This window comes from Triticum aestivum, chromosome 7A (assembly GCF_018294505.1).
Source record: "Triticum aestivum cultivar Chinese Spring chromosome 7A, IWGSC CS RefSeq v2.1, whole genome shotgun sequence".
NCBI lineage: Eukaryota > Viridiplantae > Streptophyta > Magnoliopsida > Poales > Poaceae > Triticum > Triticum aestivum.
The window spans coordinates 528,701,123-528,773,211 of NC_057812.1; the positions used below are offsets into that span (position 1 = coordinate 528,701,123).

Genomic DNA, 72,089 nt, shown 5'->3' on the forward strand with positions numbered 1-72,089 from the left:
TAAACCCTAGTTTATGCGTTGCTTCGTAAGGGGTTGATTTGGATCCACATGTTGCATGCTATGGTTAGGTTTACCTTAATACTTTTGTTGTAGTTGCGGATGCTTGCAATAGAGGTTAATCATAAGTGGGATGTTTGTTCAAGTAAGAACAGCACCCAAGCACTAGTCCACTGTAACGCCCTCGATGCGGCTATAGCTCCCACGTGTCGAGGCACGACTTAGAGACATAACCGCATTGAAAGCAATGTCGCAAGTTAGGCAATCATCACAACATCCCATGTAATATAGATAATAAAAGGGGAGATACATAGTTGGCTTACACTCGCCACGTCAAACAAAGTACATAAATAGCATTACAACATTCAAACACTCATGGCCCGACTACGGTGCCAAAATAAAAGATAACCCAACATGCGACACGGTCCCGATCACCCCAACTGGGCACCACTACTGATCATCAGAGAAAGACACGTAGTATCAGCGTGAGTCCTCGTCGAACTCCCACTTGAGCTCAAGCGCGTCATCTGGAACGGAGTCATCAGGCCCTGCATCTGGTTTGGAAGTAATCTGTGAGCCACAGGGACTCAGCAATCTCGCACCCTCGCGATCAAGACTATTTAAGCTTATAGGTAAGGCAGGGTAAATATGTGGAGCTGCAGCAAGCGACTAGCATATATGGTGGCTATCCTGTTCGCAAAAGAGAGCGAGAAGAGGAGGCAAAGCGCGAGCGAGCAACTAGAGAACAACCTGCGCAAGCATTACTCCAACACCGTGTTCACTTCCCGGACTCCGCCGAGAAGAGACCATCACGGTAACTCACACTGTTGATTCATTTTAATTAACTTAAGGTTCAAGTTATCTACAACCGGACATTAACAAATTCCCATCTGCCCATAACCGCGGGCACGGGTTTCGAAAGTTCAAATCCATGCAGGGGAGTCCCAACTTAGCCCATGACAAGCTCTCACGGTCAACGAACGAATAGACCTCCTCCCGAGACATTCCGATTAGACTCGGTATCTCGGTTCTTCAAGACACTTCGACAGGTTAAAACAAGTCCAGCAACACCGCCCAAATGTGCCGACAAATCCCGATAGGAGCTGCACATATCTCATTCTCAGGTCACACTCAGATGAGACATCCTACGAGTAAAATCAACCCTCAAGTTGCCTCGAGGTGGCCCCGCAGTCTACTCGGTCGGACCAACACTCAGAGGAGCACTGGCCCGAGGGGGGGGGGTTAAATAAGATGACCCTCGGGCTCCGGAAACCCAAGGGAAAAGAGGCTAGGTGGCAAATGGTAAAACCAAGGTTGGGCATTTCTGGAAAAGCTTTAATCAAGGCGAACTATCAAGGGGTTCCCATTATAACCCAACCGCGTAAGGAACGCAAAATCCGGGAACATAACACCGATATGATGGAAACTTGGGCGGCAAGAGTGGAACAAAACAATAGGCGAGAGGCCGAGCCTTCCACCCTTTACCAAGTATATAGATGCATTAAGATAACATGGCAATATAATGATATCCCAACAAGTAAATAATGTTCCAACAAGGAACGGTCTCCAATCTTCACCTGCAACTAGCAACGCTATAAGAGGGGCTGAGCAACGCGGTAACATAGCCAATCAATGGTTTGGTAGGACATGGTGAGTTAGAGGTTTGACATGGAAATTTGGGAGGCATGAAAGCAAGTGGTAGGCATTAGAGCATAGGCATAGCAAAAGACCGAGCATCTAGCAAAGCAAAGATAGTAGTGATTTCGAGGGTATGATCATCTTGCCTACAAAGTTGTCAGAGTTGACTGGATCCTCGAAAGCAAACTCAACGGGCTCCTCGTTAGCGAACTCGTCTCTCGGATCTACCCAAACAAGACAAACAAGCAAACGGAGCACAATCAACCACGTGCAAACTCAAACAACATGATGCAAACATGGTATGCTATGCGGGATGCAATATGTGATGCATATGCAAGATTTGACAAGGAATGCATGAACCTGGCCTAAAATTGGAAATCCAAGTGTGCCACTGGAAAGATGAGATGAAATCGCTTGAAAACGATATAAAGAACGCCGGAATTGGAGTTACGGTTTGGAAATGGCAAGCAATTCAAATATGACCATGTTCTGCGATTTACAGCAAGTAGCCATCTAAATGCAACAAGATGACATGCTACAGCACCCAAACATGGCATCAAAATACATGGCAGGAATCCATTCATGAGGCTTAACAAAAGTCTAGCACTAAGCTACGGCCAATTCATCCATTAACAGGTTCAAACAAGCATGGCAAAAATGCATATGGTAAACAGATTTCAGACTTAGTGAAATTAACACTAGTCTGGAATTTCAGATCAGATAGCACACTTTGGAGCAAGAAAACAATATGCTACGGGATCTGAACATGGCAAAGTAAAGCATGGCATGGAGCTACTCAAAGAGCTTAACAAAAGTCCCTTAGTGACCTTGAGCCAAAAGGGATTAGAAAATACATTTGCAAGCATGTGAACATGGCAAAAACATAATCAGATCACAGACTTAGTGAAAACTGGAGCATGCTGAAACAGATATCAAGTAGGCATGTTTACGAGCTCGATGCACTCACTACAGAGCAAGTCATGACAATCTAAGCATACAACCATCAAGAATACACAAAATACAAGCTAGACATGGCAAGAACAATAGCATATCATGCACGGATCAACTACAACATCCTCGGCAAAATTGCTAACAAGTAGACAATCTGCCCAGGTTCATGAAATGACAAAAGTAGAGCTCGATTGACTCAAGCTAGGGTGCTCCATAATTGCAAACAAAGACATGGATGGATAGAGCACTACAATACTAACAAAACATCCTTACTGATCATCATCAAAAGAGGCACGTATCACTAGGAAAACAACATGAACATATGGCCATATGAGAAAAATAGGTCAAGGACTTAGTGGAAATGCTAAGTCCCTGAAATCAGCATTAACAAATGCCTCACTTTGCAAGCTTGTGCTAGTCACCACACACATCACAAAAATACATGGGTTGCACCTCTGAATAGATGGCAAAACATATAACAAAACTCATGTAGAGCTCAGGGGCATATCATGCACACATTAATCATGGCAAAAAAGACAAATATCTAATTGGAGCAGCAGATCTGACAATTAACTCAAATAGCATTCTTCTAACAGCATTTCGGGCATCAAGATGAACTCAAATGAAAATTATGCAATGAGATGAAATGATGTGCTCTCTGAGACGAACATTTTGATAGGCTATATGTCCAAAACGGAGCTACGGATGAGGAGTTACGGCACGATGAACATAGCAATAAAATTAGGATTTCAGGACAAAAAGTCAACCCGCGGATCTCAGATCCAGATAGGGATCCGGGCGCGATTTACGAGGTCCGCCGGAGCACTGTAGCAGGAGGTCGTCGGAGTCGTCGGGGGACTTGCCGGCCGGGAGGATGGGCGGCGAGGCGGCGGTGCCGGCGGGGCGGCGGCCACCGGCGACGAGGCGGCGCGGGGCGGCGAGGGGTTGTCGCGGCGGAGCTTGCTCCGCCGGCAATGGCGTGGTGGCGACGGCCTTCGGGCGCGAAGAGGCGGGCGAGCCGGGCGGCGGGGCGGCGCACGGTCGACGGCGTCGGGGAAGGAGGAGGCAGGCGGCGGCGGACCGGGATGGGCCGCGGGGGCCGGCTGCGGGCCGGGCGCGCCGCGGCGGTGGGAGGAGGCGGCCGGCCACGTGGCGCCTCCTGATTGGCGCGAGCGGCGGCGGCGACTTCGTCCGGCGGCGGCTGGACGTGTCCGGTGGCGGCGGGGCGATTTTAGGGTTTGGACGGGGGAGATATCCGGATTTTCGGAGGAGGACCTATTTATAGGCATAGAGGGAGCTAGGAGTGTCCAAATGAGGTGCGGTTTTCGGCCACGCGATCGTGATCGAACACTCTAGATGATGGAGGAGGTTTTGGTGGGTTTTGGGCCAAATTGGAGGGGTGTTTGGCTGCAATACACACGAGGCCTTTTCGGTCCCTCGGTTAACCGTTGCAGTATCAAACGAAGTCCAAATGGTACGAAACTTGACAGGCGGTCTACCGGTAGTAAACCAAGGCCACTTGGCCAGTCTCGGTCCAATCCGGATATGTTTAATCCCCACACACGAAAGAAAGGTAGAAATGACCATCGGAGGAGAACGAAGCGCCGGAATGCAAAACGGACAACGGGGAAAATGCTCGAATGCATGAGATGAACACGTATGCAAATGCAATGCACATGATGACATGATATGAGATGCATGACAACGATAACAACACACGGGTACAAAAACCCGAACCCGAGAAAATAAAATAACTTAAGGCCGGAAACGGCAAGAGTTGGAGTACATATTGGGTAAATTACATCCGGGGTGTTACAACACTCCACCACTACGAAAGGATCTCGTCCCGAGATCTAGGACTGAAAGAACGCCGGGTACTCAGAACGGAGGTGATCCTCGCGCTCCCAGGTAGCTTCACGGTCGGAATGGTGTGACCACTTGACTTTGAGGAATTTGATTGACTTGTTGCGAGTCTTGCATTCAGTCTCTTCAAGAATAGCAACTGGGTGCTCACGATAAGAGAGATTTCTTGGAGCTCAATGTCCTCGAAGTTGATGGTGCGGTCAGGAGTCTTGAAGCACTTTTGGAGCTGAGAGACATGGAACACGTCATGAACATTTGCAAAGTTTGGAGGAAGGTCGAGTTGATAGGCGAGATCGCCTCTCTTGCTGACAATCTTGAAAGGTCCCATGTATCTGGGGGCAAGCTTCCCTTTGATACCGAAGCGACGACTACCTTTCATAGGAGAGACGCGGAGGTAAACATGATCTCTGATCTCGAAAGCCAAATCATGGTGCTTACTATCATAGTAGCTCTTCTGGCGGGATTGGGCTGCTTTGAGGTTATCTCGAATGACTTTGCACATTTCCTCTGCCTCTGTGATTAAGTCATTACACAAAAGCTGACGTTCATCGGTTTCAGACCAGTTGAGAGGGGTACGGCACTTCCTGCCATACAGAATTTCGAATGGGGCCTTGCCCGAACTTGCTTGAAAAATGTTGTTGTAGGAGAATTCAGCGTAAGGAAGACAATCCTCCCACTTCAAGCCAAAGGAGATCACACAAGCCCTGAGCATTTCTTCAAGAATCTGATTGACACGCTCGACTTGACCGCTAGTTTGAGGATGGAAAGCTGCGCTGAAGCGGATGTTGGTGCCCATGGCCTTCTGAAAAGGATCCCAAAACTTGGAGGTAAAGATGCTGCCACGGTCTGAAGAGATCACCTGTGGAATACCGTGCAGAGAGACAATCCGAGAGGTATAGAGTTCCGCCCATTGAGCTGCAGTGATAGACTCTTTGATAGGCAGAAAGTGAGCCACTTTAGTGAGTTTGTCGATGACAATGAATATAGCATCATTGCCATGCTTGGACTTTGGAAACCCAGTCACGAAGTCCATTTCAATGTGGTCAAACTTCCATTCTGGAATGGCAAGTGGTTGGAGGAAATGGATAGAGCACTACAATACTAATAAAACATCCTTACTGATCATCCTCAAAAAGAGGCACGGATCACTAGGAAAACAACATGAACATATGGCCATATGAGAAAAATAGGTCAAGGACTTGGTGGAAATGCTAAGTCCCTGAAATCAACATTAACAAATGCCTCACTTTGCAAGCTTGTGCTAGTCACCACACACATCACAAAAATACATGGGTTGCACCTCTGAATAGATGGCAAAACATATAACAAAACTCATGTAGAGCTCAGGGGCATATCATGCACACATTAATCATGGCAAAAAAGACAAATATCTAATTGGAGCAGCAGATCTGACAATTAACTCAAATAGCATTCTTCTAACAGCATTTCGGGCATCAAGATGAACTCAAATGAAAATGATGCAATGAGATGAAATGATGTGCTCTCTGAGACGACCCGGAGCACTGTAGCAGGAGGTCACCGGAGTCGTCGGGGGACTTGCCGGCTGGGAGGATGGGCGGCGCCGGCGGGGCGGCGGCCACCGGCGACGAGGCGGCGCGGGGTGGCGAGGGGTTGTCGCGGCGGAGCTTGCTCCGCCGGCAATGGCGCGGCGGCGGCGGCCTTCGGGGCGAGGAGGCGGGCGAGCCGGGCCGTGGGGCGGCGCACGGTCGACGGTGTCGGGGAAGGAGGAGGCAGGCGGCGGCGGACCGGGATGGGCCGCGGGGGCCGGCTGCGGGCTAGGCGGGCCGCGGCAGTGGGAGGAGGCGGCCGGCCATGTGGCGCCTCCTGATTGGCGCGGGCAGCGGCGGCGACTTCGTCCGGCGGCGGACGGACGTGTCCGGTGGCGGCGGAGCGATTTTAGGGTTTGGACGGGGGAGAGATCCAGATTTTCGGAGGAGGACCTATTTATAGGCATAGAGGGAGCTAGGAGTGTCCAAATGAGGTGCGGTTTTCGGCCACGCGATCGTGATCGAACGCTCTAGATGATGGAGGAGGTTTTGGTGGGTTTTGGGCCAAATTGGAGGGGTGTTGGTCTGCAACACACACGAGGCCTTTTCGGTCCCTCGGTTAACCGTTGGAGTATCAAATGAAGTCCAAATGGTACGAAACTTGATAGGCGGTCTACTGGTACTAAACCAAGGCCGCTAGGAAAGTCTCGGTCCAATCCGGAAATGTTTAATCCCCACACACGAAAGAAAGGTAGAAAGGACCACCGGAGGAGAACGAAACGTCGGAATGCAAAACGGACAACGGGGAAAATGCTTGAATGCATGAGATGAACACGTATGCAAATGCAATGCACATGATGACATGATATGAGATGCATGACAATGATAACAACACACGGGGACAAAATCCCGAACCCGAGAAAATAAAATAACTTAAGGCCGGAAACGGCAAGAGTTGGAGTACATATTGGGTAAATTACATCCGGGGTGTTACATCCACCCACATATCAAATTATCAAAGTATCGAGCGCGAATCGTATGAACGTGATGAAAACTAGCTTGACGATATTCCCATGTGTCCTCAGGAGCGCTTTTCCTATTATAAGAGTTTTTTCCGGCTTGTCCTTTGCTACAAAAAGGATTGGGCTACCTTGCTGCACTTTATTTACTTTTGTTACTTGTTGCTCGTTACAATTTATCTTATCACAAAACTATCTGTTACCACTTATTTCAGTACTTGCAGAGAACACCTTGCTGAAAACCGCTTATCATTTCCTTCTGCTCCTCGTTGGGTTCGACACTCTTACTTATCGAAAGGACTAAGATAGATCCCCTATACTTGTGGGTCATCAAGACTCTTTTCTGGCACCGTTGCCGGGGAGTGTAGCGCTTTTGGTAGGTGGAATTTGGTAAAGTAAAATTTATATAGTGTGCTGAAATTTACTGTCACTTGTTACTATGGAAAGTAATTCTCTGAGGGGCTTGTTCGGGGTATCTTCACCCCATCTAGTAGAGCAAAGAGTTGCTCCTCAACCTACTGAACCTATTGAAAACGAAACTCCTTTTGAATTTCCTTTGGGTATGATGGAAAATCTGCTAGCTAACTCTTTTACAGGAGATGGAACAAAGCATCCTGATGAGCACTTAGTATATGTGGATGAAGTTTGTGGATTATTTAAGCTTGCAGGTATACCCGATGATGTTGCTAATAAGAAGGTCTTCCCTTTATCTTTGAAGGGAGACACATTGATATGGTATAGGCTATGTGATGATATGATATTTTGGGACTATAAAAGATTGAAGTTGGAATTTAATCAAAAGTATTACCCTATGCATCTTGTTCATCGTGATCACAGTTACATATATATAATTTCTGGCCTCGCGAAGGAGAAAGCATCGCTCAAGCTTGAGGGAGGCTTAAATCAATGTTATATTCATGCCCCAATCATGAGCTCTCAAGAGAAATGATTATTCAAAATTTATATGCTCGGCTTTCTGAAAACAATCGCACCATGCTCGATACTTCTTGTGCTGGCTCTTTTATGATGAAGACTATTGAATTCAGATGGAATTTATTGGATAGAATTAAACGCAACTCTGAAGATTGGGACCTCGACGAAGGTAAGGAGTCAGGTATGACACTTAAGTTTGATTGTGTTAAATCTTTTATGGATACCGATATTTTCCGTATGTTTAGCACTAAATATGGACTTGATTCTGAGATAGTAGCTTCTTTCTGTGAATCTTTTGCTACTTATGTTGATCTCCCTAAGGAGAAGTGGTTTAAATATCATCCTCCCATAGAAGTAAAAGTAGCTGCACCTATTAAAGTTGAAGAAAAGACTGTCACTTATAATGATCCTATTGTTCCTACTTCTTATGTTGAGAAACCACCTTTCCCTGTTAGAATAAAGGATCATGCTAAAGCTTCAACTGTTGTTCGTAAAAGCAATATTAGAACTTATACACCTCCTGAGCAAGTTAAAGTGGAACCTAATATTGCTATTGTTAAAGATCTCTTGTCTGATAATATTGATGGGCATGCTATTCAGTTCGAAGGTGAAACTGCTAGAATTGCTAAACCTTGTGATAAAGATAAACATAGACCTGTGGTAGGCGTGCCTGTTATTTCTGTTAAAATAAGATATCATTGTTATCATGGATTATGTGATACGGGTGCTAGTGCTAGTGTAATACCTATTGACTTATACGAAGAAATTAAGAATGAAATTGCACCTGCTGAGTTAGAAGATATTGATGTTACTATTAAACTTGCTAATAGAGATACTATTGCACCAATTGGAATTGTTAGAGATGTTGAAGTCTTGTGTGGGAAAACTAAATATCCTGCTGATTTTCTTGTTCTTGGTTCCCCACAAGATAGTTTTTGTCCCATTATATTTGGTAGACCCTTCTTAAATACTGTCAACGCTACCATAGATTGCACAAAGAATGTTGTTACTATTGGCTTGGATGATATGGTTCATGAGTTTAATTTCTCTAAATTTAGTAAACAACATCGTGAGGAAGAATTACCTAGTAAGGATGAAATTATTGCCGTACTTCCTAGTGATCCTTTAGAACACTATTTGCTAGACCATGAAAATGATATGTTCATGAATGAAAGAAGGTAAATAGATGAAGTATTCTTTAAACAGGAACCTATTCTGCAACACAATTTGCCTATTGAAATTTTAGGGGATCCACCTCCACCCAAGGGTGATCCCGTGTTTGAGCTTAAACCTTTGCCTGATAATCTTAAATATGCTTATCTTGATGAAAATAAGATATATCCTGTTATTATTAGTGCTAACCTTTCAGAGCATGAAGAAGAAAGATTATGGAAAACTCTGAAGAAGCATCGTGCTGCTATTGGATATACTCTTGATGATCTTAAGGGCATTAGTCCCACTCTATGTCAACATAAAATAAATTTGGAAGCAGACGCCAAACCAGTTCGTGATCCTCAACGACGTTTGAATCCTAAAATGAAAGAAGTGGTAAGAAAAGAAATACTAAAGCTTCTGGAGGCAGGTATAATCTATCACGTTGCTGATAGTGAGTGGGTAAGTCCTTTCCATTGTGTCCCTAAGAAGGGAGGTATTACTGTTGTTCCTAATGATAAAAATGAATTGATTCCACAAAGAATTATCACAGGTTATAGGATGGTAATTGATTTCCGCAAATTAAATAAAGCTACTCAGAAAGATCATTACCCCTTACTTTTTATTGATCAAATGCTAGAAAGATTATGCAAACACACACAATATTGCTTTCTAGATGGTTATTCTGGTTTCTCTCAAATACCTGTGTCGGCTAGAGATTAATCAAAGACTACTTTTACATGCCCTTTTGGTACTTTTGCTTATAGACGTATGCCTTTTGGTTTATGTAATGCACGTGCTACCTTTCAAAGATGCATGATGGCTATATTCTCTGACTTTTGTGAAAAGATTTGTGAGGTTTTCATAGATGACTTTTCTGTCTATGGTTCCTCTTTTGATGATTGCTTGAGCAATCTTGATCGAGTTTTGCAGAGATGTGAAGAAACTAATCTTGCCTTGAATTGGGAAAAGTGCCACTTTATGGTTAATCAAGGTATTGTCTTGGGGCACAACGTTTCTGAAAGAGGTATTGAAGTTGATAAAGCCAAGGTTGATGCTATTGAAAAGATGCCATGTCCCAAGGACATCAAAGGTATAAGAAGTTTCCTTGGTCACGCCGGATTTTACAGGAGGTTCATTAAGGACTTCTAAAAAATTTCTCGGCCTCTGACTAATTTATTGCAAAAAGATATACCATTTGTCTTTGACGATGATTGTGTAGAAGCATTTGAAATACTTAAGAAAGCATTAGTCACTGCACCTGTTTGTTCAGCCACCTGATTGGAATTTACCCTTTGAAATTATGTGTGATGCTAGTGATTATGCTGTAGGTGCTGTTCTAGGGCAAATAGTTGATAAGAAATTAAATGTTATTCACTATGCTAGTAGGACTCTAGTTAATGCTCAAAGGAATTATGCTACTACTGAAAAAGAGCTTTTAGGAGCTGTATTTGCTTATGATAAGTTTAGATCTTATATTGTTGATTCTAAAGTAACTATTCAAACTGATCATGCTGCTATTAAATATCTTATGGAAAAGAAAGATGCTAAACCTAGACTTATTAGATGGGTTCTCTTGCTACAAGAATTTGATTTGCATATTGTTGATAGAAAGGGAGCTGAGAACCCCGTTGCAGACAACTTGTCTAGGTTAGAAAATATTCTTGATGACCCACTACCTATTAATGATAGCTTTCCTGATGAACAATTAAATGTTATAAGTACTTCTCGTATTACTCCATGGTATGCTGATTATGCTAATTATATTGTTGCTAAGTTTATACCACCTAGCTTCACATACCAGCAAAAGAAAAAGTTTTTCTATGATTTAAGACATTACTTTTGGGATGACCCACATCTTTATAAAGAAGGAGTAGATGGTGTTATTAGATGTTGTGTACCTGAGCATGAACAGGAACAGATCCTACGCAAGTGTCACTCCGAGTCTTATGGAGGACACCACACTGGAGATAGAACTGCACATAAGGTATTGCAATCTGGTTTTTATTGGACTACTCTCTTCAAGGATGCCCGTAAGTTTGTCTTGTCTTGTGATGAATGTCAAAAATTGGTAATATTAGTAGACGCCAAGAAATGCCTATGAATTTTTCACTTGTTATTGAACTGTTTGATGTTTGGGGCTTTGATTATATGGGACCTTTTCCTGCCTCTAATGGATACACACATATTTTAGTTGCTGTTGATTATGTTACTAAGTGGGTAGAAGCTATTCCAACTAGTAGTGCTGATCATAACACTTCTATTAAAATGCTTAAGGAAGTTATTTTCCCGAGGTTTGGAGTCCCTAGATATTTAATGATTGATGGTGGTTCACACTTTATTCATGGTGCTTTCCGTAAAATGCTTGCTAAATATGATGTTAATCATAGAATTGCATCTCCTTATCACCCTCAGTCTAGTGGTCAAGTAGAGTTGAGCAATAGAGAGCTCAAGTTAATTTTGCAAAAGACGGTTAATAGGTCCAGAAAGAATTGGTCCAAGAAACTTGATGATGCATTATGGGCTTATAGAACTGCATACAAAAATCCTATGGGTATGTCTCCATATAAAATGGTTTATGGAAAAGCATTTCACTTACCTCTCGAACTAGAACATAAGGCATATTGGGCTATTAAAGAGCTTAACTATGATTTTAAACTTGCCGGTGAGAAGAGGTTATTTGATATTAGCTCACTTGATGAATGGAGAACCCAAGCTTATGAAAATGCCAAGTTGTTTAAAGAAAAAGTTAAAAGATGGCATGACAAAAGGATACAAAAGCGTGAGTTTAATGTAGGTGATTATGTATTGCTATACAACTCTCGTTTAAGATTTTTTGCAGGAAAACTTCTCTCTAAATGGGAAGGCCCCTATGTTATCGAAGAGGTCTATCATTCCGGTGCCATAAAAATCAACAACTTCGAGGGCACAAATCCGAAGGTGGTAAACGGTCAAAGAATTAAACATTATATCTCAGGTAATCCCATAAATGTTGAAACCAATATTATTGAAACCGTAACCCCAGATGAATACATAAGAGACACTTTCCGGAATGTTTCAGACTCCGAAAAGGAATAGGTATGTGGTACGATAAGTAAACCGACTCCAAAACAATTTTTAAGGCAATATTTCTCCGTTTTGGAATATTTAGAAAAATAGAAAAATAAGTAGCAGTCCGGGAAGGACACGAGGGCCCCACGAGGGTGGTGGGCGCGCCCCCTACCTTGTGAGCACCTCGTGTGCCTTCTGGACTCTGTTTTCTTGCACGATGCGTATTTTGGTCGGTAAAATTCATTATATAACCTCCCGGAGGTTTTGACTCCCGTATCATGCAAACCTCCTCTGTTCTTGTTTCGAGCTGTTTTCTGTCAGGGTTTTCCAAGCTAGGCATCATATCGTCTCCCTCCTCCAACAATGGTGACAACGATGCTTGGCTAATGAAGATAGATCTGAAGAGGGAAGCACCCACGAGGGTCAACAAGGATGAAAGGATCAAGAAGGCCGCGGAGGATCAAGCTCCAGTAGCAAAAGACATCCTTCAAATTGATCATAACCTTCTTACCTCAACTGAGATCGAAGCTTTCAAGATGATTGAGTTAGCTCGTATACAAAACAAGTATCTCACACAAGAAAATATTTTGTTGAAGGAGCATATTGTCGCACTCAAGGGCATTATTCGCAAGCTGGAGGACCTCTTACGCTCGATGTGCGATTATCCGTCACCTCTACCTTCTTCACCAACCAAGGAGATATAATCACATGGGTATGGGCACTCCCCTTGGCAACTGCCAAGCTTGGGGGAGGTGCCCCGGTATCGTATCACAATCACAACTCCTATCTTTACCGTTTTTCTTAGTTCGATCCTATTAGTAGTATCTTGATCTAGTAGAATAAAGTTTATGGCATGATCTAGTTTTGAGTTTTGCTTTATGATCCTTCTATGTAATCGAGTCCGTGAGCTATATATAATAAAGATTAGTGTTGAGTCAAGGGCTTGATTATTTTGCCATGATCTTGGGTGAATAAAAGAAAAGAGAAAAAGAATAAAAAGAAACAAAAAGTTCATATTGATCTTATTGAGAGTAATGACTTCACATAGAAAGAGTATGATGATTAAAAGTTGTTGGGAGTTGGCAGACATAGCTTTGGTCATTGTTGCAATTAATAGGAAGTAATAAGGAAAGAGAGGTTTTCACATATAGATATATTATCATTGACATCTTTTATGATTGGGAGCACTCATTAAAATATGACATGCCAAAGAGTTGATGTTGGACAAGCAAGACAACGTAATGAGTTATGTCTTTCTTATATCTGAGATAAAGTATGTTGTCATGGATCCTCTAACTTGTTGAGCTTGCCTTTCCCCCTCACGCTAGCCAAATTCTCAGCACCAAGTAGAAATACTACTTGTGCTTCCAAATACCCTTAAACCAGTTTTGCCATGAGAGTCCACCATATCTACCTATGGATTGAGTAAGATCCTTCAAGTAAGTTGTCATTGGTGCAAAGCAATAAAAATTGCTCTAAATATGTATGATTGATTGGTGTGGGAGAAATAAGCTTTATACGATCTTGTGATGTGGAAGTAATAAAAGCGACGGACTGCATAATAAAGGTTCATATCACAAGGGGCAATATGAAGTGACGTTCTTTCGCATTGAGATTTTATACATCCAACCATAAAAGCGCATGGCAACCTCTGCTTCCCTCTGCGAAGGGCCTATCCTTTATTATTATCTTCTACCTTATGCAAGAGTCATGGTGATCTTCACCTTTTCTTTTTCATTTTATCCTTTGGCAAGCTCAGCATGTTGGAAAGAACATGATATATATATATATATATATATATATATATATAATTGGATGTAGGGGAGAATGAACCATTATTGTTGACATTACCCTTGAGGCAAAAGGTTGTAGGGCAAAACTATAAGCCCCTATCTTTCTCTGTGTCCGATTAAAACTCTGTAACCACAAGTATCGCGTGAGTGTTAGCAATTATGGAGGACTAAATGATAGTTGAGTATGTGGACTTGCTTTTTAGCTCTGACATAGACTCTTTCCGATGTTATGATAAATTGCAATTGCTTCAATGACTGAGATTATAGTTTGTCGGAGCCCAATAAGGTTTATGATTTATACTTTTGCATTGTGAATAGATCATCACTTGAACATAAGTAATCATATGACAAAATCTATATATGTTGCTGTTATGAGAATAATCATGATGCCTTCATGTCCGTATTTTATTTTTATCGATGCCTCTACCTCTAAACATGAGGACATATTTATTGTTATCGGCTTTTCGCTTGAGGACAAGCGAGGTCTAAGCTTGGGGGAGTTGATACATCCATTTTGCATCATGCTTTTATATCGATATTTATTGAATTATGGACTGTTATTTCACTTTATGTCACAATACTTATGGCTATTCTCTCTTATTTTACAAGGTTTACATATAGAGGGAGAATGCCGACAGCTGGAATTTTGGGCTGGAAAAGGAGCAAATATTAGAGACCTATTCTGCGCAACTCCAAAAGTCCTGAAACTTCACGGAACATATTAAAATAAATAAAGAAAAATCCTCGCCAAAGATGAAGGCCAGGGGGGCCACACCCTTCTCGCGAGGGTGGGGGGCGCGCCCCCCTAGGGCGTGCCCCCCGACCTCGTGGGCCCCCTGGTGGCTCTCCGACGTCCATCTTCTCCTATATGAAGTCTTTCGATGAGAAAAAAATAAGAAGGAACTTTTCGGGACGAGACTCCGCCGCCACGAGGCGGAACCTTGGCGGATCCAATCTAGAGCTCCGACAGAGCTGTTCTGTTGGGGAAACTTCCCTCTGGGAGGGGGAAATCATCACCATCGTCATCACCAACGCTCCTCTCATCGGGAGAGGGCAATATCCATCAACATGTTCACCAGCACCATCTCATCTCCAAACCCTAGTTCATCTCTTGTATCCAATTCTTGTCTCAAAGTCCTGGATTGGTGCTAGTAGGTTGCTAGTAGTGTTGATTACTCCTTGTAGTTGATGCTAGTTGGTTTATTTGGTGGAAGATCATATGTTCAGATCCTATATGCATATTATTACCCCTCTAATTATGAACATGAATATGCTTTGTGAGTAATTACGTTCGTTCCTGAGGACAAGGGAGAATTCTTGCTATTAGTAGTTATGTGAATTTGGTATCCGTTTGATATTTTGATAAGATGTATGTTGTCTATCCTCTAGTGGTGTTATGTGAACGTCGACTACATAACACTTCACCATTTTTTGGGCCTAGAGGAAGGCATTGGGAAGTAATAAGTAGATGATGGGTTGCTAGAGTGACAGAAGCTTAAACCCTAGTTTATGCGTTGCTTCGTAAGGGGCTGATTTGGATCCACATGTTGCATGCTATGGTTAGGTTTACCTTAATACTTTTGTTGTAGTTGCAGATGCTTGCAATAGAGGTTAATCATAAGTGGGATGCTTGTTCAAGTAAGAACAACACCCAAGGACCGGTCCACCCACATATCAAATTATCAAAGTATCGAATGCGAATCATATGAACGTGATGAAAACTAGCTTGACGATATTCCCATGTGTCCTCGGGAGCGCTTTTCCTATTATAAGAGTTTTTTCCGGCTTGTCCTTTGCTACAAAAAGGATTGGGCCACCTTGCTGCACTTTATTTACTTTTGTTACTTGTTGCTCGTTACAATTTATCTTATCACAAAACTATCTGTTACCACTTATTTCAGTACTTGCAGAGAACACCTTGCTGAAAACCGCTTATCATTTCCTTCTGCTCCTCGTTGGGTTCGACACTCTTACTTATCGAAAGGACTACGATAGATCCCCTATACTTGTGGGTCATCGCGCCCCAGGGGGGCAAGCGCGCCCCTGACCCTCGTGGCCACCCCGTAAGCGGTTGATGCCCTTCTTTGGCTATAAGAAAGCTAATATCCAGATAGAGATCGTGTTAAAAATTCAGCCCAATCGGAGTTACGGATCTCCGGGAATATAAGAAACGGTGAAAGGGTAGAATCTGGGAACACAGAAACAGAGAGAGATAGATCCAATCTCGGAGGGGCTCTCGCCCCTCCCATGCCATGGATGCCATGGACCAGAGGGGAAACCCTTCTCCCATCTAGGGAGGAGGTCAAGGAAGAAGAAGAAGAAGGAGGGGGGCTCTCTCCCCCTCGCTTCCGGTGGCGCCGGAGTGCCACCGGGGGCCATCATCATTACCGCAATCTTCACCAACAACTTCACCACCATCATCACCAACTCTTCCCCCCTCTATGCAGAGGTGTAACCTCTCTCTTACCCTCTGTAATCTCTACTTAAATATGGTGCTCAACGCTATATATTATTTCCCTATGATATATGGCTATCCTATGATGTTTGAGTAGATCCGTTTTGTCCTATGGGTTATTTGATGATTGTGATTGGTTTGAGTTGCATGTTTTATTATTGTTGCTGTCCTATGGTGCTCTCCGTGTCGCGCAAGCGTGAGGGATCCCCGCTGTAGGGTGTTGCAATACGTTCATGATTCTCTTATAGTGGGTTGCGTGAGTGACTGAAACACAAACCCGAGTAAGGGGGTTGTTGCGTATGGGATAAAGAGGACTTGATGCTTTAATGCTATGGTTGGGTTTTACCTTAATGATCTTTAGTAGTTGCGGATGCTTGCTAGAGTTCCAATCATAAGTGCATATGATCCAAGTAGAGAAAGTATGTTAGCTTATGCCTCTCCCTCATATAAAATTGCAACAATGATTACCGGTCTAGTTATCGATTGCCTAGGGACAAATAACTTTCTCGTAACAAAAAGCTATTTACTAAAACTAACTTAGTTATGTCTTTATATAAACAGCCCCTACCTTTTATTTACATGCTCTTTATTACCTTGCAAACCTATCCAAAAAAACACCTACAAAGTACTTCTAGTTTCATACTTGTTCTAGGTAAAGCGATTGTCAAGTGTGCGTAGAGTTGTATCGGTGGTCGATAGAACTTGAGGGAATATTTGTTCTACCTTTAGCTCCTCGTTGGGTTCGACACTCTTACTTATCGAAAACTGTTGTGATCCCCTATACTTGTGGGTTATCATTACATTGTGATGTTTGATAGCACACAAGGTGTTCCTTCGGTATTCGGGAGTTGCATAATCTCATAGTCTGAGGAACATGTATAAGTCATGAAGAAAGCAATAGCAGAAAAACTAAACGATCATTATGCTAAGCTAACAGATGGGTCTTGTCCATCACATCATTCTCTAATGATGTGATCCCGTTCTTCAAATGACAACACATGTCTATGGCTAGGAAACTTAACCATCTTTGATTAACGAGCTAGTCAAGTAGAGGCATACTAGGGACACTCTGTTTGTCTATGTATTCACACATGTACTAACTTTCCGGTTAATACAATTCTAGCATGAATAATAAAAATTTATCATGATATAAGGAAATATAAATAACAGCTTTATTATTGCCTCTAGGGTATATTTCCTTCAATTTGACCTTTGATCAAGATCTGGTTGGCTGGCGGTTGCAGGTAGCTCGGGTATCCTTCGGCGGCTGCTGGTTCCTCGTCACACGTGCAGGCAGTCATTCCATGATAGGTCAGGGTGTGGTGGGTGATGGCTCGTGGTGGTGGCGTCGCAGTGCTCCCCGGCGTGCTTGAGCAGGGTACTCTGGTGCTCCCGCGTGCGAGTATTTTCGGGTGACACGCGACGACTACCTCATCGGCGTGGTGCCGAGGTGGGTTCAGGCCTTATTGTGGCCGATTGTGCGGTGTGGTGGTTTGTGGTTCTCCGGAGTCCACTGGTGCAGATGGTTGGGGTGGATGGTGCTGCAGGCTGGATGAGATCTAGCCTGCGAAGGCCTAATACTCCGCTCGCCCTTTTCCGGGCTACCACAATGACGATGTTGGCTAACCTTGGTGATCTACACCCCGGACAAGGTCCGGGTTCCTTGGCACGTGGAGCGGCGTTGATGTGGCCTCTTGATAACCCACAAGTATAGGGGATCGCAATAGTTTTTGGGGGTAGAGTATTCAACCCAAATTTATTGATTCAACACAAGGGGAGCCAAATAATATTCTCAAGTATTAACAGTTGAGTTGTCAATTCAACCACACCTGAAAGACTTAATATCTGTAGCAAAGTATTTAGTAGCGAAGTAATATGGAAGTAACGGTAATGATGGCAAAAGTAATAGAATTGGTTTCGTAGTGATTGTAACAATGGCAATGGAAAAGTAACTAAGCAAAGATTAATATGTGAAAAGCTCGTAGGCATTGGATCAGTGATGGATAATTATGTCAGATGCGATTCCTCATGCAACAATTATAACATTGGTGACACAGAACTAGCTCCAGTTCATCAATGTAATGTAGGCATGCATTCGGAATATAGTCATACATGCTTATGGAAAAGAACTTGCATGACATGTTTTGTCCTACCCTCCCGTGGCAGTGGGGTCCTATTGGAAAGTAAGGGATATTAAGGCGTCCTTTTAATAAAGTACCAGACCAAAGCATTAACACTTAGTGAATACATGAACTCCTCAAACTACGGTCATCACCGGGAGTGGTCCCGATTATTGTCACTTCAGGGTTACCGGATCATAACACATAGTAGGTGACCATTGACTAGCAAAATAGGATCAAGAACTCACATATATTCATGAAAACATAATAGGTTCAGATCTGAAATCATGGCACTCGGGCCCTAGTGACAAGCATTAAGCATAGCAAAGTCATAGCAACATCAATCTCCAAACATAATGGATACTATGGATCAAACCCTAACAAAACTAACTTGATTACATGATAAATCTCATCCAACCCATCACCGTCCAGCAAGCCTACGATGGAATTACTCACGCACGGCGGTGAGCATCATGAAATTGGTGATGGAGGAAGGTTGATGATGACGATGGCGATGGACCCCCCTCTCCGGAGCCCCGAATGGACTCCAGATCAGCCCTCTTGAGAGAGATTAGGGCTTGGCGGCAGGTCCATATCGTAAAACGCAATGAATCCTTCTCTCCGATTTTTTTCTCCCCGAACATGAATATATAGAGTTGGAGTTGAGGTCGGTGGAGTATCAGGGGGCCCACAAGACAGGGGCCGTGCCCCAGGGGGGTGGGTGCCCCCCACCCCCGTGGACAGGGTGTGGGCCCCCTGACGTTGATTCTTTCGCCAGCATTTTTTATATATTCCAAAAATATTCTCCGTGAAGTTTCAGGTCATTCCAAGAACTTTTATTTCTGCATGAAAATAACACCATCGCAATTCTGCTGAAAATAGCGCCAGTCCGGGTTAGTTCCATTCAAATCATGCAAGTTAGAGTCCAAAATAAGGTCAAAAAGTGTTTGGAAAAGTAGATACGATGGAGACGTATCAACTCCCCCAAGCTTAAACCTTTGCTTATCCTCAAGCAATTCAGTTGACAAACTGAAAGTGATAAAGAACAACTTTTACAAACTTTGTTTGATCTTGTTGTTGTAAATATGTAAAGCCAGCATTCAGGTTTTCAGCAAAGATTATGAACTAACCATATTCACAATAACATTTAGGTCTCATGTTTACTCATATCAATGGCATAATCAACTAGCAAGCAATAATAGTAAATCTCGGATGACAACACTTTCCCAAAACAATCATAATATTATATAATAAGATGGTATCTCGCTAGCCCTTTATGAGACCACAAAACATAAATGCAGAGCACCTCTGAAGATCAAGGACTGACTAAACATTGTAATTCATGGTAAAAGAGATACACTCATAGTCATACTCAATGTAAACTAATAATAATGCATACAAATGAAAGCGGTGCTCTCCAACTGGTGCTTTTTAATAAGAGGGTGATGACTCAACATAAAAGTAAATAGATAGGCCCTTCACAAAGGGAAGCAGAGATTTGTAGAGGTGCCAGAGCTCGATTTTGAAGTAGAGATAAATAATATTTTGAGTGGTATACTTTCATTGTCAACATGACAACCGAGAGATCTCGATATCTTCCATGATACACACATTATAGGGCAGTTCCCAAGAAGAATGGTAAAGTTTATACTCCCCCTACCACCAACAAACATCAATCCATGGCTTGTCCAGAACAATGGGTGCCTCCAACTAACAACAATCCCGGGGGAGTTTTGTTTGCAATTATTTTAATTTAAGCATGGGACTGGGCATCCCGGTTACCAGCCATTTTCCCGTGAATGAGGAGCGAAGTCCACTCCTCGTGAGAATAACCCACCTAGCATGGAAGATATAGACAACCCTAGTTGATACATGAGCTATTCGAGCATACAAATCAGAATTTCATTTGAAGGTTTAGAGTTTGGCACATACAAATTTACTTGGAATGGCAGGTAGATACCGCATATAGGAAGGTATGGTGGACTCATATGGAATAACTTTTGGGGTTTAAGGAGGTGGATGCACAAGCAATATTCCCGCTTAGTACAAGTGAAGGCTAGAAAGAGACTGGGAAGCGACCAGCTAGAGAGCGACAACAATCATGAACATGCATTAAAATTAATCAACACTGAGTGCAAACATGAGTATGATATAATTCACCATGAACATAAATATCGTGGAGGCTATGTTGATTTTGTTTCAACTACATGCGTGAACATGTGCCAAGTCAAGCCACTCGAATGGTTCAAAGGAGGATACCACTCTATCATACCACATCACAACCATTTAATAGCATGTTGGCACGCAAGGTAAACCATTATAAACTCCTAGCTAATTAAGCATGGCATGAGCAACTATAATCTCTAATTGTCATTGCAAACATGTTTCATTCATAATAGGCTAAATCAGGAACGATGAACTAATCATATTTACAAAAACAAGATAGGTCGAGTTCATACCAGCTTCTCTCATCTCAATCAGTTCATCATATATCATCATTATTGCCTTTCACTTGCACGGCCGAACGCTGTGGATAATAATAATAATAGTGCACATGCATTGGACTAAGCTGGAATCTGCAAGCATTCAATACATAGGAGAAGACAAGGTAATATGGGTTCTCTGTTAGATCAACAATAATGCATATGAGAGCCACTCAACATTTTCATCATGGTCTTCTCCTCTCGACCCCCAAAGAAAAGAAAAGAAAAGAAACAAAACTATTTACACGGGAAAGCTCCCAACAAGCAAAAGAAGAATGAGAAATCTTTTTGGGTTTTATTTTTAATTACTACTACTGCATGCGTCAAAAGTAAACTAGCTAAAAGCTACAACTAATTTTTTTGTTTTTTCTTCAGGTTTTTTCAAACACACAAGAAGAATGCTGGAAAATAAAATAAACTAGCATGGATAGTACAGTGAAAAAGTATGAGCACCGACAATTAGCATGAGTGCGTGAACATGAATGTAATGTCTGTGAGAGATACGTACTCCCCCAAGCTTAGGATTTTGGCCTAAGTTGGTCTATGGCCATGGCTCAAAGCTGCCCTCTCTAGTGTACGGAGGAGTGTCCTCTGGGTGCCACTGGTTGGCAATCTCCTACGGATCCCACTGATTAACTGACTCCCGATAAGGATCAAGGGGTGGCTCCAGCTTTGGAGCTGATGTCAGGCTCCGGTAGGCATGAATGGCCTCCGGCAAAACGAGGTACATGCCTGAAAATATGTTAAACAAAGAGGGCGCAGGCAAGGTAATAATCTCATAGTAGTTTTTATCAAATATCAATCTATACTTAAGCATCTTCTTTTTATCCTTAACAATGAAATCATGTGCTACCATACTCTTATAATTTAGAAAAATAGGGGGCAACAACTTTTCCTCTTTCTCATAATGCCTAATAGGTATTCTAAAGTGTGCACCAAGGCGAAGCAAAGATGGCTCCAAGGATGGGCACCTTTGTACGGTTCAGATTTAACCGTTTAGCAACAATAGCGCCTAGACTAAAAGTTGTATCATGAAACAAAGAATGGCGCAAAATAACAATATCAGGGGTACTGAGGTTTCCACTGTTCCCACGACCAATTAAGCATCTACTAGCGAATACTGCAAAGTAACATAGAACAGGAAAGTGTATGCTAGTGATTCTTGCATCAAAAACTTTCCTCATTTCCCCTACATCAATCATATCAATAAACCCTTCAATATCATTACGATGTGCTTCCTCTATGCTGCCCTCAAAGGGTATCTTACAGACCCGACAAAAATCATAAAGTGACATCTCCTTAACCTCATCATATAAATGAAATTCCACTGAAGGTGGTGATTTCTTAGCATGAAAGTGAAAATTTTGCACGAAAATATTAGTGAGGAGGAGATACTGTTCACGCTGGTCGCGGAGGAAGTCGATGAGGCCTACATTCTTAGTCAAATAATAAAAGTCTTCATAAATCCCGACTGCTCTCAAGAACTCATCACAAGGCCATTCACACAGCCAAACCTTCGCAGTGCGAGGGAGATTATATTTGGGCTTCTTATTCTCTTCACTTTGCTTATCCTTCGAGCTTCGGATCGAAGAGCCCTTCAACAATCTCTTCATTGTTTTATTTCTCTAAAAAATTTCTGAAATTTTTAGTGACTCAAAATAAAAGTGAATAAAACTCAACAAACTACTCCCACAAGTGCCTAGAGACCATATCATGCATTAAAACTACTTTTGACCACATAAATTTGACATGCAAGCTCAAGAACGGGGTCACCTAAGCAGCAAAAATTTGCAATAAATAAAGAACTAGAACAAAAACTAATTGGACCATTGGAGGAGTCACATACCGAAGAACAATCCCCCAAAGCAGTTTTGTGAATGGGGTTTTGAGCTAGGAGATCGAAAATGGCAGCAAGATGAGCAAGAACTCGGGTTTGAGCTAGTGGATGATTTTTCTGGAGGAAGACGAAGTGTGTGGGTGCAAGAATAAGTGGAGGGGGCCCACGAGGCAGGGGGCGCGCTCTGGACCCTCGTGGCCAGGTGGTGGGTCCCCCTGGTGTGTTCTGAGTGCCAATAATTCTTAAATATTCTAGAAAAAATCATATAAAATTTTCAGGACATTTGGGGAACTTTTATTTTCAGGGTATTTTTTTATTGCAAGGATAATTTAGAAAACAGACAGAAAATACTATTTTTTCTTTATTTAATCTAAATAACAGAAAGTAAAAAGAGGGTACAGAGAGTTGTGCTTTCTAACTTCATCCATCTCATGCTCATCAAAAGGAATCCACTAACAAGGTTGATCAAGTCTTGTTAACAAACTCTTTCCAAATAACATGAAACCGGAGAATTTTCGAATAACACTAGGTTACCTCAACGGGGATATGCATATCCCCAACAATAAGAATATTATATTTCTTCTTGACAGCAGGAAGAGGAAATTCAAAACCTCCAATAATAATCAATGAAGTTTTTCCAATAGAATTTATACTGTGGACTTGAGGCTGTTTCCTCGGAAAGTGTACCGTATGCTCATTACCATTAACATGAAAAGTGACATTTCCTTTGTTGCAATCAATAACGGTCCCTATAGTATTCAAAAAGGGTCTACCAAGAATAATAGACATACTATCATCCTCGGGAATATCAAGAATAACAAAGTCCGTTAAAATAGTAACGTTTCCAACCACAACAGGCACATCCTCACAAATACCGATGGGTATAGCAGTTGATTTATCAGCCAGTTGCAAAGATATTTCAGTAGGTGTCAACTTATTCAAATCAAGTCTATGATATAAAGAGAGAGGCATAACATTAACACCGGCTCCAAGATCACATAAAGCAGTTTTAACATAGTTTCTTTTAATGGAGCATGGTATAGTTGGTACTCCTGGATCTCCAAGTTTCTTTGGTATTCCACCCTTAAAAGTATAATTAGCAAGCATGGTGGAAATTTCAGCTTTCGGTATCTTTCTTTTATTCGTGACAATATCTTTCATATACTTAGCATAAGGATTCATTTTAAGCATATCAGTCAAACGCATACGCAAAAAGATAGGTCTAATCATTTCAACAAAGCGCTCAAAATCCTCATCATCCTTTTTCTTGGATGGTGTAGGAGGAAAAGGCATGGGTTTCTGAACCGATGGTTCTCTTTCTTTACCATGCTTCCTAGCAATGAAGTCCCTCTTATCATAACGTTGATTCTTTGATTGTGGGTTATCAAGATCAACAACAGGTTCAATCTCTACATCATTGTTATTGGTAGGTTGAGCATCAACATAAACATCATCATTAATATTATCACTAGGTTCATGTTCATTACCAGATTGTGTTTCAGCATCAAAAATAGAAATATCATTGGGATTCTCAGGTGTGTCAACAACAGGTTCACTAGAAGCATGCAAAGTCCTATCATCTTTCTTTTTCTTCTTCTTAGAAAAACTAGGTGCATCAACATTAGTTCTCTGAGAATCTTGCTCAATTCTCTTAGGGTGGCCCTCAGGATATAAAGGTTCCTGAGTCATTTTACCCCCTCTAGTCACAACTCTAACAACATTATCATTTTCTTATTATTTAATTCATCGAGCAAATCATTCTGGGCTTTAAGTACTTGTTCTACTTGATTGGTAACTATAGAAGCATGTTTACTAATAAGTTTAAGTTCACCTTTAACTCTAGACATATAATCATTCAAGTGTTCAATCATATAAGCATTGCATTTCAATTGTCTACCAACATAAGCATTGAAGTCTTCTTGTTTAACCATAAAATTATCAAACTCATCCAAGCATTGGCTAGCAAACTTAATAGATGGGATTTCACCCTTATCAAATCTATAGAGAGAATTTACCTTTACTACCTGTGTCGGGTTATCAAGACCATGTATTTCTTCAATAGGTGGTAAATTCTTAACATCTTCAGCTTTAATACATTTTCTTTCATAGATTTCTCTGCCTCTTGCATATCTTCAGGACTGAGAAATAGAATACCCCTTTTCTTCGGAGTTGGCTTAGGAGTTGGTTCAGCAAGTGTCCAATCATTTTCATTACTCAACATATTATTCAATAGCAATTCATCTTGATCAACAGTTTTCCCCCGAAAACACAACCAGCACAACTATCCAGGTGGTCTCTGGAAGCATCGGTTAGTCCATTATAAAAGATATCAAGTGTCGTGGAATTGTCACGGCAGTTGTCCTAGAGAAAGGACTTAGTCGTAGGGCCATCGCAGCTAGGAAGCTTAAAGGGGTTAATTGGGACAAAGGACACGAGAGGTTTTATACTAGTTCGGCCCCTTACGATGAAGGTAAAAGCCTACGTCTAGTTGTGTTGGTATTGCTGGGGGTTTCGATCACCAAGAGGCTTAACTCGCCGGCTTGGTTATCAATCTCTTGTTTCTTGCCCTAAGCCGCCACCGGGTCGTCCCCTTATATACACGGGTTGGCGCCTGGTGGCCTACAGAGTCCCAGCCGGCTCATAATCGTGTCCGGTTCGGTGACTTCCTTTACATGCCTTTTCTTACAAGTCTTTCCTTACATACGGCGGTTTATAATACCGGGCCTTAAGCCGCCTCCAGGCCTTTGGGCCTTCTATAATTTAATAAACTATCATCTTGAATGTTTATTGGGCTTCTTATGTAACCCGCCATTGGGGCTGACCCGGCCCCTCCTGGGCGGGTCATAACTGATAGCTATATCCCGAACATTAGGCCCCAGGTTGATTTTGAACTTCGTTCTTTGTCAATCTTCAATACTTAGACAAAAATCCATCTTCTTATCCTCGTAGAAGTTTTTGTAACCCGCCGTGATGTCATCTTTTGAAAATGCAAAAAACTTTTATGATGTCATCTCCCAACGGATCTTCATCTTTAATGTCTCCCGAGAATCGAGGCGTCTGTGTAGTTGGATAACCATTATTCGGCTATCCCTTGATTTTCGCGCCCGTCTCTTCACATTTTCCTTATAAATAGGCACGCCTTGGCTTTCTTCTTTCTTCTCTCTCGCTCCGTCTTCTTCCTCTCGCAAACCCCCTGCTGCTCGAGCTTCACCACCGCCGTGCTTCGCCTCCGTCTCCGTCGACTTTGGCCGTTGCATCAACATGAACCGATCCAGAGAACGGCAGCGACCACCGCAGAAGATCCGCGGTTGTAAGTGTCCTCTTTTTCACTTCTCAGATCTGCATTTAGGGTTTTCAGATTTCTTCGTGTTCTTCATAGTTCATCGTAGTTCTTCATAGTTCTTCCACTGCAAGCTTCTTCTTGATCCAAAAAGACATATATGCTTGTGCGGTAGCGTTTTTGTGCCTACTTTTGACGTCCGCAGATCCCTTTCTCTGGTCCAAAGATCTCATTAGAACTTATAGACTCCTCTGCGCTGAACCTTTTATTTCTAGAATTTTCTCCATTTTGAATAGCCATTTGATTTGGAATAATACCAAGCAATTAGGAAACTTGTTTGTCTCAACACTTAGCTGAATTTACCTTCTTCAAATATCTGTAGTCATGGCGGCTTACTATGCCGGCTTACTTTTCCTTATATGACATTAGCCCTTAACTAAGCCGCCATTACTTCCCTGTATTATCATCATTTAACTATTAATTTCACCATTGAATTGAACCAGCATGTTGCCTTTCTTTTCAGTTCTTCTTTGCACATCATGCCGTCCAAAGCACCAACCATCTGTAACTGGGTTCCCTCAACCATAACTGAGGAACGTTTGAAGGAGTTTTTCACCATAGGATTTTTGCCAAGAAAAGACGTCATGTCTTACCGTGCCCCTGATTCGGAAGAAGAACAGCCCAATCCAAGGGCTGGTGAAGTGATTGTTTTTACTGACCATATGAACCATGGCTTCTCACTGCCCGGCTCAAAGTTCTTCAGAGAGGTCCTCCACTTTTTCAAACTCCACCCTCAAGATATTGGGCCCAATTCCATATCTAACATCTGTAACTTCCAAGTGCTCTATGAGGTGTATCTTCAACAAGAGCCGACCATGGAGCTGTTTAGAGAATACTTTTATCTGAACCGGCAGAATGAGTGCACCAATGGCCTTAGCTTAGAGCTTGGAGGCATCTCAATTCAACACCGGCAGGGCGCTTTCTTCCCCCTCATAGTCTTGCCGAGTCATCCAAAAGTCTGGAATCAGACTTGGTTTTACTGCCAAGACATTTCACCGGTAAACGAGAGGCCACTGCCGGGTTGTCGCCTCGAACGTCTTGACTCCAAGTTCGCGCTCCCTGACAAGCTCACTGCCGCTGAACGTAGAAAGCTGATACCGTCCATCAAAAAGATTAATGATCTGTTAGGGAACGGGTTAACTGGAGTTGATCTAACCCACTGCTGGATCTCATGGCGGGTCATCCCTCTAAGCCGTCGGTCAAAGCTGATGTATGAGTATGGTGGAGGCCCGGATGACTCTCTTCATCACAGCCCCGCTCAGTTAACAGAAGAAGATATTATTTCAATGTCAACCCTTCTGGTGAACGAGAAATATGAAGATTGCAGTATTGTAGGGTTAAACCCCTTCTGCAAGCTTAACCCGGTGCCATAAGTAAGGATATTCTGATCTCTTCTCCTTTGTATTTTTCCCAGCCGTATTGTTTAATACTTGCCTGACCTTTTCATCGTGTTTTTACCTGTCTGCAGGCCAACTCTGACTCCTAGAAAGTTAAATATGACCACGAGGCTACCAAGAAAGCGAGAGCCGCAGCCATAAATGCCAAGAAAACGACCCGGAGGTCAAAAAAGAAGAAGAACACTGCCGAAGACTGGATGAAGCTTGACGATTCTTCTGAGTCGGAGGTAGCCCTTGACTCCCTTGGCCAATTTTTTAACAATCTTATTAACACTGATTATTACCAGGATGACACTGGAGCAAGTCAGACCGTGGAAGAAGAGGTAACTATCGTTTCCTCCGACTCAGAGCCCTTGCGAAGACAAAAAATTCGACGAGTGATCCGTAAAGTAAGGTTTTCTAACCCTTTAGCTCACTTGGATCCCAACTTTATTTTGAAAAAGCAGCAACATGAGAGCCGCCGTCAAGCCCAGACTGAAGACGAACCGGCTGTTGTTCTTCAACAAACTCCTCAGAAGCGCCGGAATGAGGTTTACTTCTTTTGTCCTTAACTCTGTTTAATGAATCCTTTCCCTTGCATTATTTTAACTTTATTTTATCTTTTCAGGAGGTGTCTCGCTCTTCTGGCGACTCATCGCAGACTCAATTTCCGGGCTTCAAGACTGCCCCTGGGTAATGAAAAATCCTCCTTTTTCCGGTTTGTTCAAATTGTATCTTTGTACTAACAGTCCTCCAACATCTCTCTTAGTGGCCAAGCTAAGTCCAAGAAGGCAAAGGCAGCTAAACCGGCGGAAGACCCGCCAATCCTTGCATCTGACCCTGCCAGGCCACCTTCTCCTCCATTAACTGACGCTCCAGAAGACCCACCTGTCGATGCAGAATGAAATCCTCCTGAGCCGTAGTTTGATGAGACCACTGTGAACCCTTCCGCAACTGGACCATCAAGCTCAGCCAACCCGCCATCACCGTCCGCACAAGACGTTCAGATCACGGGGAGCCGTTTTATTGAGCCGGGGAATCCAACTGTGTTGGCTCGCCACACGGTGAAACAAGAGGCATTGGAGAGGCAGAAAGTGCGCTTTGACATTGCCAATTATGATCATCTAAATGCCAATGATATTTTATCCGGCTATCTCAGCCATGTGCACTCTAGTCGTGATTCTGAGATCGAAATGGTCAAATAGTTGCAGTTGAAATACGAGGTATGTTCTTCCGGCTTATCTATATTCCTCCAGCCCCCAAGTCTTCAGATTATGAGAGAACCGAAATGATCTGTAGACTTTATAATATAGGCCAAGACCGTTACCTTTGAAACTTTTCTTGAATTCAACAAAATAGAACAAACCTTCACCTGTAGTCCCCAAGGGCCGGTTCCTTTTGATCATAAATGAGCCGGTACTTTTAAATTTATTTGTACCATATTCAAAGAACTTAATACTCCGGCTTAACCTTGAGAAACTTGCTGAATTGCATACATTAGCCCCCAAGTGTCAAGTGCTGTTACTTTGTAAAGTACTTGAGACTTAAAATATGTCTTTAGAGTCATAAAAATTGTTTTGGCACAGATTAGCCCCCAAGTGTCAAGTGGTTTTTTGTAAAGTACTTGAGACTTGAATCTTGATTGTTGAACTTTTAAGCGAAATCTTGACTCATCTGAGTATGTTTTTTGCAGAATGCCTTATCTGAACTAAACTCGCAATTGACTGACGCGAAGACCCGGCTAGCGAGTCAGGAGGTAGAAATCAAATATCCTAACTCCAAACTGCAAATAAGTCTCTCTGAGACGAAAAATTTAAAGACCAGCTTCAGCACCAAGAAGAAAACCTGGACAGATGAAAAAACACTCTGACGCAACGCGCCGAGAAGGCCGAAGCAGCCCTTGAAGAGGTTTCAACAGAGTTGAACGGTTTAAAGGGCCGGGTGTCTCAAATGGTGGCCGCCATCTTTGGTAAACAGTCTATCTTTAATCTTGTGTACTTTTTGCTGATCCGGAATATAAGCCGCCAGCTGACTTTGTGTATAAAATATGTGCAGGCCCACGAAGCAAGAACCTGAGCCAAGATCCTTTGATTAAACTGAAGGCAGTGTATACTTTAGTAGAACAACTGTATATTGGCGCACAACGGGCACTTGCCGCCATCTCTCCTGCCAATCAAGGACCCAACCGGCTCAGCGACGTCTTGAAGAAACTATCAATCCTGCCCGCCAGATTTCAAGAAGTGAAGCGCTCCTGTGCGCGAGCCGGAGCTTTGACTGCCCTGAGCCGCTCCAAGGCTTGGGTGCCAGACCTAGACCCGGCGGACGTGGCCAGAGGCTATCCCACCGTGAAGGAAGACGGATCTCCCTTTGAGCAGGATGACTTCATGGCTTGCGTGCGCGGAGTCCGACCTCAGGCAACTACCCTTGGAGATGACACCAACATCGACAAATACCAGCTGGGTTTTGATGTTGAAAGTAAGAAGATGGCGACTCCCTCGTACAAGGTGACAGATTTGATCCCGCCTGTAAGAGAGAATACATTTGCCCCGGAAGTTGACCCGGCCGGCCTGATCGACGAAGAAGCCGAATTTGTCGCCGTGAATGGTTATGACTGGTCAAAACCCAACTTCCAGCCAACAGAGGGCGGTGAACCAGCGAGGGAGGAGTAATAACCATCTTCATTGGCTTATAAAAAGCCTTGTAATAGTTTAGTTGTGAAAACACTGAATGCCTTGCCTATGCCATTGTGCATAAAACACTGTGTGTGACTCCGTATTTCCCGATGGCAACATATGCATCATATTTGATGATTGTTTCTGCAACACTTTGACTCTGTTCCTGTAGATACAAGAGAAAAGACTGGCTTGGCGGCTTAGAACCGAATGGGTTAAAACACCCGGCTTATAGCCAATATGTTTACCATAATAGAAAACAGAAACCGATATAAATAAAGGACAAGGGCTGAAACTAGCCCTTTGGTTAATGCAGCATGCAATTGCGTATGCCATACTTGTACCTTTGATCCTTAGACCACCGGCTTGAATAACCCGGGTAATGAAGTTGATAACTCAATCTTTCTGAGAAGTCAATGCCTCTGAATAGCTAATGATCATCATACCTTGGTGGCCTTGTTGTCAAATAAACAAGCCGGCGAAGAAGATCATGCTAATTATTTGTGGAATTGGGACAACAAAAAACTAAAAGGCAAATAACAGGTAACAAGTATGATTTAACCTTATATTTAAAGGTTGGTGGCTTCTGATTTGAATACGATCAGTAAACCGGACCAAAGGGGTTAAGCTAAGGTTCGAATACGACCATATAGCCCCCAGTGGCTTTGGCGTTGCACCGATCAAGAGGGTACCGACAGCTATGTTCTCTTTGGTTCGAATATGACCTATGTTTGAATAGGAAGCCCCCAAATGACCTTGAGAGGTTTTTAACGACCCTGATTCAAATACGATCCAAGTCAGACCCAAAAGGGGTTAAGCTATGATTCGGATACGATCAAGAAGCCCCCAAGTGAGTTTGGCCTTGAGCCGATCAAGAGGGTTACGACAGCTATGTTCTCTTTGGTTCGAATACGACCTATGTTTGAACAGGAAGCCCCCAAGTGACCATGATATTGCAGCTAGATTCGAATACGATCATAAGCTGAACCAAAAAAGGTTAGACTTGATTCAAATATGATCAGCTCCTTAATAGTCATTTGAAAATAAGAAATAACAAAGATGCATAATCTTTGAAAAGAAAAGAGATCGATGGTCTTACTTTATTGCTTATCATGGTATATACAATGTTAAAGTATGTACATGATGAGAGCCGGTGGCTCAGGTGTAGTATGGCCGAAGTTGAGCAATGTTCCACGGCCGGCGGGTCTCCTCCTCCGACTTACGTGAGTCTTTGTGCTCTCGAACGTCAATGAGGTAATACGACCCGTTGTTTAAGATCTTGCTGACCACAAAGGGTCCTTCCCAAGGTGGGGATAACTTGTGTGCATCTGACAGATCCTGGATGAGCCGGAGCACCAGGTCGCCTTCCTGAAAAGTCCTGGACTTAACCCGGCGGCTGTGATAACGGCGCAGGTCCTATTGATAAATTGCAGATCGAGCCGCTGCTAAGTCTCTTTCTTCATCTAACAAGTCGAGTGCATCCTGTCTGGCTTGTTCATTATTAGCTTCAACATAAGCTGCCACACGGGGCGAGTCATGACGGATGTCACTAGGCAACACTGCTTCTGCTCCATACACCATGAAGAAAGGTGTGTAACCTGTAGACCTGTTAGGTGTGGTATTGATACTCCACAACACCGAGGGTAATTCCTCTACCCAACAACCCGGCGTTCGCTGTAAGGGAACCATAAGCCGGGGTTTGAGACCTTTTAAAATTTCCTGATTTGCTCTCTCAGCTTGACCATTGGATTGAGGATGAGCTACAGAAGAAACATCAAGCCGGATATGCTCACGTTGACAAAACTCCTCCATAGCGCCTTGGGATAGATTAGTGCCATTGTCAGTGATAATGCTGTGTGGAAAACCAAAGCGGAAGATCACCTTTTTCATGAACTGAACCGCCATGGCCGCATCACACTTACTCACCGGTTCTGCCTCAACCCACTTTGTGAATTTATCAACTGCCACTAAAAGATGTGTCTTTTTATCCTTAGACCTTTTGAAAGGCCCCACCATGTCAAGCCCCCAGACCGCAAATGGCCAAGTGATTGGAATCATCTGGAGCTCTTGAGCCAGGAACATGTGCTCGTCGTGCAAATTTTTGACATCCATCACATCTGCTGACCAAATCCTTTGCATCAGCGTGAGCCGTCAACCAGTAAAAACCGTGACGAAAAGCTTTGGCCACCAGAGATTTTGACCCGGCGTGATGACCACAATCGCCTTCATGGATCTCACGAAGTATTCCTTGGCCTTCTTTAGGGGAAACACACCGTTGAAACGCTCCAGAGACGCTGCGTTGGTATAGTTCTCCATCAGAAATCGTCATTGACTTAGACCGCCGGGTTATCTGTCGAGCCAGGGTCTCATCCGCTGGCAACTCTCCCTGGGTCATGTAAGCCAAGAATGACACTGTCCAATCTGGGATGACATGAAGAGCTGCCACCAACTGCGCCTTCGGGTTAGGAACAACTAAATCTTCTTCTATGGGCAACTTGACCGACGGGTTATGCAAAACATCCAAAAAGGTGTTAGGTGGTACCGGCTTACGTTGAGACCCCAACTAGCTTAAAGCATCAGCCGCTTCGTTCTTCCTACAGTCAATGTGCTCCACCTGATAACCTTTAAAATGCCCTGCAACAGCATCAACCTCCCGGCGATAAGCCGCCATGAGAGGATCCTTGGAATCCCACTTGCCTGATACCTGTTGAGCCACTAAATCTGAGTCGCCAAGACATCTGACCCGACTCAAACTCATCTCTTTTGCCACTCGAAGACCATGGAGCAAGGCTTCATACTCTGCTGCATTGTTAGTGTAAGGAAACATCAGCCGTAACACATAACAAAATTTGTCACCTTGAGGAGAGGTTAAAACAACTCCAGCCCCCGAGCCTTCCAACTGTCTAGACCCATCAAAATGAATAGTCCAATACGTGTTGTCTGGTTTCTCTTCTGGCATCTGCATCTCTGTCCAGTCATTAATGAAGTCAACTAGTGCTTGAGATTTGATCACAGTACGTGGTACATACTTCAACCCATGAGACCCAAGTCCAGTGGCTTCTCTGTTTTGAATGATGTCTCCCAAAGGAGCAGAGCTAACCACAGTGATTGGATGACCCTGAAAATAATGTTTAAGCTTCCGGCTTGCCATGAACACCCCATACACGAGCTTCTACCAATGTGGATATCGTTGCTTGGATTCAATTAACACCTCACTGACGTAGTAAACCGGCCGTTGAACAGGATGTTCCTTCCAGCCTCCTTGCGCTCCACCACAATAGCCACACTAACAGCGCGTGAGTTGGCGGCCATGTATAACAACAACGGCTCTTTCTCAACTGGAGCAGTCGGGACCGGTGGCTCAGCAAGCTGTGTCTTCAGATCTTCAAAAGCAGAGTTTGCAGCATCACTCCAAACAAAATCATCTGTTTTCTTCATCATCTGATACAAAGGCATTGCCTTCTCCCCTAACCGGCTTATGAACCGGCTCAAAGCAGCAACATGACCTGCCAGTCGTTGAACATCGTTGATGCATGTTGGTTTGGCCAGGGATGTAATTGCCTTGATTTTCTCCAGGTTAGCTTCAATACCTTGGTTGGACACCAAAAAACCCAAGAGCTTGCCGACTGGGACTCCAAAAACACACTTGGCCGGGTTAAGCATCATTTTGTAGACCCGGAGATTATCGAGGGTCTCTTTCAGGTCTGCGACCAATGTTTCCTCTTTCCTGGATTTTACCACTATATCATCCACATAAGCATGAACATTACACCCAATCTGATCATGAAGACAGTTCTGTACACACCGTTGGTAAGTTGCCTGGGCACTCTTAAGCCCAAAAGGCATAGACACATAGCAGAAAGCTCCAAAAGGAGTGATAAAAGCTGTCTTCTCCCGATCTTTGACTGCCATCTTAATCTGATGATAACCTGAGTAAGCATCCAAGAAACTCAAACGTGCGCAACCCGCCGTAGCATCGATGATCTGATCAATACAGGGGAGGGCAAAAGGATCAGCCGGACAAGCCTTGTTCAGATCAGTGTAATCCACACACATACGCCAGGTGCCATTCTTTTTTAGTACAAGCACCGGGTTGGCTAACCACTCTGGGTGAAAGACTTCTACGATGAACCCGGCTGCCAAGAGCCGGGCCACCTCTTCTCCAATGGCCTTGCGCCTTTCTTCATTGAACCGTCGGAGAAACTGTCTGACAAGTTTAAACTTTGGATCAATATTGAGAGTGTGCTCAGGGAGTTCCCTCGGGACACCCGGCATGTCTGAAGGTTTCCATGCAAAGATGTCCCGGTTCTCACGAATGAACTCGATGAGCGCGCTTTCCTATTTTGGATCCAAGTTTGCAATGATGATGAACTGCTTGGATGATTCGCCAGGCACAAAGTCAACCATCTTGGTGTCATCAGCTGATTGAATTTCAACACCGGCTCATGCTCTGTTGTTGGTTTCTTTAATGACGTCATGTCTGCCGGGTCAACATGATCCTTGTAAAACTTTAACTCCTCTGTTGCACAAACAGATTCAGCATAGGCAGCATCACCTTCTTCACACTCCAAAGCTATTTTCCGGCTCCCATGTACTGTGATGGTGCCCTTATAGCCCGGCATCTTGAGCTGCAAATATACATAACACGGCCGAGCCATGAACTTGGCATAAGCCGGCCGTCCAAACAGAGCATGATATGGGCTTTTGATCTTTACCACCTCAAAGGTTAATTTTTCTGCTCTGGAATCATACTCATCCCCAAAGGCTACTTCCAGTTCAATCTTACCCACTGGGTACGCCGACTTGCCAGGAACCACACCATGAAAAATAGTGTTGGATTGTTTAAGACTCTTATCAGTCAATCCCATCCGGCGGAACGTCTCATAGTAGAGGATGTTGATGCTGCTGCCTCCATCCATGAGTACCTTAGTGAATTTGTATCCACCAACCTGAGGCGCCACTACCAAAGCCAAGTGACCCGGATTATCGACCCGGGGTGGGTGATCCTCTCTGCTCCACACAATAGGCTGCTCTGACCAACGTAAGTAACATGGAATCGCCGGCTCAACGGCATTGACGGCCCTCTTGTGAAGCTTCTGGTCCCTCTTACATAAACTAGTGGTGAATACATGGTATTGCCCACTATTTAGTTGTTTTGGGTTGCTCTGATATCCGGACTATTGCTGTTGATGACCTTGGCCGGGTTGTGGATTATATCCTCCTTGGTTACCAGGATGGCCCTGACCGTGAAATCCTCCTCCACCTGAACCGGCGCCCGGGCCTTGGAAACTGCCTCCACCTGAACCGCCACCTGGGCCGTGACCTCCATCAAACGCGTTTGAATTTTTAAACGCCTTCATGATCGTACAATCTTTCCACAGGTGGGTGGCTGGCTTCTCCCGGGTGCCGTGCCTTGGACAAGGTTCATTCAATAGTTGCTCAAGGGTGGGACCTGACCCGCCCGACCGAGGGGGTTGTCTGCCCTTGCGCCGTTGATTTCCGCCCTGTGCATTGGTGTTAGCAACAAACTCATCAGCCTTGCGTTTATTACCTCCTTGATTTGCCGGGTTATGCTGGTAACCCTTGCCGTTCCCGTTCTTCTTTCCCTTTGCTGTCTTTTCTTCGTCAGACACCGGGTCTTTGGTACTATCAGAATCAGCATACTTGACGAGAGCCGCCATCAACTGGCCCATGTCATTACAGTCATGCTTGAGCCGCCCCAACATCTACTTCAAAGGTTCAAAATGGCAATTTTTCTCCAACATCAAAACTGCTGAGCCGGCATCCATCTTATCAGACGAATGTATTATCTCCTTGACCCGGCGCACCCAATGGGTTGTAGACTCACCGTCCTCTTGCTTACAATTAGTTAGGTCCACAATCGACATAGGCTGCTTAGACGTGTCTTTGAAGTTCTGGATGAACCGGGCCTTTAACTCCACCCATGAGCCGATAGAATTAGGCGACAACCCCTTCAACCAAGTATGAGATGTTCCATCCAACATCATAGTGAAATACTTGGCCATTGCTGCGCCGCTGACCTCCAACAACTCCATAGCCATCTCATAACTCTCAATCCAAGCCCCGGGTTGTAAGTCAGCCGTGTAATTAGGCACCTTACGAGGCCCCTTAAAGTCCTTCGGCAGATGCTCATTACGTATGGACGGCACCAAGCAAGGGACGCCTCCAGTTCTTATGGCCACAGCTGCCTTGACCGAGGTTGCTGGATAAGCCGGAAAAGTTTGATGAGCCGCCTGATCTTCTGCCATTTGAACTGCTCGTTCCGCCTCTTGTCGAATCCTCTCCTGATCCGCCAAGTTAAGGGCTCCAGCCCGCACCGGCTCATGCCTGTGTGGCTGGTTGTGGCGTTGAGCATTGCTTGACATGTCTGCGGATTCCATATGCCTACTGTAGCTCAGGCTCCAGCTTGGGCAAAGAGTTGAATGGATCCTGTCTCGACTGTAGGAGTACGCATCCTGCTATGCCAGAGCTGTTTGAAGAAGTTCTCTTATCCTCCGTGTTTCAACCGCCGCCGGTGAGTCGCCTTCCATCGGGAGAGCCGCCAAACGAGCGAACGCTGTGATGAGGTTTTCCAATGGGTTGGAGAAGTGACCCGGCGGTGTTGGCACGTAATGAGGTGGAGCGGTAATTATACGAGGTGGTTCCATGGCACGCGGCTGAACCGGTGCGCCGGGTGTCGTGATCCGGTTTGCCTCCGGTGGGTTGCTTCCCCCAGCTCCGGGTGTATGGAATAGGTTCTTAGGATCAAGCGTCAGAGGTAGACGTGACTGAGTTTTCTGATGCCTCCTCCTCATGACCTCGTTTGACGTGTTAAGATCCACCGAGAGCCGGAAGGTCCCCGCTTGAAGCTGTTGAGCACAAACGTCCAAAGCCGCCTGCTCTGCTGCCATCCTGACATCCTCTGCGGCTAGATTTTCCTTAGCTTGCACCATCTCTTCACGTACGCGTGCCACCTCTGCGTCATGCTGGGCTTTATCCGCCGGCTCTACCACGGCGGTCAACAAAGTCGTCAGTTTATCCATGAGGTCCATTAGAATCTGAGCCTGGGGGGCGCGCGGGGTCTCCTGACCCGGCTGCAGCCGACCTGGTAGCTGTTGCTGCCGCTGCTGTAGAGTTCTGCTCGGGTTGTGTCCGTGCCATGAAGACTCTGGCCCAATTCGGTGGCTCAAGAGGGTCCGGAATACTGCTGCCATCGGAACAGCCCCCGAGCATGCCGTCCTGCAGCTGGTACAAAGAGTCCATCTCGCCCGTTGATGATGCAGTGTCAGAACAGATGGTCGTCTCACCGCCCTCCACCGATCCTTCAGAGTATTCACCGCCGTGGACGCAGCCTACGAAGGCATGCTTCACGACAGATTGAACACGGGTGGTCCTTGCGCGCTGAGCCATTTCGATGAGGTTGGTGTGGACGTCTGGCTCAGGGCCTGACTCGCCGATCCAGCCGATGAAGACATGAATTCCGCCGAAGGGGACCCGGTACCCATACTCAATTGAGCCAGCCTCGGGGCCCCATCCTTCGTCGTTAATGTAGAGCTTGCCGCGATGACTCTTGGTCATCCAGCCCACAGCGTATCCCTTGAGCCTTTCGAAGTTGCCCTTCAAGAACTCAAATCCATCGTGCGTTGATCCCACGGTGGGCGCCAACTGTCGTGGAATTGTCACGACAGTTGTCCTAGAGAAAGGACTTAGTCGTAGGGCCATCACAACTAGGAAGCTTAAAGGGGTTAATCGGGACAAAGGACACGAGAGGTTTTATACTAGTTCGGCCCCTTACGATGAAGGTAAAAGCCTACGTCTAGTTGTGTTGGTATTGCTTGGGGTTTCGATCACCAAGAGGCTTAACTCGCCGGCTTGGTTATCGATCTCTTGTTTCTTGCCCTAAGCCGCCACCGGGTCGTCCCCTTATATACACGGGTTGACGCCTGGTGGCCTACAGAGTCCCGGCCGGCTCATAATCGTGTCCCGCTCGGTGACTTCCTTTACATGCCTTTCCTTACAAGTCTTTCCTTACATACGGCGGTTTATAATACCGGGCCTTAAGCCGCCTTCAGGCCTTTGGGCCTTCTATAAGATTTAATAAACTATCATCTTGAATGTTTATTGGGCTTCTTGTGTAACCCGCCATTGGGGCTGACCCGGCCCCTCCTGGGCGGGTCATAACTGATAGCTATATCCCCAACATCAAGTATTTCATTTTTCTTGAGAGGATGATCAGGCAAAGCATTAAGTAATCGGAGAAGCCTCCCCCAAGCTTGTGGGAGACTCTCTTCTTAAATTTGCACAAAATTATATATTTCCCTTAAAGCAGCTTGTTTCTCATGAGTGGGGAAATATTTAGCAGAGAAGTAATAAATCATATCCTGGAGACTACACACACAACCTTGTTTTAGCATCACCCTTTACTGAGAACGAAAACAACTTAAGGATAAAGTAATAGTGAGTTTTCTCATCATTAGTGAACAAGGTGGCTATATCATTTAATTTAGTAAGATGTGCCACAACAGTTTCAGATTCATAGTCATAAAAAGGATCAAATTCAACCAAAGTAATTAACTCAGGATCGACAGAGAAATCATAATCCTTATCGGAAATACACATAGGTGAAGTAGAAAAAGCAGGGTCATATTTCATTCTAGCATTCAAAGACTTTTTTTTCCAGCTTAGCTAACAGTTTCCCAAGATCATATCTATCATTGCAAGCTAAAAAGTCTCTAGCAGTTTCTTCATCCATAACATAACCCTCAGGCACAACAGACAATTCATATCTAGGGGGAGAATCTTCATCATTATTTTCATCAATATTATCAGTTTCAATAATTTCATTCTCTCTAACCCTAGCAAGTTGTTCATCAAGAAATTCACCTAATGACATAGTATTATCAAGCACAAAAGTAGTTTCATCATAAATATCATGCAAAGCAGAAGCGGCATCATCAATCACATGCGACATATCAAAATAAATAACAGGAGTAGGTGTCGCAAGTTTACTCAAAACAGAAGGTGAATCAAGTGCAGAGCTAGATGGCAGCTCCTTACCTTCCCTCGTAGTTGAGGAAAAAATCTTGGTTCTTTCATCTTTAAAGGTCCTCATAGTGATCAACAGATATAAATCCCAAATGACTCAAAGAATAGAGCTATGCTCCCCGGCAACGGCGCCAGAAAATAGTCTTGATAACCCACAAGTATAGGGGATCGCAACAATTTTTGAGGGTAGAGTATTCAACCCAAATTCATTGATTTGACACAAGGGGAGCCAAAGAATATTCTCAAGTATTAACAATTGAGTTGTCAATTCAACCGCACCTGAAAGACTTAATATCTGCAGCAAAGTATTTAGTAACAAAGTAATATGGAAGTAACGGTAACGATGGCAAAAGTAATAGTATTGGTTTTGTAGTGATTGTAACAATGTCAACGGAAAAGTAACTAAGCAAAGACCAATATGTGAAAAGCTCGTAGGCATTGGATCAGTGATGGATAATTATGTCGGATGCGATTCCTCGTGCAACAGTTATAACATAGGGTGACACAGAATTAGCTCTAGTTCATCAATGTAATGTAGGCATATATTCCGAATATACCCATACGTGCTTATGAAAAAGAACTTGCATGACATATTTTGTCCTACCCTCCCATGGCAGCGGGGTCCTATTGGAAAGTAAGGGATATTAAGGCATCCTTTTAATAGAGTACCGGACCAAAGCATTAACACTTAGTGAATACATGAACTCCTCAAACTACGGTCATCATCGGGAGTGGTCCCGATTATTGTCACTTCGGGGTTACCGGATCATAACACATAGTAGGTGACTATTGACTTACAAAACAGGATCAATAACTCACATATATTCATGAAAACATAATAGGTTCAGATATGAAATCATGGCACTCGGGCCCTAGTGACAAGCATTAAGCATAGCAAAGTCATAGCAACATCAATCTCAAAACATAATGGATACTAGGGATCAAACCCTAACGAAACTAACTCGATTACATGATAAATCTCATCCAACTCATCACCGTCCAGCAAGCCTACGATGGAATTTCTCACGCACGACGGTGAGCATCAAGAAATTGGTGATGGAGGAAGGTTGATGATGACGATGGCAACAGATCCCCCTCTCCGGAGCCCCGAATGGACTCCAGATCGGCCCTCCCGAGAGAGATTAGGGCTTGGCGGCGGCTCCGTATCATAAAACGTGATAAATCCTTCTCTCCGTTTTTTTCTCCCCGAACATGAATATATAGAGTTGGAGTTGAGGTCGGTGGAGCATCAGGGGGCCCACGAGACAGGTGGGCGCTCCCAGGGGGGTGGGCGGCCCCCCACCCTCGTGGACAGGGTGTGGGCCCCCTTACGTTGATTCTTCCGCCGGTATTTTTTATATATTCCAAAAATATTCTCCGTGAAGTTTCAGGTCATTCCGGGAACTTTTATTTCTGCAAAAAAATAACACCATGGAAATTCTGCTGAAAACGGCGTCAGTCCGGGTTAGTTCCATTCAAATCATGCAAGTTAGAGTCCAAAACAAGGTCAAAAGTGTTTGAAAAAGTAGATACGATGGAGACGTATCACCTCTCCTGATTGTGGTGGCGCTTCGGCGTGATGGTTTCACTTATCCGTAGGTCATCTCAAGCTCGGTGCGTCGACGGCCTTGTTACCTACATGGCGGTGGTGTGTTTGTCTTGGATGCCGGGGCCGCGGTCCTGGATGGTGAGTCTACACATGGGCTTTGCGGCAGGTAGCATGGCAGCGGTGGCGATGTCTCATCTTGGCTATGTGGATAGCAAGGGGAGGGGCGATGGAGTCCTTGGTGTCGTTGTGGCTTCGACAGTGGCAATTCCCTGGTCTGGATCTAGAGGCCTAGTGCGCGTGGCCGCGACCACCCCTCGCGTGGTGGGTCGGCATCCTTGAGTCCGCGTGTGGCATTTGTGTGGGTCCGAGTGAAAGCTCTATGATCCGGCGCCGACAGCGCCGATACCTAAGAGTGTCTCTTCCATGACGGTACCAGGGTTTCGAGGTGAAAATCTTAGTCCGTCTTCGGGCTCGACGGCGGTGGCGTCTGGCGCCAGCACCCTCTTGAGGGCGGCATCGCGAAACCTTGGTCCCACTCGATGGCAGATGGCCTATGTCGTCGGGTTTGCCTCTTCCCTGGCTTCTCACATCCTAGTATCGATAGTGGGTTGGAGCCGTTGCTCTCCTATTTTATAGACGGGTTCCTATGGTCCGTGTCCTCGGTCCTTGGTGTCTCCTGGCAGGAGCGGTGCTCCATGGCCTGGAGCGAGGGGACTGTCTCTACGGTGAGACGGATTGTTTCGAAGAAGGTTTAGTCTGTTTGGGTCCTCGGTGTCCGGTGGTTTCTCTTGTGGCGCGGGTTCAGTCTTCTTCCGTAGTCTTGGTTGTACTCCCTCCGTTCCAAAATAGAAGACCCAACTTTATACTAGTACAAAGTTGGGTCATCTATTTTGAAAAAGGAGGGAGTAGTTTGTTAGAGGTGGCCTCTCCCGTTTTTATTCCTCGGTGTTGGGTTTGTGGCAGTTGTGTCACCCATCCGGTGTCGTTTTATTTTTCTTTCGACCAGCTTGTTTGAGAGTTTCCTCATAACTTTGTATTGGTTCAGCCTGTTTCGAGAGAATTGACGTATGGAAAGCAAAGCCATCTAGATGAGTTTTGCGAGCCGTCTATGATGAGGGTATTCATATCAGTGTTTGCAACCGTTTTCTTTTATACGGGAGTGTTTGCAACCGTTGCAATGTCAATATCCTTAAGCGGAAATTTTGTTGGGGGATTTTTCACAGTTCCTAACACGTATTGCTGTGAGCCTGGGAGTTGCGTTTTATGAGATCAACTATGAAAACAAAGATTAATTTACACGAGCAAGCACCGGGCCAATTATTTGGCAGCTCACTTGTTCCTTATCAGGGCGAACCAGGTAAGGAGTTCCTTATCCTGCTACTATATACACCCAGAAAGAAAGGAAGGCTGAAGAAGATGATATCAACCATGAGCTTAATTGCCAGCATGCTCTGGCCACTATTGCAAGGTTGCACACCAGCCCATCTTGGCGAAGATCTTGTCCATGTGCAGCAGGTGCTTCCGCACGCGGTACACGTGCAGCGTGTACATGAGGGCAGCGCAGGTCACCAGCAGGAAGGACAGGACGATCAGCTCGCTGAAATCCTGTTATGGTTGCACACATTGTAGATTGTAAATGGTAATCATCCGAATTCATCTTGCCGTTTGTTAACAATTACTAGTATATACACTAATTAAAAGGAGTTGATCGATATGTTGGCGCACCTTGGGGTCGGAGACGATGATGCCCATGATGTAGGTGAGCAGGTCGAACATGGACTGCAGCGAGTTCTGGACCCCTCCGACGATGCACCGGTCCGAGTCCGGGACACTGTCCTGCATCAGCTGCATCACCGCAAGGTCGAACATCCAGAGGCCGAGGCGGGACACCGCGACGCCGGCCATGAGCACCCACGCCGACGCCACGCCGTCGCTCACCCAGATGGAGCCGACGCAAAGCAGCAGGCAGCACCACTGCACATGTCACCAGCAGAAACCCATCAAACACCCCTTCATAATCCAAGCAATTGTGCACCAAAGTGCAGTGCGTGTGTTAGTACGTATGTATTCTGAAAATGGATGATGGGTCGGGTCGACGTGCCTGCATCCAGACGGACCAGAGCCCTGTACGAAGCGTGGACACCCAGGAGTGCACCACCGGGTACAGCAAGGTTGCCGCGATCCCGACGACGGCGCTGAACCCCCGTGCCAGACTGATCACGTACGCCGGGATGCCTTTCCAGTCCAGAGTTGCAGTCATCAGCGTACCAAAGCTGCAAAGGCAACACAAAATTGCATGTGAAATCCCACATTCTTGCTGAATGCACACAAGAGTCAAGAGGGTCAGTGCCTCGGTGACTCGGTGTACATTTTTCGTGCCTTGATTACCTTAGTACAGTGAAGTAGAGGATGGCAAGAGCAACCCCTGGCAGCATCACCTCCTGCCTCATGTACACAGTCCATGACTCCCAGCAGGGCAGGATCGAGAGCCGCTCCGTGACACCCACCTTCCAATCCGGCGCGTCCTGGCCGTACCTGTGCACCTCCTCGTCGGCCGGTGCCACCACCAGCGCTGCGGTCGACTCCCTCCTCAGCTGGACGTCCTCGCTGAGAGCGGGCACGCCGTTGTACACGGAGACGAAGAGCCAGTACTGCAGCCACACCGAGGCGATGTTCCACAGGGCAAGCGCCACCGCGGAGGCCTGCGTGGAGACGAAGCTGATGATGAACCCGGAGAGGACCGGCGCCAGCAGCTTGCAGCTCAGGTCGATCCTCCGGATCATCGAGTTGGTCTTCGTCAGTACCGCCGGCGGATGCCCGCCGCAAATCACCACCACCCTGCATGCATCGTCCCATAGTTGGTTAGTGCTGTTATATATGTTGTCTCAGCTCCTTTGTTGAGCTGTAAGTTTGATTTGTATACCATTCTCGCTCGATCAGTATGGTGCCGGCAAGAGTTGAGAGCGCCGCGAGCGCGCCCGACACGTTAGTCACCACGACTAGAGCTAAGAAGACAGGGAAGCTTGTATCTTTCAGGTTATCGTAGATAAGCAGTCCAGTTACCGAAACCCCAGCAATGATGAAGGATAAGCTTTGAACCAGCAGCCATAGGCCCAAAACCTGCAGGGCAGCCAAGCATATTCTTTGAGGAAACTTTAGTACTCCCTCCATTTCTAAATATAAGACCTTTTAGAGATTTCAATATGAACTACATACGGATGTATATAGACATATTTCAGAGTGTAGATTCACTCATTTTGCTTTGTATGTAGTCTGTATTGAAATCTCTAAAAAACCTTATATTTAGGAATGGAGGGAGTACATGAGAGAAATATGGAGTAATTTGTCACTAAATCAGGAAATGCAGAGTAATTCAACGGAAAGTTAATATGTGATGAATATGATAGTTTACAGTTTGATGGTACTACGGGGTGTTTGGTTTTATGCCACAATTTGGATGAGAAAGTTACACACTTCAGTTTCATTTTTGTTTTTAAAGAGAATTTGGAAAGGCCTTACATCATTTTTCCATTTATCCTGTTCAGAGTCTTCGGTGCATAGGCTGGAAGAACTGTTCTCTTCCATATTCTAGAATCTAGATTATATTGGTCACAATTGGGAAGCCAAAAAGGTTTGGCATGTTTATCCTTTTGGCTAAAACAAGTTATTTAGCCCCCCCTCCCCCCCCCTCCCCCCCCGGGGGGCAGAAAAAGAGTTATTTAGGCAAAGATTCAGAGATATCTAAGCATTGTTAGGAATCCAAGATTTTTAGAAAACTAGACGATTCCTCGGGCGCTGTTGCGAAAACGGCAAGTGGCATGCAGATATGAATCTTTGTACTAAACCCCAACAAGAATTCTGTAAAGTTAGCAGATTAATAGTTTAAGAAATTTTGACAATAAATTAAAATCAATTTCTAATTCAAAATATCTCAAACCAAATTAATATATGCTATTCTCTCTTTTTTTGTTTGTGGATGTGTCTAGGGCACATCTACATGTGCTCTAATTATTGCACATCTAAGTGAGTGAATCAAGTATAAAGAGAAAAGGAAAAAAGAGAAAGAAAATATTCACACGAATCTTAATGTAAGATCAATGATATATGACTTAGATGTGTAATATTTATGGCACATCTAGATGTGCTTTAGCAAAACTGTTTGTTAAACCCATCTTCAAAAAGTCTCGTAGCAATGTACTTGGGAATAAAGGATACGCCAGCCAATATTTCTATGCATGCCTTGCGCTTTCCACTTCATATTTTTCACTCTTTGGTCCAAATCCAAACGATCAATGTATAGCGTTAACACCGGTAAATTCTCCATACCACATGCATGTCTACTAACATGGGTTTGTCTAATAAAGATGATGTGGATAATAGTAGGCTGTCTGTTAAAAGAATTACAGGTAGTTGAGCCAACAATATAGGATTTGGATGTTGAGGTGGGACATACATATATGTCTACAACACCACTACACCCATGATAATATTTTGGAGTTTTACTATTGGGGGTTCTCCCTGGAGAGAAGGATACCCATCGAATCTTTATGTACAATCACTAGAACAGGTTTTGGGAGTAGATGATTTTTCCAGGGAAATTTCATGACGACACGGTAATTTCATGGCGACACAGTCTAATACGATGACGAACCTGAAGATATGTGAGCCTCTCGACGAGGGTGCCGACCATGGGGCCGAAGACGACGACGGAGGAGGCCTCGACGACGCCGTAGACAGCCGCGAAGAGCAGCGAGCCCGGCCAGATGCGGATCATGTACAGCCCCACCGAGAACTCCCACATACTGGAACGAGGACGCGATCAAATAAGGGCGCGCGGTGGAATTGAACAAGTGACGACGGCGCGCGCGCCGCGGACGTACCGTGCACCCCATCTGGCGAGGAAGTGGCCGACGTAGAGGCGGCGCAGGAGGGACGCGTCCAAGCCGCCGCCGCCCCCGCCGCCGTGGACGTCAAGGAGAGGCACGAGATGGCCGCCGCTCCCCGCCTCCTCCATCTACGGCAGTGGGTCGGTGGCTCGCGCTACGTACCGAGGTGAGTGGGGGGGTCTAGGGTATATAGGGGGGAGAAGGCCCTCGCCGGCGGGAGACAGGAGGCATGGAACATGCGTGCGCGCGCGTCGTGAAGGGGAGGGGCAGCACCATGGGAGGGCAGATCGATGACGTTGACATTACCCTGATCTATGCAACCATCCAACCGCCGCGGGTCGTCGCTATCTGTCCGCTCGGCTTTGTCGCCGGCCTCATCGTGTGCGTGCGGGTGCAGCAGGTGGGGAGATTCTCTCGTCGGGCTGCTACCGACTACTCCACCAGTTCTATGGGATAGTTCGCCATGTATTTAGTTTCGTATAGTGAAAGCATCGTGAATCACGGATCTGCAGCGAACGCCGTTGTTGCACACTGGTAAAATAATATTGTCAGCGCCCTGACGAACGGTTCACACGCACGCAGAGTGCACCTATCCCGCGCGTAGGGCACGAGATGCCGGGAGCTAGCTCCTACCCGCTCTCTGCGGCAGATTGTCTTTTCTTTTAGACGAAACAGCGCTTTTTATTTAATCTCCACTACTATTAGAAGAGCAAACTTGCAATCAGTACCCTCAGGTCAGTCCTACCTAATGTAATCCAAGAGTATACGTTATTTTGATTGTCTGCCACACCATTTAACGGCTTAGATTTGATGTTTTGCACGGTGCACCATGCCTATGTAATGCTATACTTACTGCCTCGGTAGTCCTTTGAGTAATATATTCAGGTGGAGGAGCCCCCCCTCCCCCGGTGATTCTCAAAAAAAAAAACCGTGTGCATCATTACACGTACCCCACGATCTGATGCTGCTGCGATCCTGTTCCTGAAATCCAGCCAATGATTTTCCCATCATGGATCGCCTAAAATCTGCAGGAGCCACAATTACGCCGCCCAGTCGCCCAACCCCTGCCCTCGACACGTTTCTCTCTGCCTCCCAGCCGCTCCCGTCCTCAACGCGCCTATGTCTGCTACCCAATCGTGCGGCCGCCACCCTCGACGCACCTATCTCCGCCGCCTATGCACAACCGTCCGGTTCTTTCGTGGCAGCAGGGGAACAAGAAGAGTAGTTCGGCACACCCAGGTCCTGTTCGTTTACATTTTTTCTCCCTCGAGTTGAATTGTCACCTGAAGCGGATATTGGTTTAGGGCATTTCTAACCGATCCCTTAAAAATTAGTGTAGTAAAATTTTGCTCCACTAATGGTGGCCGCACCTAGCCGATCCATGGAGTAAAAATAAAATTGTCTAGATTTTGTATCCTAGACACATCAACTTCAAACACTACATAATACATATGTTAAAAACATTCAAATTAAGACATGCATATCATAACCTTCATAACATAAAGTTTCATCATCGCGTTTTTCAAAGTAAAACATGGGAAGTTCACCCAAAATACATCACTTCAAACACAATGTTTGATCCAAAATCAGCACAAATATAGCATGTATATGTTATTGATTGAGCCAATGCTTGTCATGCACCACCACCCCCTCAGCCACCACCACTCAACAATGTCGTTGGTGAAGAAATCAACTTCACCATCCTCTCGGCCATCATCACCACCACCATCAACACCGCCATCCTCTCGGCCACCACCACCAACATCAACACTGCCATCCTCACGGTCAAGGACTCCAACGATGCGAGAAATTCAGCCATGTTCATCTCCGCACTACAATATCAAAGCAAACACTGTCAACAATCACTACCGATCACCAACAATCACTATCGGATACCAACAAGATGCGAGGTTTTTATTTTTACCTTGTTGGTATTTCATCAAGCACTTGGCGGCCGCGATTCTTGTTGTCGGCTGCGGCCGCCGCTCGCGCCGGAGCAGTCGCCGTAGGGGCCGCCGGAGTTGCAGCACGAGGCGTCGGTCCTAGGATGAGGTGCCGCTTTGGCCTTCTTGATCTTCTTCTTCACGGCCACCTCGGCGAGTGCCCACGCCACCGTTGTCGGCTTTCGAGCCCATTTGCCTCCGGTAGGTGCGGCAGGAGGACACCGTGCCGTTGCGGCGGTGGCCACCCCAGAGACCATTAGAGCGGTTGGAGGAGGAGCTTGGATACGGTGTGTCTACTTCATACCCCAACTCTTCTTCGGCGTCGACAGAAGCGCGTGAGTGATTTCCGGCAGTGAACAACCGGCGCCGGTGGCCATCAGGGTGAGGGAAGGGCCCTGTCTATCCATTCTGGCCGGCCTGGCGGTCGTCGGTGGCGGCTGCGTCGGCGGGAGACAGTGCGGCATGGGAGGTGCGAGAGGGAGATGCGTCACTTTTACTCGGTCGCGGCGGGATGGAGTAAATTTAGGAAGATTTGAGAGGAAATAGGGAAGTGGAGTAAAATGTTTACTCCACTGAAATTTTTAAGGGATCGGTTAGGTGCGCTGTAAAAGAGTAAAACCGAATTTTTACTCCCTTATGACCTTTTAAAGGATTGGTTATAAATGCCCTTATAGTGAGTCCATCTTCTTCCAACTCACCATTCAATCATTGTTTGTCCCTAGCCATGTCTGCATCTTTTAAATAAAGGGCATCTTTTATTGTATCATAATATAGCATCAAGGGGATACACACAAAACGAGAACACATCTAGCCTCTACACAACTAGAATGCACACAATCAATACACACACATACACAGAGGATCACGCTAGCAAAAACAAAGTCATACAAGAATGAATCTATGCCTAGGTGAAAGAAAAAAAAGACCATCAACAACAATCATTTCTTTCTGGACAACACAAGGATTATGAAAAAGATTCTTCAAAAACGATGTCTTCAAAAAAGGTACGACTCCCAAGCATCTTTTAAGCCCGTATCCCTTCAACTTATGCCTTGCGCCGGTCCGGACGGAGCGTGTAGGTTCGACTTTTCTTATGATCTGCAACCACCGGCTGGGACGATTAGAGAAAAGGCCAAGGCCCGACTTTATAGATAAAGCCACCAGGCAGCGTCACGGGAACCACAGGTTCACGGGAAATCATAACCACACAGAGGAGTTTAAGAGAAACCTAAGCAAGCATGATACAGGCAACTGCCATACACAGCGCGCAGGCCGGGGAGGAGAAATACCAAATGACCGCAAACGACAGCACCAAATTATACGGCAGGGTTCGTCCCGGATATCTGAGAAGCCGAAGCCCAAATTTTGTTGATGAGCAGGTCCAGGGCGTCCCGATCAGGCTCCTTAGTCAATGATCTCCACTGCTGCAAGAATATACATGATTTGAATAGAACATCAGCAGGTTTAGATGGGAAGGTAAGCTCAATAGTAAATTTGTTTCTAATATTCCATAAGGCCCAGCATAAGGCTCCCAAACCAACCCAAAATACCCTCTTGGTGACCCCGACCAAAGTTTTAGCTAGAGTTCTAATATCAGAAAAAGAGGAGGGATTCCAAGAAACCCGAAGGCAAGATCTGACGCAAGACCAAACTAATTTAGCAAGTACACAGTTGAAAAAGATGTGGTCGGAATTTTCCAAGGCCCCACACAGGTTACAGAATTCAGAGCCTGGCCCATTGCGTTTTTTGATCTGATCAGCAGTAGGGAGGCGACCACGAAAGGCCTGCCAGAGAAAAATCTTAATTTTTGGAGGAACCCTTGATTTCCAGACACAAGAGAATCTAGCCGAGGGGGTACCACCAATGAGTCTAGAATACAATGACTTAACAGAAAATTTACCAGAGGCCGAAAGTGGCCAAAACACCGAGTCAGCCGACTCCGAGAGCACGGGGAAGAGGGCAGAGAGGCTTTGCAAATCTTCCAACTCTTCAGGAGACAGAGCCCGACGGAAAGCCAAATCCCAATTATTAGCAGCCAGCTCCGCGATGGAGATCTGCGGATTGGGACAATAAGAAAACAGAATCGGAAAGCTCACGGCAAGTGGGGCATCCCCAGACCACCAATCCAACCAAAAACGAACAGCAGACCCATTCCCCACAGAAAACTTGACATGCTCCAAAAAAATCGGCCTAACTTTAACAAGAGCTTTCCAGAACTGAGAACCACGCCGCGCGGGAGCAAACATAGGATCGGAGTGGGGGAAATATTTGGCCTTAAGAATCGAAAACCACAGCGACCCGGCCCCCACAGTCATAATTTTCCACCACCACTTGATGAGCAAACACATGTTCATCACCCGAGTGTTAATAATGCCTAACCCCCCAAGGTTTTTAGGCCTACACATCAGTTGCCACTTAACCAGCCTATATTTTCTTTTGTTATCAGCTGAATTCCAGTAGAAGCCACCCCTATGTTTGTCGAAGCCAGAATGCACGCCATTCGTGAGAAGATAGAAGCCCATAAGAAACATAGGGAGAGAAGACAGACAAGAATTGATTAAAGCCACTTTGCCTGCATTGGTATTATATCTACCCCTCCACGGGAGCACCCTGTTTCCTACTTTAGCAACCACCGGAGCGAAGTCCTTCGCATGAAGGATACCAGGAGAGATAGGAAGTCCTAAATACTTGAAAGGGAAAGAACCTAAAGCGCAATTAAGGAGCCTGGCAACCCGCAAGGCTTCCGCCCCGTCCACACCCGTCACCAGAACCTCACTCTTGGCGAAATTGATCTTCAGACCCGAAACAACTTCGAAACACAACAAGATGAATTTAAGATTGGCAATACAGGCATTATCCAACTCCACCAATATGATTGTATCATCAGCGTATTGCAGATGGGAGACACCTTCCGGCAGAAGATGGGAGATCACGGGGGTAATGTGCCCACAACGGGCCGCCTTGGAGAGCATGCAAGAGAAGGCGTCGGCCACAAAGTTAAAGAGAGCCGGGGAGGCTGGATCCCCTTGGCGAAGGCCCCTGCCATTCGCAAAGAAGTTACTAATAACGCCATTCACAGCAACAGCAGTATGGCCACCCGAGACCAACTGCATGATACGATGGACATAAGCACCGTCGAACCCTTTGGCAAGAAGGACCTGCTTGAGGAAAGGCCAACTGACCGAGTCATACGCTTTTTCAAAGTCTAACTTAAGAATAACCGCTTTAGCTTTCCGCGCGTGAAGGTCGTGAACAATCTCATGAAGGGAAAGAATGCCATCTAGAATGAATCGCCCTTTGATAAAAGCAGATTGAAAGGGGCTAATAACTCTATGCGCAACCGGGGACAGCCGATTCGCAAAGCCTTTGGAAGGGAATTTGGCAAAGTTGTTAATCAACGCTATAGGCCGAAATTGGGAAATAACATCAGCACCCTTGACCTTCGGAATCAGGGATATTACAGCGTAATTCAGACGAGAGATATCGACAGTCCCAAGACAGAAACCCTGAATAACGCTACACACCAACTGTTTCAACTGGGGCCAAAATCTCCGAAAGAAAGGAATGGAAAAGCCATCTGGCCCAGATGCTGCATTGGGGTTAGCAGAATTAACCACGTCCCAGATTTCCTGATCAGAGAGCGGGATCATCAAGGAGGCATTCTCCTCGGGGGAAATTTTAAGACCAGAACTCCAAAGGTGGGGGGAAATGGACAAGCCCGATTGAGGTTTAGCCCCTAACAAAGACGAGAAGAAATCCACTACATGAGCTAGAATCACCGACTGATCAGAGGAGCGCAGACCATTAATCATCAAACTGTTAATGTCACAGCGCCTACGCCTACCGTTCGCAATCGCAAAAAATATGCAGTAGGAGCGTCCCCTTTGAGTGTCCAATTAAGAGTGCCCCTCTGGCGCCAGTAAATCTCAGCCTGATGGTGCAGCTGCAAAAGTGCAGCCTCCAGATTATAACGAACGGCCCATCCATCGTCAGAGAGCCCAATAGAGTCAGCAGTACGATCCAGCTCCAGGATCTGATTTTCAAGAAAGGCTTTGGAGCGTCGATCCTCCGCCGCACGGTTACGCGACCACCCTCTAAGAAATTTGCGAAGGGAATAGGAGCAAGAATGCCAGTCATCCAGAGGGCCAAAGGAGCGGAGGTTGGACGAAAGGGAGTGGGAAATTTTCGCAGCGACCATATCGACAAAGCCGTCAACCGACAGCCAAGAAGCATCAAACTGAAATCTAGCCGGAGGTCTATTGCAGATGGAACCATCGTCAAGAATCAAGGGGGTATGATCAGACCCGACAATGCATTTAGCGAGAAGATAAGACCTAGGGAACAGGGCATCCCACCTGGGACCAAGGAAAACACGATCCAGCACGGATCTAATAGGGTTAGCCTGATGATTAGACCAAGTAAAGCGAGCTCCCCCCCGAGGAAGCTCACGAATGGCGTTAGCACTAATGAAGTCATTAAAAGCATTGGCTAAAGACCAAGAGAAATTATTATTATTCTTGTCAAGAGGGCAACGCAGCAAGTTAAAGTCTCCCCCAATAACCATCGGTAAAGTACAAGACTCAATCTTGGTCGAGAGTTCATTAAGGAAAAGGTTCGACAGAGAGTGGTCCGCAGGCCCATAAACAACGATGTACTCACAGAGGGTATTCATAGATTTGTGAGACAGAACAACACTAGCCCAAAAAAACCCATGATCAAAAGCAACGAAATCAAAAATATCCTTATTAGAGCCAATCAAAATCCCGCCAGAGTGTCCCGAAGCAGGTAAGAATTGCCAATGAAATCTATCCATACCCACGATAGCAGAGAGCTCACTAGGGGAGAAGGAATCCTTAAAAGTTTCAACCAGCCCCACAAAATCAATAGAGTTAGAACGAACCAAATCTTTAAGTTGGTCACGGCGCCCCCTAGCACCGAACCCCCTTATATTCCAGAATAAAGCCCTCATTTATACGACAGGTTCTTGATACGGAGACTCGACCTGCAGGGGGCCATGCAGGATTTAGAACGTTTATTAGCGCCCCTCTTGGCAGGACAGGAAGGGGGCTGGCCACTACCAGCACCCGAAGCCTCCCCCGCAGCACAGCCAGCATCCGCGACCCGCGAGGCAACAGCCTCTTTGGCTTTCGCAATGGCTGCCTGAGCCAATTCATTAGCCCGAATAATGGCAAGAAGCGAACTAGGAGAACCAACAGAAGAATCGACCACCACACCCACATCCGACATAATGTTTAAAAGATGATCATCAGACATCGAAGATAAAACCACCCGAACCGGAGAAACAGCGGCAAATGAGGATGGGGAGGTACCTGGGGGAGGGAGGTCCTTCGCCGCAACCCGCTTCTCCGCCCGTTCCAGGATAGAACCACCAGAGTGCGCCACCCGTCTACCTTTACGGGCCGTGGACACCGGGGAACGGATGGCAGGCGACCGCACAGCAGGAGAGCCAACATGGGGGCCCGAGCGGGACATGGAGCCCAGATCTTGATCAAGACGCCGACAAATCCCCGTCATTGATTGCTTCGAGCCCGACGAGTTCCGGCTCTTAGCCGAGTACTTGCGCACTGAGGATTTCTTCTTCGAGGGGGGCTGGGATTCCATCATATCACGAGCAGGAGAGACAGGAAGATCTTCAATTCCCGAGCGGGTGGGGGAGAGAGGGCGAGCAGGAAGATTGGAGCAAGCACCAGACATAGGAGTGGCCGAGCAAGGCGGAGCCTTTGGCAGATCAGCGGCAGTAGTAGGAGCATTCTGAGCAGCAGGGGGGATCACCGAGTCATCACGAGGGGCATCACCACCAGGCGCTTGAGATTGAAACAACTCCCGTTCTGAGTCTGCCAGTCCATCCCATTCGGATTGAGTGAAGCGGAGATTAGACCCAAAGCTCTGATTAGGGCCACCAAAGGAACCATCCCCTTCCTTGTCATGCTTATCATGCTTATCCGAAGGATTAACAGACGGAGGGGGGGGAGGTGGAGCTTGGAAAGCCGCCGCCGCCCCCTCCACCCGCACCCGCAGTCTGATGCCATTGGGAGATGGGTAAACATCAATGAAACCATGCACCCGTTCAGGGTCAACGCACCAAACCTTCATCCTAGCAGGACCAACCTTGTTCAGAGACTCCTCATCCACCTCAATGGGTTTCCCAATCAGAACCCCAAAGGACATGAGAAAAGCAGACGAGCGCAGGCCAGCCGGCAGATCATCGATCAACACCCACACTTGAGAGAGAGGGCCAACCGCAGTACCATTGTATGAAGCCGCTTTAACAGAAACCACCAGTTGGTTAAGGGGCAAGGTGAAACTGGTGCAGGAAGCGATCATACGCAGGCATTCTTTGGAGGGGAACACCACAGAGAAGTCAAAGTCCGATAGCTGCACAACTTGCCAGTCCCAACCAGCCACATCCCAAATGCGGAGCCCTTCCAGAAGAGTTTGGGGCGAGATCTTTTGGTCCTTGACAGAGACAATCGCCGCATTGGACAGCGCAGGTGCCACCTCCCGAACAGGCAGGTCACCATCAAAGGCGAAGAAAGAGCAACCAGGGAGGCCCATACCAAACTGGAAGACCGCGGGAGGCTTCTGCCTATCCATGCAGTTGACCGTGAGGTGACCATCAGAACGGCAAATCAAGCAGAATGGGGGGTTGGTGCAGCGAGACTGGAAGTGCCCCGGTCTGTGGCAGGCAAAACAGGTGAGCGCCGAAGGGTTGCTGTGGGAGGAAGGGGAGGGGCGGGGTTGCTGATGCGCCGGAGGAGGAGGAAGGATCCCATCCCCCATGCCCGGAGGGAGGGGCGCCCCCGAGGCCGGACCAGGTGGCCGACGCGCCGGCCCCGCGAAGGAGCGAGGCGGCGGACGAAAACCAGATCCAGCCCCAAACGCGCGAGGAGGCGGGGGAGGCAGGGGCTGAGACGGGGCAGACGAGCCCCGCCCCGCACCCTGAGCAGGAAGGGAAGCCGAGGACGAAGATACCCCACCGCCGGAGGCCACCGCCGCCTCCCACAGATCCAGCACCGAAGAGGGAGAAGGACCAGATCCAGAGCCCTGCGGACCAGATCCAGTCACCCCATCCCTCTTCGAGCGCTGCACCCGCTCCGGACCCGAAGCCCAGGCGTCGCGGCCACGAGCCGCCTGCTCGCGCGCCGCCTGCTCCGACTCCAGCTTGGAGCGGAGCGAGGCCTCTAGCTCCAGATCCACCGCGGAGGCGGGGGAGTCCTCGCGGCGCCGCTTGCTACCAGAAAGCGCCTCGCAGGAAGAGCCCCTAGATTTGTCCATGGAGATCACCGCAGCAAAAGTAAGAAGGAGGGGTGAAGGTGGAGGGGATCTAAAGACGCGACAGATGGGAAGGCGATAGCGGCGCAAATCAGAGGCGGAAGCAGGAAACCCTAGCAGGGGGGACGCCGAACTGCGTGGGATCCATATATAGCCCGAGCGAGCCGTGCCCCCCTGGGCCCGACTCGCCAAATGGGCCGAAGGAGGATGGGGAGCCGGTAGCCGGGTGTTGGGCCCAACTGGGCCAAAAGAAACGAGCGGGGGAAAATCGACCACCGAAGAAAGGAGGGGGGGAGGCCCACTAGCCAACACCGCCCTGATAGGCCCATCAGGCCCACACGGAGGGCAGGCCCGCAGGCCGGAGGCCACCGCACTGAGATCTGGATCTAGGGTACACGGGGCAACCGCCGGCCCTGCCGACGCCGCCACCGGCGACGAAGCCACAGCAGCCAAAGACGGAGAAGGAGAGGGAGAGGGAGATGGAGATGGGGAGCCTCCAAGCTCCCCATCAGGAGCACAACCCAAGATACCAGGAGCAGGAGATGCGACCGTAAACTTACCAGATTTACGCCGACGCCGCGAGATCCGGATGCAGCCGTCGACCGACGGAGACACCACCACCTGCCGGCCTCGACCCCCGGGGGCGAACTTACGAAGGCGAGGGGCGGCGCAGGCCACCCCCCACGAGCAGGTCACCGCACCACCGGGGGAGGGGGAAGGAGACTGCGAATCCTCCACATCCGACCCCAGGGCCCAAAAACGAGAACCAAGCACCGGCAGCGGAGAGGAGGGAGGGGAAACCCACTTGCGGAGAGCCAGGGGGGGAGAGGGGGAGAGCAGCTGCACACGGAGAGGATGTCGACCGGACACCGGCCACCGGGGAAGGGCGGGGGGCAGACCTACCGAGGCAAGGAAGAGGGGAGGAAGGGAGGGGAGAGAGGGAGGAGAGAGGAGCCATTGAACTCCAGCTCCCTAGCTAATCTCACTCGAGCCGTCAGCCACCGGCTGGGACGATGACACCATTATCAATCAGCTCTCGCTTCTATCTCCCACTTCTTGCCTCCTCGACACCACTATATTGTACTATATTTTCTTAGATTAATTAGCCGCCGGCAGCAGCAGGTAATCACGGAACCAGGGTAATCTTATAATCTGCAGTTGACATGCAAGGCATGGCCAGCCGTTTTACACGCAGGTACGTGCACCACTACTTCGACACCACTGGGCCCATGACTAACTCGGCGCCTCTTTGCGCCCGCGGCTCCACGACGACTTCCTCAACACCGGCCACCCCGACTCGACATCAACCACGACATTCTTCACACGGCTACCTTGACCACGGCTACACCACCCTATGCTCTCGTCTATATCGACAAATGACACAAAGGGCTACCGCCTTTCTTGAGGAACCTCGTCGGTTTCCACTGCAGCCACAACTTCGGCGATGCACTGACCGTTACAACTGTGTGTGTGTGGGGGGGGGGTCGGTTGGCTTACCTTCGGATTCATCTCCAGTCTCACCATCTACATTGCTACCATTGTGACTGCGCGCGGGGGGGGGGGGGGGGGATGTTGAGTATAGTGTTTACTAGGAAGTGTAGGATAGACTATGATTTGTTCCTGCCTTGTCTTGTACTCCAAGTTGATCATTGTACACGAGGCTCAAGCAATACAATCATTTATTCCACCAATCCCTCTATTCCCTTCTAACATGAGTGAATGCTTATGTTTCGAATTACTATGGTTTTGAAAAACTTTGCTGCCAAACTAAGCATGAATTGCCATTGTTTTAAGACCTGATGATAAAAATTTCAAAGCATCTTAGCATTTTTTTGTATTAATGTATTTTAAAGGTGATGCTTTCTGTCCATTGTTGATTCATAGTCCCATGTTTCTCCACTTTAACGACCAAATGAATCAAATTTACACGGATGCTCCTCATCTGTCAATGAACCTATGAATGTTCATGATGATTCGGTAGACATGAAAGCCTTTTGATCATATTGTAAGTGTCTACATTTCTTATGATTCTATAAACGTATGAAGTTCTTGTTTTCTCTCTACATATGCTTAGATATCCTACAAAACCAGTGTAGACAAGCATATGATGTTGCTGTCCTTACATCCATTCAGGTACATGACATAAGCATCTCAGACCAATGTTTTTCAATGCCAACTTGTTAAGTAATTACAGATCATGTTTTTTAGGCAAATTTGTACTTGCATTCTCGACACTCCAATATGTTTTTTCAGATATCTTCTAAATTTAACCGTACACCTATGCTAAAATGTTCATCTTATCTTATTTCCAATTTGCAATGATATAAAGCAATTGTCCACATAATTCCAATGATGCATTGTCGTGTTCCTATGCTACCATGACTGACTTGTCTCTGCTTTTTTATTATCAGACCCTACCATGGGTTTTTCATCTGGTTCGACCTTATTTCTAGCTTGTCTTAATATATTCTTTGTTGTGTATGTACCACGTTGGGTAGTTCATCAAGCTTCATATACATGTTGTAGACAACATACACTAGTAGAAAACAGGGCTTTGGTCTAGGCCTGGCCAGCCCATTAGTCCCGGTTTAGTCACGAACCGGGACCCATGGGGCATATGTCCCGGTTCGTGAGCCCAGGGGGACGGCAGGGCCTCGTGGGGCATTGGTCCCGGTTCGTCTGGACCCATTTCTCCCAGTTCCAGACACGGACCGGGGACAATGGGCCTCGCTCCTGGCCCACATCCATTGGTCCCGGTTCATGGCTGGAACCGGGACCGAAGGGTGGCCTTTAGTCCCGGTTCCACCCACGAACCGAGACCAATGAGGTGGCTATATATACCCCTCGCCCGCGAGAAGAGCACTCCACTGCTCTATTTTTTCTGGCCGGCGAGGGGAGAGCTTTGTGGTGCTCTAGCTCACCTCCTATGAACATGCGGTGTTTGATGAAATGCCCGAGCCACACTACTTAAGCTTTATCCTCTCCAAGCTCGACCTCCAAACTTCATTTTCCTCAAGATTTGTCTAGGTTTAGCGGTCTGTCACGTTCCGTCCCTGTCTTCACCGCCATCGATCGCCCGCGCCGATCTCGTCGCCGGCACCACCGTGGTGAGCCTCTTGTTCTTATCTTCTTTGTAAAAGAAAAAATTATTACTTGTATGATTAGATAGATACTTGTCTAATTTTCTTACTTTTATTATTGTTTGTTATTATATAGTGCGATGGTTTTGGTATCCGCCCATGTCGGCCCTCGTCCTGTCTATGATTCGGATGTGGTATATATTATCTTTTATAACTATTTGGTTCATTTATTGTTTATGATAATTATGCTGACCAACGTGACATAGATTTTATTTATCTAGGAGGTATGTGAACTAGAAATTCCAACCGACCCTATTGTCGATAGGTTAAATTTAGTTGAAGAAGAAAACAATTACTTGAAGGAAAAAATAAAAAAAAATTAGGAGGAGAAGATGATATTGGAGTTGCATGTTGCGGATGTCGTCGATGATCACAAGATCAAGATGGATGCAATACACTTGAAGATTAGAAAGATTAGAAAATATGCCATTCATACTGAGGCTTGGTATCATTATGTTGTTGGATCAATTGTTACCTTGGTTGCGATTATGATCGCATTTGTTGTTGCATTGAAATGTTTTACATAGCTTCAATGTATGGTTTAATTAGATGCTCTGGAGAGCTATATGTTGTTCAATGAGAACTGTTGGGGATATAACTATTGGGTATGACTCGCCCAGGAGGGGCCGGGTCATACCTCTGGCGGTTCATAAAAAGCAAGGCCCATGAAGATGCTGAAGATGGCGGTTCACGAAGCAGGCTTACTGAAGGCCCGAAACCCGAAGGCGACTTAAATCCCACATGTGTAAACCGCCGTATATGTATGACTTGTGTTGTAAGGCATATGTAGTTAGTCACCGGGCTGGACACGTTGTGTATGAGGCGGTCGGGACTCCATGAGCCGCTGGGCGTCAACCTATGTATATAAAGGGACGACCCGGCGGCGGCTTATAGGGTAAGAAACAAGAGATCGAGAACTAGGTCAAGCGTATTCGCTCCCTAGTAATCGAAACCCAAGCAATACCATCTCAAACTGGAGTAGGCCTTTACCTTCACCGCAAGGGGCCGAACCGGTATAAACTTCCTATGCCCTTTGTCCCGTTTAACCCCTTTAAGCTAACCTAGTTGCGATGGCTCCACGACCAAGTCCTTCTGCTAGGACATCTGCCATGAAAATTCCACGACAGTTGGCGCCCACTGTGGGGCCTGCGCATGGTGGTTTCGAGTTCTTGCAAGGAAACTTTGAAGTGATCAAGGGATATGCTATGGGCCGGATGACCAAGAGTCATTGCGGCAAGATCTACATTGACGATGTAGGCTGGGGCCCCGAGGCCGTCTCAATCGAGTACGGTGATGTCTACTACACAACCTTCTTCTTGTAGACGTTGTTGGGCCTCCAAGTGCAGAGGTTTGTAGGACATTCGAAAATTTCCGTCAAGTGGATGACCTAAGGTTTATGAATTGGTGGGAGGCATAGGATGAAGATGGTCTCTCTCAAACAACCCTGCAACCAAATAGCAAAGAGTCTCTTGTGTCCCCAACACAACCAATACAATGGTAAATTGTATAGGTGCACTAGTTCGGCGAAGAGATGGTGATATAAGTGCAATATTTATGGTAGATATATGTTTTTGTAATATGAAAGTATAAAAACAGCAAGGTAACTAATGATAAAAGTGAGCACAAACGGTATTGCAATGCTTTAAAACAAGGCTTAGGGTTCATACTTTCACTAGTGCAAATTCTATCAACAATAATAACATAATTGGATCATATAACAATCCCTCAACATGCGACAAAGAGTCACTCCAAAGTGACTAATAGCGTAGAACAAACAAAGTGATTATTGTAGGGTACGAAACCACCTCAAAGTTATTCATTCCGATCAATCTGTTGGGCTATTCCTATAAGTGCCACAAACAACCCTAGAGTTCATAATAAAATAACACCTTAAGACACAAATCAGCAAAAACTGTCCAATTTTGGGTTCCGACAAAACCCTTAAGGTTCAAACACTGGGGTGCGTGCGAAGATCTCTCCCTCACCGATCACACCCCCAAGCGCTTCGCGATCTCAAAGGCTAGCTCGACGAACTCGAGACACAAGATTTATACTGGTTCGGGCCACCGTTGTGGTGTAATACCCTACTCCAGTGTGGTGTGGTGGATTGCCTCTTGGGATGATGATGAACAGTACAAGGGGAAGAACAACCTCCTGAGGTGAGGTGTTCGTATGCTAGGTGACTGTGTGGATGGCTTGGATCTAGCTCTTCATTTTTTGCCTCCCTATGGTGGTGGTTAATCCTATTTATAGAGGCCCTGGTCCTCTCCCCAAATATTGAGCGGGAAGGGAGCCAACAACGTCCAATTTGAAAGGGGACAACTAGTACAAGTTATCCTGACAAAAGCAGTCTTCGCCTGCCAAAGGCTCTGGTGGTGACGCCGTCTTGGGCTCCACGGTGACCTCCGTCCTGCCGTCCTGCTGGTCTTGGTCTCATTGCACCAATATGGAAACCTTTGCTTAACGCCTTGGTACTCTTCGTCTGCGCATGCCTCCTAAGCACCAAAGAGGAAACAAGGACATTGTGAGCGCTGGCGCCCGTCTGGCACCCGCCTGGTCTCGATCGTCATGGCTCACGTCATTAGAACCTCGCGAGGTTTGCCTGGCCTTGATCTCTCCGCCCTTCGTGAGCCAGCCTGGTGAGGCCGCTCCTGAGGAGGTCTTGTGTCGTCCGCCTCGCGAGGCTTGGCCCCTCGCGAGGGTCTTGAATGCTTGTTGGTGAAGATGGGCCGTACGGGCCCGCTTGCAGAGCCACGCTGTGGGCCGCAGGCAGGCAAGTCTGGGGACCCCCATTCCTAGAATGCTGACAGTAGCCCCCGGGCCCAAGGTGCGCTCGGGCTTGGCTTCGAGGTGAAGCCAAGGGGCAAGTGCGGAGCGCTGCGAGCCCCAATAGCCTGCGGCCTTGGTCGACGCGTGGCGGTTGATTGGACATGAGCATCTCCGCTTCCCCACATTGCCTCGGTAACTGTCCGACTGTCAAAAGGTTGGCGTAGACTGTGCTTGCCTTCACTGTTTCCTTTTGCCTTGCTCTAGATCCCCTTCTTGCTCCCTGCTTCCGAAATCTCCAGATCTACTCCCATCCTTTCCCGCATCAGCGACCAATGGCGCCCCGGAGGGTCAAGCCCGCCTCGTTGCCGGCTTGGTATGAGCCAGCCCTCGACGTGCCCAACGTCTCGGAGAAGAACCTCACCGCCACGCGCTTGCTGACGGCGGGGGAAAGCAACAAGAAGGGGAACACCGGGCTCCGGGCCGGCCCCGACGTGCCGGAGCCCGAGGGAAGAACCTTCTTCCCCTTCTTTATGAGCAGCATCGTCGCGGGGCTGGTTCCCCCCTTTTCTGACTTCTTCTTCGAGGTCCTTGACCACTATAGACTGCAGGCACTGCATCTTCATCCCAACTCTATCCTTCTCTTGTCGATCTTCGCCTACTACTGCGAGGCGTACCTCGGTCTGATGCCGTCCGTGGCTCTGCTGCGCCAGTTCTTCTTCCTCCGCATCAACGATGGCCGTACCTCCGGGTGTGCCAATTTCATCGCGGCCGGCAAGGCCAACTCCATCTCGAAGACGGGGAAGAAGGCTGATGGCTTTAGGAGCAAGTGGGCTATGATGGACGCCAAGTGCGCCCACCCACGCTTGATGCTGCCGACAGAGATGCCCCAGTCCGACAAGGGGTGGTCTCGCGCGAAGCTCACTGACGAGCGGGTGATGTTGGTGCTGGAGCAGATGAACGCTGACCTGAAGCCGGGAAACGCGAAGGCGGCAAAGGTGACAGGGGCCATGCTCCTGAGGGAATTCCTGATGCTGCGCGTAGCCCCACTCCAGGCGCGTACGTGCCCCTTATGGGAGCTTGGGAACGAAGAGGACAAGGTTCGCTTGAGCCCGAAAGCCTTGGCCGATGATGAGCTAGTTGTGGCTCTCCACCTCCTGGTCAGGGATGACCAGGAGTACCCACCGAATGCCTTCACTCGTTCTGCCGCAAGGACGGGGCGCTGGTCGCGGCCTCCCGGCCGACCTTTGACGGGCGCAAACTGGTGCTGTCGGCGCCCACCGGGGCCCCTGCGGCACCGACGCCGGTGGAGCTGTCTTCTGGTGAGTCCCGCGGGGAGTAAGAGGAGGAGGAGGAAGACTTGGAGGTGACCCCTGAAGGGATGGGGGAGACTTCCCCCTTGAGCAAAGCTAACATCCTCCACACCCTTCCTGACGATGATGAGGCTGACGCCTGCCTGGAGAAGGAAGAGCCGCCCGTCATCCTGATGAGGGACCGATCGGCGTTGATCTCCCAGGATGCTGCTTCTGCTCTGATGCCGCCTGGAGCCGCTTCCGGCCCACCTGCTGCTCCTGCTTCTGCTCCCGGAGCTGGCGTGCCCGCGCCTCGGGTTGCGAAGCTCTCCGGCTTCATGCTCCCGAAGAGGAGGGACTATGTCATGGTGGATCAGTAAGTATCCCTGTCTTACCTTGTTCTTGCTGTTGGTGCTTGTTTCGGACTCTTTTTTCCTTGTTTGTGTAACCAGGCTGACGCCTACGGCGAAGAGGAGAAGGGAGAGCGAGGTGGTTCTGCTTGAGTTCGGGTCGCCTCCTGCGACCGCGCCCCTCTCCATGAGCAAGGGTGGGGACGGTGCTCATGCTTCTCCAACCCGATCATCCTCGCGAGGCTGGGTGGAGCATCCTCGGGAGGAGTCAGCCCCCGAAGCGCCATTGACTCAGGAGGTGCCAGCGTCCAGCTCAGGTGCTGAGGCCCAAGAGGCTCAGGAGCTTCCTGCCTCCCAGGGCATGGTGATGACGACGCCTCTTCCTCCTTCTTCTGCCATGTTGCTGACCCCAGGTTCCTCTGCTTCTCCTGATGTCCTGGAGCAGGTCCTTTCTGAGATGGCCCGGCCACGAGAAGATCTCCAGAGCGCCAAACCCCTCCTGGCGGCTGGTCGCATGGAGTTGGTCTCTGGTTGGCTCCATTCTGACGTGTCCGTTCAGGCGGCGCTGAACCAAGTCGCGGCGACCTCTGAGGGGGAGAAGCGAGCCATGGCTTAGGCAGCAGCTGCTTGTGAGGTGGTGCTGAAGGACGCCAAGGTCGCCCAAGGTCGCTGCCAGGTGCTGGAGGACAAGCTGAAGATCCTCCGTGATGAGCGCGCTGAAGTTGCCTGTGGCCGTAAGGTAGAGGAAGAGAGGATGAAGGCCCGGGAGGACCCCGTCAAGGGTCGCAACGTCGAGCTGGAGCAGCTGGCGCAGGCGCAGGCCATTGAGCGCGGATGGCTAGAGGAGCTGGGGCAAAAGGTACAGGCTGAGAAGGCCAAACTCGATGCCAAGGCGAAGGTTCTGGCCGAGGACCGCGCGGCCTTTGCGCTTCTGGAGAAGAGGTCTCGCGAGGCCCTGAAGTTACTCTATGATAAGGGCTTGGAGAAGCCGTTGGACACCAATGAGGACGGCCCCGCCCAATTGCTTCCCTACTTGGTCGAGGCGCTTGAGGAAGTCATGCGCGGCATCGGCCCCATGGTGGAGGCAGAGGCTCGCGTCCTTTCTTCAGTCGCGCTGACATGCATCTTCAGCCACCTCCATCTTCGTGATCCTGCCGCCCGCCTTGACGAGCTGCTGGAGCCTGTGGCTGATGAACATTGTGCAGCCGCCGCCGCAGCCGTGGAAGGTCAGGTGGAAGCCCTGCTAGAGAAGTTCGACGCCTTCGCCCCTGTGCCTTCGACCGGTGGCGTAGGTGAAGGCGACACCACCCAGGAGGGGGCACCTCTTGCAGGTGCCGGCGGTATCGAGGGATGACTGGCTTGCGGCTCCTTTTCTATTGAAACTCATGCAGCATGTAGCGTGCCTCATGGAGGTGTTTAAACTCGTGTTTGATGTTCAGGGAACAATATGTCCTGTAATATTTTCTTTGAGATTTTGCGATTTCCTTCCCATTTGCTTTACGTTCTACGTCGACAGAGCCCGACCCCGCGCATACCTCAGTCGCCGTTGAGCCGACCGGATCACCAGGACGGTCCAAGGAGTGAGGGGCTACGTGGTCAGTTAGGATCCTGAGTCGTGATGCTCAGGAGTCCCCCTTGACGCGCAAACAACTTGTGGAAAGGAGATGCAATGGTAGGTCTTGTGTTCTACGTCGGCAGGGCCCGACCTCGCGCATACCTCAACCGCCATTGGTCCGACTGGATCACCAGGATGGGCCAAGGAGTGAGGGGCTACATGATCAGTTAGGCTCCTGAGTCAGATGCTCATGAATCCCCCTTGAAGTTCAAACGACCTTCATACCTTAGCTCTGCTTGGGAGGGCACGCGACGACTAGGTCCGGGGGACCTGGCGGGGTGGCGTACACTTGGGCGTGGCCCTCGCACAGCCCCCGTGCCCAGCCCCCTCGCGCGGCTCTCCTGAGGGGAGGCATTGCATTGAGGCCAGACACCGAGCCCGGAGGCTCCCTCAGGTTGATGCGGCCGTGAGGCCGCCCTCAGTTGTTTATCACCAGGACGGACCATGGCGCTTCCGCACTTGCACGGACATAGCCGCTCCTCGGCAGTGTCGACTGCCAGCGCGGAGCATGGTGCTTCCACTGGTACATGGGAGGGGACTCCCTACTGCGGAGAGCCCCCGGGGCGTGTACAGCTATCGGGATTCTGGAAACGGGGGTCCCCAAACTTGCCTACCTGCGGCCCACGGCGTGGGTCTGCCAATGGGCCCGTACGACCCATCTTCACCAACAAGCATTCAAGACCCTCGCGAGGGGCCAAGCCTCGCAAGGCGTCCGACACAATACCGCCTCAGGAGCGGCCTCACCAGGCTGGCTCGCGAGGGGCGGAGACATCAAGGCCAGGAAAACCTCGCGAGGTTCTAATGACGTGAGCCATGACAATCGAGACCAGGCGGGCGCCAGTTCTTATAGTGTCCTTGTTTCCTCGTTGGTGCAAAGGGAGCAAGCGCAGACGAAGAGTACCGAGGCGTCAAGCAAAGGTTTCCATATCGGTGCAATGATACCAAGACCAGCAGGACGACAGGATGGAGGTCACTGTGGAGCCCAAGACGGCGTCACCACCAGAGCCTTTGGCAGGCGAAGACTGCTTTTGTCAAGATAACTTGTACTAGCTGTCCCCTTTCAAATTGGCCGTTGTTGGCTCCCTTCCCGCTCAGAATTTGTGGAGAGGACCAGGGCCTCTATAAATAGGATTAGCCACCACCATAGGAAGCGAAGCTAATAGAGATCTAGATCCACACACCAACCAAGCACAAGAACACCTCACCTCAGGAGGCTGTTCTTCCCTTTGTACTGTTCATCATCAGCCCAAGAGGTAATCCACCACACCACACTGGAGTAGGGTATTACACCGCAACGGTGGCCCGAACCAGTATAAATCTTGTGTCTTTTGTGTTGAGTGTTCGTCGAGCTAGCCTTAGAGATCGCGAAGTGCTTGAGGGCATGATTGGTGAGGGAGAGATCTTCGCGTGCACCCTAGTGTTCGAACCTTAAGAGTTTTGCCGGAACCTGAAATCCTACATTTGGCGTGCCGGGTAGGGGTGCGCCGGAGCTCTTCTCCCGCCAGTTGATCCGCTCGTTGGTCCCCCGACACCCCGCAACTCCGATGTCCGGCGACTCAAGGACCAACGCCAACCGCTGGGCAGCCTGGCCAGCCAGGGTGGCGCCGCCCGCTCAAGAAGATCTCGACCCAGCGCCCTAGGCAGCACACGCACCACCAAACACTTTGGGGCGTGGGTGACGCGGTCACCCGCCGTCTGCCCTTACTTCGCGACAAGTGCGGGCAGCCGCAAGAGCCTCAAGCCACGCCGCGACCACGGCGCCACACACCTGACGGGAGCAAGCAAACATGAGGGCCGACGCTCATAGTCGCTCGGGAGCTGCTGCGATGCCGACTAATGGAGAGCGGCCGGGATACATTGCTGGAGCGCGTCGCTGAGCTCTTGGACTCCGTGGCCTTGGGAGCACCACCTTTCTACTCTCTGCTCACACCTCAAGCCGCGGCCGGGCCGCATGGCGGGCCTCGCCGCGCTCGCATAGCCACGGGCGCGCCAGCAGGCTTCATCGACCCCAGCGCGACCAACGGAGCTGGACGCCCACTCGCACCCGCGCCACCTCCGGTGGGCGCGGGCACGAGCGCTGCCACCTACGGCCATGGCGGAATACAACCCTACCATCCTCAAGGCGGCACGCTGGGCGGGGCAACATGGAGCGTGGGGCACTATACGGCGAGGTCTTTGAGGCGACGGCCTCGGAGGCCTACGTGCCCCGCATGGTGGACCAGGAGTACATGCTGGGGGACGACCCTGGCTCGTTCTTCGAGCCAGACTAGGAGGAGGAGGCGCTAGAAGCCGGCACCTTTCAGGAGTCCTCCGGAAGCCTCACCAACTGCGTTGCCGACAACAGCTACAGGGTACCCCTAATTTCTTAGGAGCAGGCTTACACTAACCATGGGACGCAGGAGGATCAGGTCGCAGCGATGGATGGCGGCCCCTGCTCGTCGGCCTCCCTGCCGCCAGGGGGGCACGTTGGGGGCTGCAGGAGAGGGGCCAGGACCGAGGCCCCTCCCCACGCCGCACGGAGCAAGGCGTCCCCCAGAGGTAGGCCCTCTACCGGGGAGGTGCTCCAGAGCCTACCCCCGATAGAGGACCCGTGGTCGCCGAGGGCGCCGCTAGCGTCCCCTTTGCCCCTTGGTGTCGTCCTGGTTACCGGTCACCCCCAACAGTGGTCGAGGGAGGCGCAAGGCGGGGCCCTCGTCTGGCGATATGAAGTAAGGCTCATGCCTGAGAAGGTCTCCGCTCGTGACACTCTCACATAATTATGAGTGGGGCTGTACACGCCCCGGAGCCTCAGGAGTGCCGCCCTCGGGCCTCGGGGGCTCCCTCCCACGTCCTAGTGGCAGCACATAGCTCTGCGCTGGTGAGAAGAATTGAAGACAAGAAGATTAGACTAGGCGCCGGATGAGGCCATTTACTTTGGATCTTTTTTCTGTAAGCCTGCTTTCTGGATTTGGATTTAAGTTGAAGATGAATTTTCATTGATGCGCGCGGGGATGCCTTTTCTCATTCAAAGCGATTTCTTGCTATCTGGGTCTTGCTTTATTTCGAAGTCCATGCCTGTTCCTTCCCCCTCGCGACCCGGGCTAGGCATGGCGCACGTGTGCCACGCACATGCCGCACCACGGCTAGCTCTTTCCTATCACGCGACCCCCCACGGGCGTGTCGACAGGTTCCTCAGGAGCTTCCCTGAAACTCGCGACCTTACGAGCCGGTTTGGGGGCTCGTCCATGCTAAGGTAAATAGCAAAAACAACTTTGCCCCATGATCCGTGAGTTCATGAAAACACATACTCAACTCGACCTAACAAGATAGAGGCAATAGTGTATTTACATGAGGGGCTTCCCCTCCCAAAATGCTCTTACAATCTCAAGGGCTGCGCCCAAGCTTCTGTGTGCAGGACAAACAGCTGGGAAACACAGGATCAGTCAGACATGTCGCTCGCCGCGTCCCCCAGATCGCCCTCAGATGCATCGCTCGCATCGCTGCCAACATCACTGGCATCGCCATCACCTCCACCAGTGCCGCCATCACCATCGTCGACCATGTCGCCCGCGTCCGCCGCGACCACCACCCCATCGTCATCAGAAGTGAAGGCCCTGACCAGCGCGTCCACATGGTCTTCCACCCATCGCGATAGATCACCCCGGATGGCCTCAGGTATGGGGGCGATGGCGGCGTCAAAATCAAAGTTGGGGTCGGCATTCTCGAGATGGCTGAAGACGCAGGAGAGCGCGCGCCCGAGCAGGCCGCGACTCCTGTCTTCAACGAGTTGGCGAGCTCTCTCGGAATGACTCTCCAGGCGCATCACCACATCGGTGAAGAAGCGGAGGTGGCTGGCGTAGTCATTCACGTGGGGATGAGGAGCATTCTCATCGCAGATGTGGCCCGGGACAATATTGGCCCTGTTCCTAAGGCCCTCGAGCATGGGGGCGTGCACGCGCTCCAACGTCCGCTACTGCAGCACTTCCTCCCTGTTCTGCCGCGCGATGGACTCGGCGTCGGCAACCCGCTACTGAAGGGGGAGCAGCTCGGCGCGGGCGGAGGCCAGTTCGGCCTGCGCCGAGACCAGGGCAGCTGCGGCGGCCTCCTCGCTCCGCTCCACCTTGGTCAACCTGGACTTGAGGGTAGCAGTCCTCCCAGTGGCCTCAGCTTCCACAAGCTTTAGCTTCAAGTCGCACCTGCCCTCGAGATCCGCGCGAGCTTCGGCCACCCAGCGATCGACCTCCTCCTGGGCCCTGTCCTCGCGCGTTCCAACGACATCCTCTGCTTGGGCAACTTGACGCTCCCTCATCTCCAGAAGTTCGAGCTCGAGGCTACACTCCACGGCTTCCAGCGCCAACGCCTCCTCGCGCTTCTGGTTCTCTTCCTCTTCGGCGAGCGTCCCCCTCAATGACGCGAGGACGGCTTTGCGCGCCTCCACTTGCTGATCCAAGGAGGCGCTCCAGCCTTGGAGCTCCCACACACGCTTCTCCGCGGCCTCATGACGGCGGTCAGCTTTTTGAGCCTCCTCCAGAGCTCGGGAGCAGGCCTCATGGGAGGCTACGAGGGAAACCTCGGCCTTCGCATTATGAAGCTCGCGCTGGTGGCGCCCGAGGTTGATAGCCACCTTCAGCTTACGCCGCTCCTCCACCAGCCGAAGACTCTCGGCCACGAGGCACGCCTCCACGTCCACGAGCTCTTCACCAAGCCGGTTCATCGCGCCCATCGCCTCCTGAAAGAGCTCGTGGCAGACGACGCTCCTTTCTTGTGCCGACTCGAGGATGCTGCTGACTCCGTCCTCCACCGCAAGGACTGCAGATGGGGCCCGAAGTGGCTCGCCCCCTTTCAGTAGGGGGCTGGGGGCTGGCACCCACCTAGTTGCAGGCCAGGCCTCGGGAGGAGCCCGAACGAGTGGAGGCCTGCTACTTGAAGAGGAGCCGACGACCGAAGCCACCCAGCCACCATCCATGACCAGGGAAGGAAGCCTTAGCACGCCTGCTGTGTCCCAAGCAAGGCCTCGAAGGAAGGACAGCGAGGGCGCGAGCTCAAGACGCCTTGTCGACGGGCTGGCTTCCCCGGTTGACTCCACGCCATGAGCAGCGCGCGGGCTTGCAGCGCTCGAGTGTGGCGGGAGAAGCAAGGCGAGAGGGGGTTGCTTCTCTTGAGATTTTGCGGCCTTGGCGGAAGGGACCCTGAAGAGACATCATCAGGAAGGGAAGCAGCACGCGGAGAATCACCAAGATAAGGAACTTACTCGTCAACGGCAATGTACTTCCTCCGTTTTAATGGCCCGAAGGTGCCGCTGCCATAGCTTGGGGACCCCTTCCTCTTGCAGAGCTCTTCGAAGTGTTGGGGATCGTTGCAGAAATTAAAATTTTCTATGCATCACCAACATCAATTTATGGAGAGACTAGCAACGAGAGAGAGGGGAGTGTATATTCATACCCTTGAAGATCGCGAAACGGAAGCGTTACAAGAACGCAGATGAAGGAGTCGTACTCGCAGCGATTCAGATCGCGGTTGATTTCGATCTAAGCGTCGAAGAATGGCGCCTCCGCGTTCAACACACGTACAACCCGGGGACATCTCCTCCTTCTTGATCTAGCAAGGGGGAAGGATAAGTTGCGGAAGAACTCCGGCAGCACGACGTCGTGGTGGTGGAGCTTGCAGTTCTCCGGCAGGGCTTCGCCAAGCTCAACGGAGGAGGAGGGGGTGTTGGAGAGGGGGAGGGCTGCGCCTTGGATAAGGTGCTCCTGCCCTCCCTCCTCCCCTCTATTTATAGGGCGAAGGGGGAAGGGGGCCGGCCCCTCTAGATGAGATCTATTGGGGGCGGCGTCCAAGGGGAGGGGCTTCGCCCTGAAGCTAGGGTGGTGCCCCCTTTAGGGTCCCCCCAACCCTAGGTGCATGGGCCCTAGGGGTGATGGCGCCCAGAACACTTAGGGGCTAGCTCCCTTCCACATACAACCCATAGGGCCCTCCAGGGCAGGTGGACCCTCCCGGTGGACCCCCGAAACCCCTTCGGTGGTCCCGGTACAATACCGGCAAACCCCCGAATACTTCTGGTGACCGTATGATGACTTCCCATATATAAATCTTCACCTACGGACCATTTCGGAACTCCTCGTGATGTTCGGGATCTCATCCGGGACTCTGAACAACATTCGGTAACCACATACTAATTCCCATAACAACTCTAGCGTCACTGAACCGTAAGTGTGTACACCCTATGGGTTCGGGAATCATGCAGACATGACCGAGACACCTCTCCGGCCAATAACCAACAGCGGGATCTGGATACCCATGTTGGCTCCCACACGTTCCACGATGATCTCATCGGATGAACCATGATGTCGAGGATTCAATCAACCCCGTATACAATTCCCTTTGTCAATCGGTACGTTGCTTGCCCGAGATTCGATCGTCGGTATCCCAATACCTCGTTCAATCTCGTTACCGGCAAGTCACTTTATTTGTTCCGTAATGCATGATCCCGTGACTAACTGCTTAGACACATTGAGTTCATTATGATGATGCATTATCGAGTGGGCCCAGAGATACCTCTCCATCACACGGAGTGACAAATCCAGTCTTGATTCGTGCCAACCCAACAGACACTTTCGGAGATACCCGTAGTGCACCTTTATAGCCACCCAGTTACGTTGTGGCGTTTGGCACACCCAAAGCATTCATACAGTATCCGGGAGTTGCACAATCTCATGTCTAAGGAAAAGATACTTGACATTAGAAAAGCTTTAGCAGACGAACTACACGATCTTGTGCTATGCTTAGGATTGGGTCTTGTCCATCACATCATTCTCCTAATGATGTGATCCCGTTATCAATGACATCCAATGTCCATGGTCAGGATACCACGACCATCTAATGATCAACGAGCTAGTCAACTAGAGGCTCACTAGGGACATGTTGTGGTCTATGTATTCACACATGTATTACGATTTCCGGATAACACAATTATAGCATGAACAATAGACAATTATCATGAACAAGGAAATATAGTAATAACCATATTATTATTGCCTCTAGGGCATATTTCCAACAGTCTCCCACTTGCACTAGAGTCAATAATCTAGTTACATTGTGATGAATCGAACACCCATGGAGTTCTGGTGTTGATCATGTTTTGCTCGTGGAAGAGGTTTAGTCAATGGATCTGCGACATTCAGGTCTGTATGCACTTTACAAATATATATGTCTCCATCTTGAACATTTTCACGAATGGAGTTGAAGCGACGCTTGATATGCCTGGTCTTCTTGTGAAACCTAGGCTCCTTGGCAAGGGCAATAGCACTAGTGTTGTCACATAAGAGAGTCATCGGGCCCGACGCATTGGGAATAACTCCTTGGTCGGTAATGAACTACTTCATCCAGATTGCTTCATGTGCTGCCTCCGAGGCTGCCATGTACTCCGCTTCACATGTAGATCCCGCCACGACACTTTGCTTGCAACTTCACCAGCTGACTGCCCCACCATTCAAAATATACACGTATCCGGTTTGTGCCTTGGAGTCTTCCAGATCTGTGTCGAAGCTAGCATCGATGTAACCCTTTACGACGAGCTCTTCGTCACCTACATAAACGAGAAACATATCCTTAGTCCTTTTCAGGTACTTCAGGATATTCTTGACCGCTGTCCAGTGTTCCATGCCGGGATTACTTTGGTACCTTCCTACCAAACTTACGACAAGGTTCACATCAGGTCTGGTACACATCATGGCATACATAATAGAACCTATGGCCGAGGCATAGGGGATGGCGCTCATCTTTTCTCTATCTTCTGTCGAGGTCGGGCATTGAGCTGTGCTCAATCTCACACCCTGCAATACAGGAAAGAACCCCTTCATGGACTGATCCATATTGAACTTCTTCATTATCTTGTCAAGGTATGTGCTTTGTTAAAGACCAATGAGGCGTCTCGATCTATCTCTATAGATCTTGCCTAATATGTAAGCAGCTTCTCGAAGGTCCTTCATTGAAAACACTTATTCAAGTAGGCCTTTATGCTTTCCAAGAATTCTATATCATTTC

At 47.9% G+C, this 72,089-nt stretch overlaps 1 protein-coding gene across 1 annotated transcript; it reads right to left on the minus strand.

Annotated features, from left to right (window-relative positions):
* Nucleotides 1–42,024: 42,024 nt before the first annotated feature.
* LOC123151714 (solute carrier family 40 member 1) lies at nucleotides 42,025–46,159 on the minus strand. The gene is made up of 7 exons (XM_044571378.1): nucleotides 45,663–46,159; nucleotides 45,434–45,584; nucleotides 43,706–43,902; nucleotides 43,171–43,620; nucleotides 42,884–43,055; nucleotides 42,508–42,756; nucleotides 42,025–42,387 (listed from the first exon to the last, which is right to left on the minus strand). Exons 1-7 carry the CDS (start codon nucleotides 45,794–45,796, stop codon nucleotides 42,241–42,243), a joined length of 1,500 nt encoding a protein of 499 aa, XP_044427313.1. The 5' UTR covers nucleotides 45,797–46,159; the 3' UTR covers nucleotides 42,025–42,240.
* Between the last annotated feature and the right edge of the window lie 25,930 nt (nucleotides 46,160–72,089).

What these genes read in the sequence shown, in the direction of transcription:
- LOC123151714 (XM_044571378.1), bottom strand. Translation starts at nt 45,796, where the DNA reads ATGGAGGAGGCGGGGAGCGGCGGCCATCTCGTGCCTCTCCTTGACGTC. An exon ending in ATACTGATCGAGCGAGAATG is followed by an intron (nt 43,621 to 43,705) that starts GTATACAAATCA and finishes CGATGCATGCAG; the next exon opens with GGTGGTGGTGATTTGCGGCG. An exon ending in TCATCGTCTCCGACCCCAAG is followed by an intron (nt 42,388 to 42,507) that starts GTGCGCCAACAT and finishes CAACCATAACAG; the next exon opens with GATTTCAGCGAGCTGATCGT.